The following is a 72,089-nucleotide window of genomic DNA, read 5'->3' as shown; positions in this document are numbered from 1 at the left end:
AAGTATTCAAATTCATGGAGAATGAATGATACACTACTAAATGACGAATGGGTAAGAGCAGAAATTAGGGAAGAAATAAAGAAATTTATGGAAACAAACGAAAACAGAGACACAACCCACCAAAACCTATGGGACACCATGAAGGCAGTACTAAGAGGAAAGTTTATCGCATTGAGTGCCCACATAAAAAGGATGGAGAACCACCAAGTAAAGAACCTAATGAAACAACTCAAGGATCTAGAAATTCTGCAACAATCCATTCCCAAAGCCAGCAGAAGACGAGAAATCATCAAAATTAGAGCAGAAATAAATGAAATAGAGAACAAAAAAACAATTCAAAGAATCAATAAAACAAAAAGTTGGTTCTTTGAAAAGATTAATAGAATTGATAAACCCCTGGCCAACCTAACCAAAAGAAAAAGAGAATCAACTCAAATTACCAAAATTAGAAATGAAAAAGGAGATATCACCACTGATAGTGAAGAAATTCAAAACATTATCAGAAACTACTTTAAAAATTTATACTCCAATAGATTTGAAAACCTGGATGAAATTGACAGATTTCTAAACACAGTTAACCTTCCTACACTCAACCAAGAGGACATAGCAAGCCTAAACCAACCAATAACAACCAAAGAAATAGAAACGGCAATAAAAATTCTTCCACCAAAGAAAAGCCCAGGCCCAGATGGGTTCCCAGCTGAATTCTACAAAACCTTCAGTGAACAACTAATACCAATACTTCATAACACGTTCCGGGAAATTGAAAGAGATGGAACTCTTCCAAATTCCTTCTATGAGGCCAGTATCACATTAATCCCCAAACCAAATAAAGATACCTCAAGAAAGGAAAACTACAGACCAATATCCTTAATGAACATAGATGCAAAAATTCTAAACAAAATACTAGCTATACGCATTCAAAACTATATCAAGAGAATAATTCATCACGACCAAGTCGGTTTCATCCCAGAAAAACAAGGCTGGTTCAACATACGCAAATCAATACATGTTATTCACCACATAAATAGAACCAAGAACAAAAACCACATCATCATAGCAATAGATGCTGAAAAAGCATTCGACAAAATCCAACACCCATTTATGTTAAAAACACTGCAAAAAATTGGGATAGAAGGAAAGTACTTCAACATCATCAAGGCAATATACTGCAAACCCAAAGCCAACATTATATTGAATGGGGAAAAACTGCAAGAATTTCCGCTACAGTCAGGAACAAGACAAGGATGCCCACTTTCACCTCTCCTTTTCAATATAGTCCTTGAGACTCTTGCTGCAGCAATCAGACAAGAGAAGGAAATCAAAGGAATCCACATAGGAAGAGAGGAAGTGAAATTATCCTTATTCGCAGATGACATGATCCTTTACCTGGAAGACCCAAAGAACTCAACCAAAAGACTTCTGGAGCTGATCGACAAATTCGGCAAAGTCGCAGGTTACAAAATCAACCTAAAGAAATCAGTGGCCTTTCTTTATGCCAACAACGAATCCACAATGAAGGAAACAAAAACAACAATTCCATTCACTATAACCTCAAAACCAATAAAATACCTAGGAATAAACCTAACCCAAGATGTAAAAGACCTCTACAACAAAAACTATAAAACATTAAAAAAAGAAATAGAAGAAGACCTTGGAAGATGGAAAGATCTCCCGTGCTCATGGATAGGCAGAATAAATATCATCAAAATGGCCATTCTGCCAAAACTGATCTATAGGTTCAATGCAATTCCCATTAAAATACCAGTGACATTCTTCAGAGACCTAGAAAAATCAATCATGAACTTCATATGGAGAAAGAAAAGACCTAGAATAGCCAAAGCAATTCTCAATAACAAGAAACACGCAGGAGGCATTACAATCCCAGACTTCAAACTATACTATAGAGCAATAGTAGTAAAAACAGCATGGTACTGGCACAAAAACAGATATACTGACCAGTGGATTAGAATAGAAGATACAGAAACAAACCCACACATCTTTAGTCAATTAATCTTTGACAAAGGGGCCAAACACATACGCTGGAGAAAAGACAGCCTTTTCAACAAGTGGTGCTGGGAGAACTGGCTAGCCATTTGTAAAAAGATGAAGCTAAACCCCTATATCTCACCTAACACAGGAATCAACTCAAGATGGATCAAAGACTTAGAAATTAGACCTGAGACGGTGAAGTTAGTAGAGGAGAACATAGGTTCAACACTACAACATATTGGCACAGGCAGTAACTTTCTCAACAAAACCTCCAAAGCTCAGGAAATTAAAGCAAGAATAAACAAGTGGGATAACATTAAACTAAAAAGTTTCTTCTCATCAAAGGAAACTATCAATAACCTAAAGAGGAAGCCTACAGAATGGGAAAGGATCTTTACCAGCCACCATTCTGATAGGGGGCTAATATCCAGAGTATACAAAGAGCTCAAAGGCTCTACACCAACAAAACAAACAACCCAATCAAGAAATGGGCAAATGAACTAAATAGACACTTCACAAAAGAAGAGATACAAAGGGCTAATAGATACATGAAAAGATGTTCTTCATCACTGGCCATCAGGGAGATGCAAATCAAAACTACACTGAGATTCCATCTAACCCCAGTGAGAGTAGCAAGCATAAAGAAATCAAACAACAACAAATGCTGGCGAGGATGTGGGGAAAGAGGAACTCTTTTACACTGTTGGTGGGAGTGCAAACTAGTTCAGCCACTATGGAGATCTGTGTGGAGATTCCTAAGAAAGGTGGGAATAGATCCACCATATGATCCAGCTATACCACTCCTGGGTATCTTTCCAAAAGGGTTGAATTCAGAGAAATACAGCAACATATGCATACCTATGTTCATAGCAGCACAATTTGTAATAGCCAAAATATGGATCCAACCCAGATCACCATCAACAGATGAATGGATAGCAAAACTGTGGGAAATACACACAATGGAATTCTATTCAGCCATAAAGAAGAACAAAATTTTATCATTTGCAAGAAGATGGAAAGCCCTGGAAAGCATCATGTTAAGTGAGATCAGCCAAGCACAGAAGGAGAAGATACACATGTTTCCTCTAATATGCCCAAACTAGAAAACACAAAGGATACCAGTAGGACCCCAGATATTAGAGGGGAAATACTAGCTAAGTTTTAATGGAAAGATAGGAGAGGAGAAAGGCCGATCTTGATTAAGGAGCATCTTCACCTGAACATGTGTAAAATTATGAATAAGACATGGTTAACCTGGCCAACCATTGGTGGGGGGGGGGGAGAAAATGGGGGCGGGGGGAGAGTGCACCAAATATAGTGTAAATGTATACTATTTATGTTCAATAAAAAATTGTTAAAAAAAAAAAAAAAAAAAAAAAAAAAAAAAAAAAAAAAAAAAAAAAAATGTAGACATTATACTCTTACATGCTGTTTAGATTTTTTTAAACTTACCCTGGAGTCAGTTTTGAGGCAGCTTATAGTATTCAGCTCACTCTGTAAGCCTACTACATAAGCTGTGTTTCTTAAATCCTAAGGAATAATTGATGTTGTGATGTATTTTAATATCCATGAAAATGTAACCTCTGTATTGTAAAGTAGATTAAAATATGGGAGATCAGATTATATGGATAGTGATATATTTTTAATTTAAAATATAAATCACTGCTGTTGATAAAAATAAAAATAAATTATACCTCTTGAAAATGGATGCCAATAGCTTAGGAAGAAGAGCAAGGGCATCGTTCCTACTATTTAAAGTCCCTGAGAAATTCTGGGTCTGTGTTTTTGGTCAAGTTTGGTTTCTTGAGCACAAACAGGGTGACTTCAAATAGGAGAAATATGGTCTCTCTCTGCTCTGGAGACCACAAGTCTGAAGTCACATCAGTAGCCTGTATCACTACAGATACAGAGTCTCGGGGGTGGCGTGTCCTTCTCTGTCTCCTCAGCTCCTTGCAGTCACCAGCCATCCTTGATGACTCTGGGATCATGACAGTGCACAGAGGTATTTTTTAGTAGTTTCTCTCTGAAAAGAGAGCACCCCAACCACACCAGGCCTTGCCTCCATCACCACGCCGCCTCTTTCTCTATACGTGTCTCTTATGCTCTCTCCTTTGTTTACAAAGACACCAGCCACAGGAAGCGGAGTCCATTGAATTTGGGATGATTTCATCCCAAGATAATTAGCTGATTATATCAGCAATGAGCCTATTTCAAAATAAGTCGCATCCTGCGTTTCCAGTTGAAAATAAATTTGGGGACACCATTCAACCCCTGCAGAGTGCCAGCAATTTTATGAACCAGTTTTGGTCGGTACTATTTTGAGGTTTCAATTGGACTATGACACCAGTGGCCTCTGAGTACCTGGGCAGCTGAGCAGGGTGAAACAGATCCTGTAGGAAAAAACTTCTTTGGGTAGCTTCCTCAAGGCATCTTTCCTATTGTCCCTGTGCAAGGAACTGAACTTTTCTTTAGTGGCTATAATCTTCAGCAACCACACCTTCCGTAGTTCCAATATAGTACACTTTTCTAGTCAAACTTCAAATTAAAAAAAAAATTCTTTGCTTTCTGCTCCCTTTTAACAGCAAACCTGAGTAAAAGCAGTCAACAATACCCATGCCACCACCTGAATGTTGTGCTGCTCTGAAATTTCCTACCCCAGAATACTCCATTGCCTCTAAACCCAACCTCATACAAAGTCTCAGGACATGGACGAATGGAGATAAGTTCTTTGCTAGAATGTAACTCGTGTGGCTTCTAGACCATTACCCTATGGAGTCCTCACCATCTGAAACCTCATGAGCACAGCCCTTTCTGTCTACATTCCTATCTGCATTCTGATTTTCCAGGCTCCCAACTGAATTACCCATTAAGTTCTGCTTACAACATCCCAAGGCTTCCAAAGCCTGGATCTCCAAACATTTCCAAATTCCTCCAAAAAGCCAGTTCCAAAGACTTCCAAAACACACGGGTTTAGATGTGGCAATGACCCTACACCTTGGTACCAATTTCTGCTTTAGTCAGTTTTCATTGCTGTGACCAAAATACCTGACAGGCATAACTCAGAGGGAGAAAAGTTTCTTTGGCTCACAGTTACAGCGGTTCAGTTCACGGTTGTCTGGATCCAAGGCAGAAACTGCAGTAGCTGAGTGTGAGATAGAGAAAAGCTGCTCTTATTCATGGAGATGGAAAGGAGAGAGGAAGTGAGGGAGGGAGGGGAAAGGAGGGAGGGAAGGAGAGGGAGGGAGGGAGGGGGGGAGGGGCTGGGGCATGTACAGTCAGTCCCCAAGGCCGCCGCTGCAGTGAGCCAGCTCTTCAGCTATGTCCCACCTCTGCACCTTCCGACACCGGGGACATAGTTTTTAACACATGGGATTTGGGGAGTGCAACATTCCAAACCCCAAACACAGCAGGAGGTCTTCCCAGAACTCTACTCTCCATGTCGTGGGGGCACCAAGGGCAGGAGCAGGCAGCCCTTGAAGGTTGTGTTTTCAGATCAGAGCCGGTCTATGAACTCACAGACTAGCCTTCCTCCTCCTGGGAGAGGTGCAGTGAGCTCAGATCACTCCTTAGCCTGGACTTGCCTCTCCATTTAATATTGTAATTGCCTCCAGTGGCTCTCACATGGCCCAGTGCACACCCACTGAGACTGCCAGTCAGCCTCACCTAGGAGTGTCCAGCCACCAAGTTGCTCAGAGCTGGGAAGAAACTGGGAGGAGGAGGTGAGTCCGGAGGTAAATTCAAGTGAGGGGAGCTTTCCTGAGGGCCCTGGCTGCTTGGGAAGTCTTAGGCCCGACATTCTTCTCATCTGTACTCAGAACACGTTGGCCTACGGTGCTGCTGGAGGGTTAGTTTATTTATTGAATTTAAGCCAGCCAGGATTCCTGAGTAGACCAAACAGTAGAGCCTGGCACGGAACACGATCATCTCGGAGACCAGGGCCTGAATGACTGATGGCCACGGCGGCCCTGTCCATGTGAATGATGGTCTCTACTGCCACCGCTGGAAGCGAGCAGCATCCTCTGCTGGCCTTGTAACTGGAAACAGAGCCAGCTCTGAGGAAGCAGGGGAGGAATCAAGCGTCCCACCAAGGAATGGAGCAGACGCTGTAGACCAATATTTTGATTTTTCAGCTAATAGGTTCTGATTTCAGTTCTCCCAGAACATCTGCTATTCATTTAAAAGAAAAATAAGGATAGAAGATAAAACAATGACATTTTTCAGTAGTTTCTGTGTGAAGGAGAACACCCTAAGCCCAAATGGTGTAACTTGTTCCAGTTTTGCAAATAAATCTTGGAACGTCCAAATTCTCTCCCACATACACACATAAAAAAAGTTTTAGAAATGTTTTAAAAACTGAGTTCTGGCCAGTAGAACATGCCTACCAAGACAATCCTCTAATTCTGGCCCCTGTTGGCTTCTGGGCCTTCCCTCTCCTGCTCTGTTAGCTCAAGTGTGCAGAGAGCCCAGGGTTCCAGTCCAGCTACCTGCCCTTCCTTTGGAGTGCTGGGCACAGTGGGAGTGGCTCACCTCCTGCGTCAGGGGCCCACGGCTTGCATTCCCGCCCTGCCACTCGCTAGTAGGGTGACTAACCACTTCAGTGTGTCCAGGACCATCCTACTTTTAGCATTGCAAGTCTGATGTCACAGAAAATCTGGGGCAATTCAAGACAGTTTTTTACCCTCCTTTGCATAAGCCCTCTGACAGAGCCACAGTTTACTGTTCAGCATCAGGAAGCAAACGTCCCTGCCAGACAACTGTATGAATCAGATGGTGCGGGGCTTGGCCTTGAAAAATTCTGCATAGGGATGCTGTGTAAAAACACGAGAGGAGACCAGATGTGTGGTACCAGCTTTTAATCGGGTATGGAACTCTCCTCTTGGGGATGGAGGCCGGTCCCAATCGACCGGAAGGACCACCCGAGGCCAGAGTGGAAAAACTTCTTCTTAAGGAAGATATCTTGGGGGTGAGACTAACTGTGGGAACAACACTTCTCTCACAATACTGCCTGCAGAGCCAGACTCTCCACCCCCAGGGTTCCGCCTCCTGCACTCGCAGAGGTCATGTGGGGAAGGGGGGGGACCCGACTTGTCAGGCCTGTGTGCTTGGAAGCTCTGTTCCCTGAGAGACTGAGGTTCAGGGTCCCAGCAAGATACGCACCCACTGGTGCGGCTCCAGCAGGGTCGTCCACATGTGTCCATCCTGACCCACTTTCCCAGGCCCAACATCCTTCCCATACCCCTGTCCCTTGTTTACTCTAGAGTTGCTTCCAGTGGGGACCGTGGCTCAAGGGAGCATCCCCAGGAGGGGACAGGCGGGGAGCTGCCAAGGAAGCTGAATCTGCAGGACTGGGCAGTCGAGGCAGCGCTCTGGGGACTGGCTGCACCTGCCCTGGGGGCACCGAGGATGGTCTGCCTGGCTATGTGGGCGAATGTGTGAATGGCTAAAGTCTCGTGAGAAAGCAAACTTGGCTCAAAAACTTACTGAGGAGTGGGCACCGGGGTTATCTTGTGTCTTTCTGCTCCTTAGAGCCTCAGCTCTGTGCTTGAAGTCCTGAAGTGGTTCTGTTTCTGGTGAGGGTTGGAGGCTCCACTGTTCTCCTTGAGGAGAGACTCTCTGGTCCTGGACTGTGGAATACTCCCTTCCACCAAGCCCTGAGGCCTGAAGCAGATGTGAAGTCAGATGCCCCATCCAGCACAGATTCGCATCAGTTCCCCTGGAAGAGAGCGGGGAGGCATGAGCTACCCAGAACCTTTACACAGGGCAGAAAGCTCCTGGAAGAACCTTAGGAAGGCAGGAAATGCGGGCAGGCGGCCACCAACGTGAAGGGTAGAGAGGTATATGGCCGGAATCCCAGTACTTGGAAGGCTAAGCCAGGAGGATCACAGGTTCAAGGCCAGTCTCAGCAACTTGGCAAGGCCCTCCACAACTTAATGAGACCCTGTTTCAAAATAAAAAAATAAAATAGGTCTGTGGGTGTAGCTTGGAGGTAGTACATCTGAGTTCAACCCGTAGCATTCCCTGGGCCCTGGCCCCCCACCACACACACACACACACACACACACACACACACACACACACGTGTAGGGAGGGCCTGGGTTTGGGGCACAGGAACCAACCGTAGACAGAACAGAGCTGGATCTGTTCTGGCCTGGTCTCGGGGGCCACGCTGTGCCGTGGGGAAAAGCTGCTGCTGTGGGGCGGGCGTGGTTCCTAAATGTGCCCTGAGTTCCCGTGGCCTCGGTGTGCATGCGCGGAACCTTCAATCCTCAGTGCAGCAGCGTTGCTGGAAGGTGGGGTCTCATGGGTGCTCTTTGGTTCCTGAGGACAGAGGCCTCCTGGAGGAGTAATGCCTGTCTTACAGGACAGGGCTAACTCTGAGGGACTGGATTGGGTGTCTCAAGAGCAAGTTGCTTTAAAGTGAGGCTGCCCTGGGTTCTGTCCCTTCTGCCCTGGCCCACTGGCCCTCTGCCTCCCCCCATGGAGGGGAGCGGCGCGAAGCCCTCATAGATGTGGCTGCCCAGTCGTGGACCTTGTAGCCTCTGGAACCATGAGCCAAGAGAAATCTCTATTGTAGTACTGAGGATGAAACGCTTCTACCTCTGAGCTACACCCCAGATCTATTTCATACTTTATTTGGAAACAGGGTCTCGCTAAGCTGGTGAGGCTGGCTTTGAACTTGTGATCCTCCTGTCTCAGACTCCCAAGTACTGAGATTACAAGCGTGTGCCACCACGCCTGGCGGAAATCTCTATTCTTTAGAAATATCTATTCTCTAAAGCAAATGTCTGATGACCAAGGTCACAGACCTGTGTGCTGGTGGCAAATCCAGGAAAGACTGGGCCTGGGTGCCCAAGTCACCTCATCTTAGAGCAAGACAGCACCACGCACGGGCAGACTGCCGCATGCCAAACACTTGTGGGAGCTCAACAGCCCTCTGGGAGCGGCGTGACCCCCACTTTGCTTCCTCAGGCGGGTGTGGCTACACAGCGTGCTGGTGCTTTCTCCACTGTTTGAGGTGCACTGCTCTCAGGGCTGCGGCCCTAGCTCAGAGCCCCCTGGCCTGGAGGGGCAGCAGCGTCTGGCAGTCACGAGCTCTCTCTTGGAAGGGGCAGCAGCACAGGTGAGCTGAGGCCCCATCTCCCAGCCTCAGCTCTTCGCCAGCTTCTCCCTGCTACAGGCTCATAATGGCACAGTGTCTTCTACCCGCTCCACTCTGCCACATTGCCATTGTGCCTGGAAGGTGCTCCTCTGCCAGCCTCCTCCCGGGGTGCTGCCTGCTCCTGGACTCTACCCCAGTCTTCTCCCACCTCCTGAGCCTACAGCTGCCATTCCTGCAGTCTCCTTCTACCCCACCAGGTCAGGCTCACTGTTCGCCCTGGCCGGCTTGCTCATTCCTGCCTCCCAGGGTGCAGTGCAGGCTCCCAGGACAGGCGAGGGGCTCAGCAACACTTGAGGCTTAGTGGGCCCCAGGATGGGAATGGGACAGATGTGGAGGGATGGTGACCGTAGGATTTTTAGGGGAGACACTGCTGGAAGCAGACAGAGTTTCAGGGAGAGAGATGGCAACCCACCTGGATCCAGAGCAAGTTCTTTCTGTCCCCAAACAAGCTTTATGATCATAGCCTAGGGGCTTGGAGACCTCAGGACTTACATCTTTGCTTCTTTGCCTCCTGCGTCTTCCTGCTGCCTCATTTTAGGCCCTGCTCCTGCCGGCCTGGGCCACTCCAGCAATACTTCCTGTCCTGGTGTGACAATCTTCTCCCCCTCCCCATGGGCAGTCCAGCAGACAGACTGCACATGCCCCTGAAAAACGATCGAGGACCAGAGTGTCCTTTGTACTGAGAAGATCTCGCAGCTGTGCTTTCTTCCTGCCACCGTGTGAGGCAATATTATCACCTTCGCACAAATGAGGCCCAGGTGATGGCTTGCCCAGGGTCAGGCCCATGGCAGGCAGCTGGAGTGTGGAGAAGCTGTCCTAAGCTCCACCCCCCCCCCCCTTACAAAACTGGCAGTGAATGCTTACAACTATCTCAGATGGGGCTTGCTTGAAGGAAAAACCAAATAAAAACAAAAGCCAAGTCGTGGCTGACAGTGACCAATGGCTGGTGCTCTAGTGGCGCTCTGAGATGTGCAATGCTGTTTCCTAAAACACAAGCTCTGATTGGCTTTGGAATCGTCATTTGAATCCACGTTTTATGGGAGTCTTGCTAAACATCCTCCAGGGCAGCCTCCTAGCTACCTAACAGCAAAAGGTACATTTTCCCTGGCCTATAACTGACAAAGGTCAGCAACTTCAGACAAGCAAGGAGCTGACAATCAGACTGCCAACTGACACACACTTCTAAAAACAGTGGGAAGTAAAAAATGTATACAATTCGACTTTGTTAGGTAGTTTTTAAGAAAACCATCCTAGTCATTTCCCTCAATCAGCATTAAGAAATCTTATTTCAGCTGAAAGTGGTGGCACACACCTGTAATCCCAGTACTTGGGAGGCTAAGACAGGAGGATGGCGGGTTGAAGGCCAGCCTCAGCAAATGAGCAAGACCTTCAGCAACTTAGCAAGACTCTTTCAAAATACAAAATACAGAAAGCTGGGGCGCAGCTCAGAGCAGACACGGGTTCCGTCCCTGGCACCAAAAGAAACCTCGGTCTCAGTTTCCCTTCCCCCTCTCACGAGGTCCCGAGGTCCTGTGCACACTTGTTGCCAACTTCGTCCTTGATGCCTCCCATGCTCTCACACCGTGGACTTTCTATTCCTCACTGCTGACGACCCTCCGGCTTCCTGGCTCGGCTCCATGGGGCGGGCTGACGCCCCTGTCCTTAGGGCCTGGAGGATCTGCTGACCCAGGATTCTCGTCCCAGGTGAGCCTTCCATGAATCCCTGCATCATCCTGGATCCTCTCCCTCAACAGCCTAGGGCATGGCTATTTTCCATCTTTAATCCTGCCTGAATTTAGGCTTAAAAGTAGTAAAAGAATGACAAAAGGTTGGAATAAAGTGAGGGTCTCACTGCAAGATGTGTTGGGGGTTATCTACAGTAAAACTGAGACTTGCTTAAAAATGTTTTGCTATGAAACAACTCTAGGATTTAGACTTTCCTACCATCCATTCTGCATTTGAGCTTAGAATCATGGGGAACGAGGCTGAGGTCAGCTGGGGCCTCGTACTCAGCCCTTTCCTGAAGCTGCTCCCGTGGGCATGTGCTGAATTCATAATGACACCCCTCCCAGAAGGTGGGGTCCAGTGTGTCCAGTGGCAGAGACATCACGAGGGACCCCATGCCACTCCAACCAGCGGGGCCGCTGGGCACTGGAGCGGACTCACAGGGAACTCAGTCCTGGTGCAGGGGATAGAAAACCTCTGTCGCGGGCCAGACAGCAGTAAGGGTGAGCTTTTCAGGCCACCTGGTCTCTGCGGCCAATTTGCTGGCCTCGAGTCCAAAGCGCATTTCATTTTCACAATGTACTACTCTGGAACGAAACATCTTTGTCCTCTCTGCTTGCTACTCTGGCCTTCTGTTTCCTTAGCTTGCTGGTGGTAGTTCCAGGCTAAGTGTACGAGCCCACTCTGCAAGAAGATGGTACCGATGGCATCTGGAGGCGGCACTTGGGAGTGCTTGGGTTCAGATTAGGCCGTGAGGCTCTGACCAGCATGACGGGAGGAGCCTCTTGTATGGAAGAGAAGGCGGAGGGCTCTCGCTCCCTCCACGTGCCTGCACAGGGATGGCCCGGGAGGACCCGGGAGTGGCGGCCCTCCTCCAGCCAGCAGCTGACCTTCCAGGAAGTGAGCCTTCCAGCCTCCAGAACGGCGAGAAGAGAAGCCCCTTGTCAAGTCGCCCAGCGTGAAGTGTCCGACTGCAGCAGCATGAGTGGACATAAACAATGCTGGATAAACAACATACCGATCCACAGCACACGACATAAAGAGCTGTGTTTGCCCGCAGCCATTAAAATTCCAACATAACCTGCTCAGGCAAGGGAAGGGCAAGTGCGCCGAGCACAGGGCCAAGGGGGAGTCTGGACTGTTTCTAGCGGGGCTTGCCAGCGCACTGGTCCAGGAACGAGTCCCCACAGCTGCTTCTTATCAGACCGGCTGAAGATCTCTAAGGGTAAAAGAGCCCATGAATTTAGCTAGAATTATCATCTCCACAGCACGTGAGGCTACTTGCCACCCTGCAGGCCCTGGGGACAGGTGGGAAGCCCACTCCCTTGCCTGCGAGCCATACAAAGCCATGTATACCAGTCCTGCTCTGCGCTGACGCTGGAGGCTGGGCAGGCATCTGCGGAGCCAGTGTGCCACCTTGCCTCACGCACAATGCAGAGAATACAAAGGCCTGGATGGAGTGGGCTGCAGCGGCATGCACCTGCAATCCCAGCTACTCAGGAGCCTGAGGCAGGAAGATCATGGGTTCACGGCCAGCCTGGGTAACCTAGTGAGACCCTGTCTCAAAGAAAAAAAAAAGTACAAAGGCCTGGGTAAAATTTCCTTTTTATTTATCATTTTTCTAAATTATAGACATTTAAAATCTCAGCAATAATTTATAATAGTTACATCTCATACATTTCAGCTATTGGAAGAACACAAACATAAAAAATTAAAGTACAAAGAGAGAATTAAAAAGAGAGGTTACTGGAATGCACTGTAGGAGTTAAAAGTTCAAAACCTCAAAGGCTCCACACATGAGGCTGCACAGAAGGCTGGAGGCTGGAGCCACAGCTCAGCAACACCATGCCCGGGCAGCTCTGCCTTCGAGGAAAGGAAGCAGAGTGGTCTTTAGCTATCTCTGTTCCTCTGTATATTGCATGATTGTGTATAAACAGACACAGCACGTACTGGAGAACCAGTCTCAAAAATTTCTTTTACTACAGGTTGCTCAAATATCTTTAAGTTTAGTAAATAAGAAAAAAAGCAATTAAGTTTCTGGAATTTTAAGTTTAAGAAAATCAGGGTATTTCCAGGAATTGTAAAGCTCTCTCTCTAAAAGTATAAAACTTTATATACTTTCAAACTCTGAAGTGCTCAAGAAATTTATTTTTAGCTCAACACAGAATAGGGGACTTGCTCTCAGTGTAAACGCCCGCACACTACTGCACATTTGCCTTCGAAAGATGCCGGAGCAGCCCCGGACCCAGCTTCCGAGCTTCCACACCGTCTGTCTGGCCTGCATGGTGACCTTGACCATGGGTCAGCAACCCCACCCGGCTTCCAACCCCAGCCTCCCCGCACATAACTGTCACTCTTCACTGAATTCCTCCTTGGGAGACTCAAGCTCCTTCAGTAAGTCCTTGCCAGCTGCTCCGGCTTTTGAAGCAAAAAGAACAGCTCCCTGTTTAAAACCAAGGTTCTTCAAACTTCGGGCATAGTCCGCGTGTATGGCAGCGATGAGTTTCTGTAAACCACAGTTAAGGAAAAGAAAAGCGGTGAGGGCAGAGGGCGGGGTGACGCGCCACACGGGCTCCAGGGACAAAGGGCCGCTCTGTGTGGGGCCACCTGGTACCAACAGGGTGCACGGTGAGCGCAGGTGCCAGTTCTGCTCAGGGCCACCTGGTACCAACGGGGATCACAGTGAGCGCAGGTGCCTCTGGGCGCGGAGACGCGATGTCTCAATCTGCAACATCACTGCGCTTCACACCAGCTGAACCAGGGCTCTCCTTCGAGAGATCCAAGCCACACCCCCGAGATCCTCCCGCCTCCCGCACACAAGCGGACACCTCCTCAGGGACGCCCTCGCTCCAAGTGCTGGTCCGAGAGGCTGGCAGCGGGCAGGGTGGGGTAGATGTCTATTTCTGCAGGGATGGAGTGCCACGTCTCTTGGTGTTGGGTGTTTACACAGCCCTGTTTCGTCAAGTTGTACTCTCTGAAATGGGCACTTCAAGCTACAGTTTTCACCAGTTACTAGCCTCATTACCTCTGATTAACTTAGGCTGTAGCTTAATTTTTCAAAAATTTTAGCTTGGTTTAAATTAAAAATTTATATATATGCATATATTATGTGTTATATATTGTATATTACATATTTTATTGATATATATATATATATATATATGCACAGAATAATTACCTAACATGTAGAAATAAAGCCAAATATAATAATTCAAGAAAAAGTGCATTGAGAAGTAGGCTACGCAAACGACAGGAACTGGGGGCTCTGGTCTTAACCCTAACCTCCAACTCTTCAAATGAGACCACGAGACGCCATGACCGCTGGAGGTGGCCGAGCGTCCTTGGTGGGGCTGCCTCGCCCCTTGCAGCCCTCCCTGCCTCCCACCATCCCAGCCAGGCTGATGTCAGTGGTGCAGCAGCCCGCGCTCCAAGGTTCTTTCTCCTCCATCTCTCCCTCTCCCCTGGCATTGGAGAACCAAAACATGTGTCTTTCTCAATCTAATATAGCTCCTGTCCAGGCAGCACCACTAAGAGAAGTCCCAAACCCTATCTTCTCTTCCCCCAGCATAAACCTCCTTGCAAAGGATATTTGTGTCCTCGTTGGCTTCAAGTGCGCCGTACTTGAGACAAGCTTCCACAAACAAGGCTGCTCTGTCGAAGTATCGCATGCTGCTCAACACAAGACAGCGTTGGCCTCGTGACTTGCCAGCAGAACCACCTGAGCTGTGCCTCTGCACGAGGGCCAGCACGCCTCCCCAGGACTGAGCGCTACCTCACTCCAGCTCCCCCTCAGCCCCGGCTCATAAAGAGAAGGAGGGAAGAGCAGGCCGGTCTCTAACCCAGGTTTTGCCACTGATACTGAAGACACTGTCAAGTAGTTTAGTACACAGAAATCTGCAGAGACATGATGAGGACCATGTACCCACTGTCTAGAGTTAACAAGAAATCTTTTGTCATATTTGCTGCAACATACCTCCTTTGGATTTGCAATAAGTAACTGTCCCCTCAGGAGCGGTGGGTCCTCTCTGAGGTGCGCAGGGGGCGGCTCACCTTGCGTGCTGTCTGCCCCTCCTTACTGCTCTCTGGGCTTCCCCCAGCCACTCAGCCCAAAGCTGAATCCTCTCCTATTCTCTGAAGACTTGTGTTTAGGTTTGGCCAGTATATTGGTAGGAAAACACCATAGCTCAGAGACCAAGTGTTAATGAACACAGATATTCTATCTCCCCCCAGGTTTTAAAGAGATGAGCCTAAGATGATGCTCCTCCTTTCTGTGTATCAAGTGCTACCACCACCCAGGAGCGGCTCCACAGAGTGGGGTACGAGGCGTACCTGTGAAGCATCTCTGCCACGCTGGAAAAGCAGCCGAGAGAGAGCAGGACCAGGAGGGCCTTCGACTTCTGATTGACTTGTGGCGAGCAAAGGTGGTCGACCCAGCGCTTGAGAACATCAGCACATTCTTCAGGATTTAAACGGACCTGAGAAAGATGCCCACGTTAAAAACCAAAGCATCCCGCACTGCACACTGAAAAGTAACTCACTCGAGAAGGCAGCTCCTACAAACAGGCGATGGGCTTTGCTCTGCGACCACACTGCCCTGAAGCTGCTGCTCACCCTGGTAAGGAGTGACAGTCCAGACGCCAGGCACGGCAACGCGCTGGGCTGAGGGACGGGTCCGGCCCAGCAAAGAGAGGATGCAGCTGCTCTCACAAACCAGAGAGCTCAGCTATTCAGTAAGAAAGGAAACTTATAAGGAAAAGGAGGGAGTGTAGGTTGCATGAAAATATTTGCAAAGCAACTTTGTAGGCGTCCGCCAAATGGTTCCCTAACACGAGGGGGAGTTCTGTGGAACCCTACCTTTGCCAGCCAGGCTGCCCGGTTCCACTCGCCGTACGTCTGCAGGTAGCGGCAGGCATCCGCAGCTTTGTCTATCAGGCAGAGCAACTGAACGCCCTCTGGAAGACAGAAGAGCAGCCCCCCCATGATGCTGGACTCCCCCTGAGAGACATCACTGGAAAGGAACACTGCCACCTGGCTGCACCTAGTCGTGAGCATCTTTTACAGCCAAGGTGACTAATCTGAAAAGCTGAAATCCCAAATGTTCCAAAATGTGGAACCTTCTGAGTACTGACAAGATGCTGCATGGAGAAAATGCCACATCAGGAAACTGTGCTTCATGCACAAAATCAGTAAAAATACAGTCTAAGAAGAACTTCAGGTGATGCGCATAAGGCATTTGTGAAACGAGGACTTTCATGTCACTCTGGGGTCTCAGCCCTAAGGTAACTCATTGTCTATGCAAATATTCCCAAATCTGAAATATTTCTGGTCCCAAACACTTCAGATAATGGACGCTCCACCTGGGCCTAATGGAGACGTTCTTGACTTAAATTTTAAAGTAAAACAGAGTTCTCAAGCTACTACTCACATAAGCAGGGTAGTGAGACGGGCGCTGTCCAGGGAGCTACGAGGCAAAAGCTCACCAGTCTCCCCGCAGGCTCCACTGTCCTGCTGTGCCCAGGACACCACTGGCCGACTGGCCCCCGTTATTCTGTAATTCTTAGCAGTGTCCTCTTTCACTCTTAAAACAGATTCCGGTTTCGATGAATAGACTACTGCCGCCTTAGAACTAGCTGGCAATAGCTTTTCTGCTTTACTTCAGCAGATAAAGAAAGACATGTTGTCAACAGCCACACCCTCGGCTGGCTTGACGGTCCACAGCATGGACGCCCGCAGCCGCCCCGCGCCTCACCTGCCAGCTTGCCGCTGGCGATCATGTTCGTTGCCACCAGCTTGATGGTGCTCTGGGAGGGGCCCGAGGAGGTGACCGTGGTGACCAAACAGGCTTTCAGGGAGTCGCAGTAATAATGCTGGTTGTCTGCACTTGTTTCCAACAGCAACTGCACGGCTCTGTCAGTCTAACAAGAGAAAGGGGTTTTCTAAGGAGGAGAATACTTTCCTTCAAAAATTCACAATGTGGAACATTAAAGCCCACAGCTTAAGAAGATGTTCATTTTCAAAAAATGCTCTTGAATGTTTTGCTTACATATACAAAAATTAAATACTGGTGATAAACTACTTCTCTGAGGCAAACATAAAAACAGTCTGGTGTACAGGTGCGAAGTAACTGCCAGCTTCAGTTCTGCATCAGTCAATGCGGAGACGGAAAGCAAAACAAAACACGTGGCCAGGCTTCATCCCCACCAAGGAAGCCAGGACCACAGCTGCCTGGCCTCTGCCTGTGCTTCCCCAAGATGCCAGTTGGTTTTGTTTTTAAAGGAATCCTAAATTCACAGGGAAGGAGGCATATTCAAGAGGGAAATGCCATCACACACACACACACACACACACACACACACACACACACACACACACTGCTCTGAAATACTCATGAACTAGCAACTTCCTATAGTACAAAAAGGGCCATAAAAATTGACATACTTGACCTAAGAGTAGCAGCTGGTCTGTACATTTCCTCGTGTGATCATAAGTTGACCGTTTTACTTCTTGTAGATTAACCCTTTCCAGTTGAAATTTCTAGAGGAAAAATAAAATCCAGGAATTATAAGATTATAAGCCTGGATTATAAGACTTTTGAGTCATTTAAGTTTTGTTATAAAGTCACTTAAGAAGCATCACTTTGACTTGTGAGATTACTAATCAACTTTGTAGGAATCCTACAATTTAATAAGAATTAAAGAGAAAAAGTACTGAAATGTCCTATCGTTTGTGTGCATGTCTGCCCCCTTCCAGAAGCCAGCCCTTGCGTAGGACGGGAAGAGAGAATCCTGCCCGTCGGGCTGGGGACACAGCTCAGTGGCAGTGCTTGTGCTGGGCTCTGGGTTCAATTCCCAGCACCACACACACACACAAATGTTGGATATGACTTCAATGTGGCTAGTGAGGCCTAACTCACCTAGCCCAAGGTTCATTAAAAAAAAATCCTGCAGGTATTGAAGTATTCTGATGGACATTAAAAAATATGAAGCTATGTGCCAGGCGTGGTGGCGCACGCTTGTAATCCCAGCATTCAGGAGCTGAGACCAGAGGATCACGGTTCGCGGACAGCCTCAGCTACTTAGTGAGGCCCTCTGCAACTTACTGAGACCCTGTTTCAAAATAAAGAATAAAAAATAGGGCAGGGGGTGTAGCTCGCAGGTCAAATGCCCCTAGTTTCCATCCCCAGACCCGCAAAAAAAAAAAAAAAAAAATTTGAATAGCAAATTTAAATTAAGTGGATAATATATTTGTTATAGGAAATTAAATAAAAGAATTAAATTAAGACAAAAATTAAGGCTATTAAATAAAACATTAAGGCTCATTAAAAACTCAGTGTTTATGAGCTTTTCTAGTCTAGAGTCAGACTCTTCATTCATTCTTAGTAGTGCTACTTCCAAGCCACACCCTCCGATTCTTCTCTTACTTTGAAACAGTCTTGCCAGGTTGTCGAGGCTGGCCTTAAACCTGCAACCCTCCCAAGTACTGGGTTTAAATGTGTGAGCCACTGTACCTGGCTCTGAATCAGATCTTTTTATGCAAATGTGCCAAGGGCCTTAGTTTTCTCACATGGACTTTAACTTAGTTTGAAAGTTTCCCAAGTTAGATATTTAGAAAAATATAAATACTGAAAACGACAGCTTTACATACCTGAAAATAGGCATTTTCGCAGAGGATATCGTAGCATATGTCCAGTGGGTTGCTCAACTTGTCTCGGGGAGCGGCTGAGCTCCCGGGAGTGGCCTGGGCCAGGCTGTGCAGGTAGTGCGCCGCCACGGTCCAGAAGTGCAGCTCCGACTCGTCGCCGTAGAGCCTGGGAAGGGTGAGGTCCAGGCCCCAGCTCAGGTGGCAAGCTTGGCCGGGGCAGGGTGGCCTGCGGCACCCTGAGGTGCTGGGGCAGGGTTGTCACTTGAGAGTCCCGGGCAGGAGTGCTGTGGCTCCTCACAGGCAAGCCCACTGTTGATCTACTGATCAGCACGGGAGCTTGGACCTGCTCTGTGTCTGACTTGGACCAGTTCCCCCCTCCTTAGGCAACCTGGCAGGACCTGTTTCCGGGAGGCCACCACATTGATGCCAACAGTGTGGACATCAGCGATCTGCAGAGCAGACTACAGCCCAGAACTCCTGGACTCAGCGATCCTCCTGCCTCGGACTCCCTAGTACCTGGCACTACAGGTGCGTGCTACCACGCCCAGCTATAGCTGTTATATTAAAGCACATATTTTAAAAAGTTGTCTATAGGAGAAGGTCCTTTCCATATAGAAGGCCTAGATATCATATTTAAACTGTAATTTGATTTTCCCCTATTTGTATTACTCTTAAAATGAATTGCAAACAGAATCTAAAGGAGGAACTCATGTTTTTCTAAAATGTAAGAGAGTTTGGTTGTAACTTTTACAGGCACTTAATAAAAGAAATGACTAATCTGAAATTCTGTCTTACACAGCATACTTCACACGGTGTTACCTTGAAACAAGCAGACACCTCTGCAAGAGAGTGAATTCTGGGTCAAGCAAGAGTTTCTTGATGTCACTGCAAACAAGAATCCAGACAGAGGTAAGATAAACATTTTGAATCAAACAATAAAGCAAGCAGATAAGTCAATATACTCTTAGGATGAAAAATTCCATTCAAAAGATAACATACAAAAGCAAGGTTATTCTGTTATGATGCTGTGTTTACCAAATGTACATACGTGGAATTACTCATGCCAACCTCAACATCACATTTGGGGAAGGGGAAAGAGTGGGGAGGGGGCAGGGGAAGCTCACCAAGTGTCCTGTGTGTCCCTAACACTCTGAACTACACAGTGATGTGAGATTATAATGCACCAATAAAAGTACTTAAAAAAAAAAAAGCTGAAGGAGCTGAGCGGACCCAGCGCCACTGGAGGGCGCTCTGAGCCACCCGGCTGCCTCCCGGCAGCTCCCTGGTGTGCTGTTTTATTTTTAGTGTGGTGCTGGGGATTGAGTCCAGGAGTATTCTAACCCTGAGCTACATCCCCAGCCCTATTTTATTTTTTATTTGGAAACAAGGCCTCGCTAAATGGCTGAGGCTGGCCTCGGGCCTGCAATCCTCCCGAGCACCGGCGAGTTCCCAGGCATGGCTCCACTAGCATTTTTGATGCTGCGAGCCTCTGTCTAACCAGAGGAACAACAATGCCATTGTTTAAACTTATTTTTCAATCATAAGGTGAAGGACATACTTTAGAAAAGATGGCACTTAGAATATATTCTGAAACTATCCCAAAAGTAAAATGTTTAACAAAGAACAGCTAATATTACAATGAATTGGTGTTTCTACAGTAGCTAAATATGAAATATTCATAAATGGGGAAGATATTTCTTAAATCTATAGTTTCCCACTTAAAGATAAATGTTAGTTTTTAGATACAGAAAGCAATAAAGTAATTATTTAATCTTCCATCTTTTATTCTTAATTTGTTAAATACTATAATTACATGTGTCAATTTCTAGACTGCAAAAATGTGTTACATTTTACCATGAATTCTTTGTGGACCTGTATTTTCTCCTTCCTTTGCAATATAGTTACCAATACGTATTTTTAAATGCTTTTGGCCTTAGGGAACACATTAGTTTCTTAGCCAGACCATGCACACACAGCATCTGATACAGAGCTCAGTTCAGAAGAGGGAAGTGGACACAGAAGAGCCGTGTGCTCGCGCCTCCCGCACACGCTGGAGCCGGAATGGCCCAGGCCTGACTCACGCAACACCAGAGCAGCCTGCCACGTGGACTTGGGGCGAATGCCCTGTCCCTGCAATGTTAAATAGATCTTAAATAGATCCTTTCCTGGAAAACAAAGATTCTCAAGGGAACTACCTCTGTGAGCAGAATGGTTTCTCCTTGGGCCATTAGTATTTTGTAAAACACAAGTTACTTTGATTTAAAAAATCCATATGAATGTGTTTTTTTTCTTGTATTGTTATCTTCTAATAAAACACAAAATGCTTACTTAGACAATGAATTCAACTGCTCCTGAAGAAGACTCTTTATTTCTTCATTTTCCGGATAATCACTGTACAGAAACGATTTTGAATGAGTTTATTATCTCTCCATTTAAAATCACTTATTTCTTTATCCAAAACGTTGTTTTAATAAAAACTTGGTTCAAAACCTGGTTACAGATCAAAATATAGGAACAATGTATGCAGGACCACCAATCATTTCATCTTATTGAGTCCAAACAAAAGAAAGTCACTTTGGCTTCCAAGAAATGGAAACTACAATGACTTAATAAATTTTCCCATTCTGCCCTGCAGAGAACTAAGGAGACAGATCTTGGAGAATAGTTGCTTGATTGCATTTTTAAACAATGCCATGCCTGCCTATGCCTTCCGTATGGCATAAGTTCAGTAACATTTGTGGATTTAATGAATAACCATAGATACTGAGATTTATAAACATACATACCTCTGAAGTAGGCCCACAGATGCTGCTTTAAAACGAGCCGGGCTGGCCCTGAGCCCGCAGCCTCCATGGGCTCTTCCCGCTCACTTCCCCACATCATGACTGCCTGCGTCCAGAGCCAAAGGCGATGCCAGTGCACTAGAGACCTACGCATGCCCCCACGCAGATGGAAACAGGAGGCAGGCTGGAGATGCTTTCATTGTCCCTGCCTTCTCTTGGATGAGTTTTAAAGTTCCATTCCTTTTAAACACTGGAGTGTGGGCCATGACCCACTTTCATGGGCATCCTTCAATCCCAAGTACAGTATGAAAGGAAAATAAAATGCAGAAACTTACATGTGAGAAAGGTCCAAAGAATATTGTCCACTCCAAGGCTGGTGAAGTAAGAAGGCTTTCAGGGCAAGGGAGGCCCTTGGAGGAAGAAGGTATGGGCACCAAATGGGCTCTAGACAAAGAAAGAAAGTTTAAAAATAAAGTCCTCTTGAAGTTTTTTTTATTGGCGTATTTTAATTATATACCATGGTGAGGTTCAGAGTGCTAGAAAACATATGCACACCGCATTCACTGTGTTTCTTCTGGGTTCCTCCCCACTCCATTTCCCTCCCGACAGATAATATTTGGGGGGTATCTTCCTAAAGAAACAGAAGTCAGATCACTATAGGTAGATAGCATTTCCATGTTTATAATAGCACAATTCCCTACAGTCAAACTACAGAACCGGCCTGGGTGTCTATCAACAGAGGAATGGATTATGAAATCATGGTTTATATACACAATGGAATTTTACTCAGCTAAGTAGCTGAGGCTGTTCACAAACTGTGATCCTCCAGTCTCAGCCTCCCGAATGCTGGGATTACAAGTGTGCACCCCATGCCCGGCTAAGCAATGCCACTTTAGAAAACTCCGTTCTATGCAGTTAAAAAAATTCAATCATAGCTGATTTAAATTTCACACACACCTGTAATCCTAGTACTTCGGAGGCTGGAACAGGAGGATTTCAACCTCAAGGCTAGCATGGACAGCTTAGCGTCTCAAAATAAAACGTAAAAAGGGCTGGAGGAATAGTTTAGTGATAGAGTGACCCTGGATTCAATCCCTATACCACTAAATAAACACAGAAAACAAAAATTAAATAATAAATATTTTGCTGGGACTATAATTTATGAGTCAGAAAGTGGTCAGGATTTTAATAACTACTTTTTTTCATGCCCCCAAATTTCACTCTTGGTTCAGTAAAATCACCTAAAATGCAGTCCATATTCAAAAGTTCCTGGTTATTCCCTCCACCTCTGCAACAGTCATATTCTTTCCGAGGCTCTAGGGTCCAGGGGTAGCACTGTCTATCAGTGGTATAGTGAGTGCTGACCAGGCCCAGGCCTAGAGGCAATCCACAGCACTGGAAAAACCAAGGCACCCAGGTCTCATCAAGGCCTCCTCTTCCGGTACGTGCTCACTAGGAACTGCTCAGCAGCAGCCCACACAGTTGGAGGAAGCTAGGCTGAAAAATCTCACGTCATGCCAATATTGTAAGTCTACAGAAACTACATCGGCCTAGAATATTATTAGCAAGTCTCACATGCTTGCATTCCTTCTAGATGCTGCTACAATGACCTGAGATTTATCTCTATGCTATTTTATGTCCCTGAAACATGAGGGGACAGTCAGGAAAGGCTCGCCAACTTGAAACCAAGGATTCGTTTCTCAATCGGTCTGAATGGCTCCCCTCCTGTGATGACGGGAAGAAGAGGCTTCTTTGAGCTATTCTAACAAACAAGTATTTCATGGAGTTCCCTACTTGTTACCAAGGAAACCTGAAGGAAACACCGGTGCATCAGTGTCTATGTCCTAGAGTGACTTTGTGTTTATTCCACAGCAATAAGCCCAAAATACACTTTTAATTTCCCAGAACAGAAATGTATTAATCTCCCCCCAGACTAAGTCAGCTGTGCACATGGTGGTGAACACACAGGCATCTTTTTCCTACCACCACATTCACACTATTGTCAATTTTTATTCCTTATCATTTATTGAATGTTTTTCTGGATTTAAAGTTCAATTTATAGAATGTGTGCACAACTTTACTGACCTTTCTCCATTACTACTTAAATCTGTTCTCCCTTTCTCACTGAGGATATCCCACTAGACACTGGACAGAAATAATTTTTTCTCTTTAATTTTAGGAACACTTTAAAAGAAAATGCATCTAAACCTGGGCTACAACCCAGATATTCATACAGTATTAATCCGCTGGATTCCATTTCTGTATTGAGTTCAATTTAAGAACAAGTTATCACTGTTTTGGCGCTTCTTAGGGTAAGGTTTTAAGTTAAAGGTGAGAGAAAAGTTTTCACACATTTAGAACAGATTTACATTAATTCTCTACCTAGAATTAATAACTGAATTAAACAAAATCACCCTGTGGTTTCCTCAGGAGCTTCAGGCTGAGAGCGAGGAGCTCTGCTTGCCTCCTGTGGGAGTGGACCCTCTGCAGAGCGGTGGCATCCGAGACCATCCTGGGAGTGCAGCGCTCCGCTGTGGCGCTGTCCACAGGCGGGCACAGCTACAATTTAGAAGTGCGGGTACCCACGGAGTGGGTAGGAGTGGGCAGCAAGAACCACCAAAGCCCACCACAGGTGGTCATGGACGGCCCCAACACCAGTAGCAACCTGGCAATGCCTCGGACTTGAACCCAGAGAGAAAGGGCGGGCTTTAAAACTGCACGGCCTTCGAGAGTGCAAATACTGACTGCCAAGCACAGACACTTCTTGGAGCCGATTCAGTAGATGACTACAGGAGCCTCTCTATTATTCCTCTATTAATCTCTCCCCCCCCAAGACTAGGTCAGCCATGCACATGGTGGTGAACACAGACATCTTTTTCCTAACAGCACATTCACACTACTGTCAATTTTTATTCCTTATCATTTATTGAATGTTTTTCTGGATTTAAAGTTCAATTAGGAATAACAGAGTCGGGAGTGTGAACCACAGGTACGCTGAGAGAATATTTAACATGGAGGTTGCTGCTCTGCTCCAGTTAGGATCAGAATAATGGTCTCCCCCAAAAGTGCCTTCCATGAATGAAAGGTGCACTCCGAGAAAGAGGCTGCCTTCTAAGCCGATGAATGATGCACTTACAATCTTCCTATTTTTTTCTTAAAAAGTCACGTATGGCATTATTTTACTACAGTATTTTTCATTCTGGCTAAAAACAATCTCAAAACAACCATACAAGAAAGAATGAGATATTGTCATCCTAATTTTGTCTTGACAGCCATGCACCAAGTGAGAGACAGGCATCAAATTCACAGTAACTCAGACAGTGACTTTTCAATGACACATGGTCACGAGACACAATGCTCACTATTTAAACAGAAGCCTGTCACTAGCCTCGTGTCCTGTGATGAGCTCTGAATTCTGAGTAAGCTGTGCTTATGAAGGGAAGTATCCTCTATCTTGTTAACAAACCACTTAGAAACGGGTCAAAACGGGGCACTTAGGGAACCTGAGTGGATCGCCGACACCTGCGATGTACCAGCACCGCATCTCAGCAGCAGTAAGCACTTACAGTCTAAGTGAAATTACTTTCTTAAGCTCAGATACTTGGGAAATATCTGAAATGAGAAGCAGCGACTCTCCCTCTCTGGAGAGCAGCTGTGCGAAAGGCTGGCTTCAGGGCACTCTTTCCTGAGCGGACCGTACCGGTCAACTCCTGCTCGTCCATTCTGAAACACGTGGACTTCATAGACATCTCCAGGACTCGGATGCAGCCATCATCGGACGCCAAAATCACTTTATCTGAGGTGCACCAGTCCACGTCCAATATCCGAAAGGTCACATTCCTCCCACTTCTCAAGCTGCTCACCATCTGAACCTGCAAAGTGAGTCTGCCATCACTTTCAGACAAAAAGGAAGATGTTTGTGATTCTGGATTGAACGGTCACACGAGACGGAGGCAAAGACCCAGGGAAAGCGTAAAACTGAATGTGTCATCCTGGTCGCAACAGTAACACTAAAATATCAATCAATCAATCTGTAGAGCTGCCACCCTTAGAAGAGAAATACTGTAGAAGTAAAAAGTTTATACAGAAGAAAATAATCTATTGTGAGAAGCCTCACACATCATGGTTTTCATTAAGTCAGAAAAAAGGGGGAAAAGAGAAGTCCCTAAGGCGGGCAGCCTCATTTACGTTTTATCCTCCTGGTGCTGGGCCTACCTCCTTAGTGTCCCACACTTCGGCACCATCATTGTACATTGCTATTAATTTTTGGTTTCCTTTGCCAGGGGCAAACCGAATCTTCCTCACCCAACTTCGATGTGTAGGTATTCCTCTGAGGACAAAGACAAACAAAATACCAATATGATATAGAGCAACAGGTAGTCATCAGAAAACGCCCGATGTGTCTTTCCAGTGCTTCTGATAGGGTCTGATGATGGGAAAGCCACTTTCCATGCTAGGGCGAGGCATGTGGCGGACGGGCCTGCTCTTTAACACAGCTGGAGGACGGCCAGGCTTCTGCACGGGCCACTTGTAGATGAGCGTTTCCTGTGAATGATCAGAGCCTGGCCCAAAGCTTTTCCTCCTTAATTCAGTCATAAGTCTCCAATGAAACCATACTTAAAAACACACAACATAAACCTTTCATTCTTGGCTCATACCTGGATACTCTGCCTCTCAAATCCCAAAAATTTAAATTCCCATCCATATCTCCAAGCACTAATGTATCTCCTTTCCAAGCAATGCAGGTAATACTACCCATACTTCCCTAGAAAATAACAGCAAGAAAAACATACATTAGTAAGTTATCTCAACTAGGTTTATAGGAATATTTTTTAAAGAAGCAATACCTTAAGAGAAAGAAGTCAAGAAAATCCCTTCTAGAAAGAAAGCTGACTCTAACTTATTTCTTACTGCAAAAGGATAAAATAAATCCATCTCAAGGGAAACTAATTTCTTAACTAATTATGCAGGGTTTTTTCTCATTGAAAAAGAAGATCCAGAACTTCACTACCTTTTGGAATAGAGAAGGTGAAAATACTGTTTATTAAAGACATTTGCAACAGTCTGAATTCCTCCCTCTCACCTACAGCAGCTCTGATCCACAAGAGCCAGGCGACTGAGCTGCCTGGAAGCGACCGCCTGCCACTTAACTTTCAGTGACCGCAGCCCCGCCGGCACCTTCACTGCGAACTCAGGAGACCTGAGCCTCACCCAGCGGCCTCCCACTACAAGTCCCATGTCTGGATGGCAATTCTAAGTAAATACGGACATTTTTAAGAATCCCCTCTTGTCTCCATTTAATCACTTTAGTACTCTGTATTAGTTTTTAAAAAGTCATTTTCTTAATCCACCTCTTAAAAACAACCTGTGAGATGCAGAGTTAACTCTAATACCTCAGTAGAGGGATTCTACAAGGTCAAAAAAGGATATATCTGAGGTAGTAAATGTTAATACTATTACATTTATAACCTATTTACAATCATCAAAAAATAATACTAGAGCACAAGTATCTTTCAGGGAAATGCCTGAAGCAGAGGACAGACACTGGTGTCGAGCCCAGTTTCAACCGCTGCTCTGCACAGAACTGAGCGTGCCCTGGGCACAGCCATTATTCTCCCTCAGTTTAGTCACAGATTGAATGGAGACAATCCTTGGTAAGTTATTATGGGGATAAAATGAATATCACAAGGCAAAAACTTAATCAAAATAGTTTTAATGTTATTCTCTAGCAGGATAAGGCAAGTTTAATCAGTGATAATGTGTCCATTAGTAATGAAATTTATCTCTATTAAGCTTTCCTGAAGCTTTCCAACTTAAGCGATGTCCTCACTGGATATGGGTCAACAAGATCCTTGAAGGGACTATTGATGGAGATTTAACCGAGGGTTAGACTCACATCTGGTGGAATCCGAGCACTATCTTTCATAGAGTTTCCCTCCACAGTGAGGTGATAAACTTGGCCGTCATTATCGGTAAATACAAAATGCTCCCGAGCAGAGATATTCTGACTGAGTTCAGATTTACTTTCTGCCTCCTGCAACAAGCTTTGGGAGAGGAAAAAATAAGGTAATGACTTTTCTTTAGAGTGCCACCCATACTTAATTAACTTGCCCACAATACAGATGCAGTAACAGGAAGTCCAAAGCCACTAAAGTGTCTGAAACTAATCTTGCCCAGCTAATAATGTAAAAATGTGAATCAAGCTGGGCGTGGCGGCGCACGCTTGCAATCCCAGCATTCAGGAAGCTGAGACTGGAGAATTGCGATTCGCAGACAGCCTCAGCTACTTAGTGAGGCCCTCCGCAACTCAGTGAGACCCTGTTTCAAAATAAAGAATAACAAATAGGGCGGGGGTGTAGCTTGGAGTTCAAATGCCCCTGGTTCCATCCCCAGTACCACACACACTATATATATGTAAATCATTCCCCATAATCATACCATGGAAGAAAGTTTACAACAGGAGAAAAAAGTAATGGAAACAACACACAGCTACTTTTGCTAAAAAGCCCAACAGAGGAGAGGGGCTACAGAGAGGTGCTCTGAAGCTTTTAATCGTAAAACTGGTATGGACGGGGATGGGATTTAGAACTCCCAATACACTTTCTTATTGATTCATCTCCATGTTTATGCTACTTTCACCTAATTTCAGAAACTGCAGTTAAGGGGACAGAGGGCACTGGAGCCATCCTTGTCCCTCACGGGGCTGTGGGGCGACAGTACTGCAGGCTACTGACTGCACTAGGAAAGACGGCAACAAATTTAACTGTCCGGTAATCCGGGTAACATACTGAAACAGGAAACCAAGTGTGTGCAAAAGCACAGTCCAACTGGCTACCACTAAAGCACCGTCAAGTTCTCAGACACAATTTACTAGTGCAAAGGACACTGGCAGGAGCAGCGCGCTGCACCTGATCACCGACGGCTCGACGGTGCTGAGCTCTGTGTCCGAGACGACAGTCTGGCGGGCCATGGCCTCTCGGGTAGCAAGCTGCTTCTTTTTCAGGCTCTTTAAGTTGTGAGATGGTGACCACTCCTGTGGAGAGAAAAGACACCCAGGAGTGCCAGCGTGCCTTCTGTCAGAGCTCCCTTCCAGAACATCTGGGCAAGCCGGGCATGCTGTTGTAAATGCATTTTACTCTTCTTGCTATTCTAAATGTATTTTAGGTCTTCTCCCTGTTATCTCTGCAGGCTGGATGGCACTCCTAGTAATCCCAGCTCTTGGGAGGCTGAGACAGGAGGATCGCGCAGGTTCGAAGCCAGCCTCAGCTACTTAGTGAGGCTCTCAGCAACTTAGTGAGACCCTGTTTCCAAACAAAATATAAAATAGGGCTGGGAGTATAGCCTGGAGGTAGAAAGCTCCTGGGTTCCATCTCCAGCACCACAAAAAAAAAAAAAAAAAAAAAAAAAAACCCTAAAACCCAAACCAAACCAAAACAACAAACTGGGCACTCTCCATGGTCTCCATGGCCTAGCACCACTTCCCGTTACTGTATGTGAAGTGTTTTTCTTTAGATTTTACCTATTCAGAGAAAGGCTTATCAAATGCATTTTAATTAGACTAGTTTAACAGCAAACTTCCCAAAAAAAGTTTTGATTTTTTTTTTGGCAGTACTAAGGATGGAACCCAGGGGCATTCTACCTCTGAGCGACACCCCCATTCCTATTTTTTAGTCTTTATTTTGAAACAGGGTCTCACTGAGTTGCAAAGGGCCTCACTAAGTAGCTGAGACTGACTTTGAACCTGTGCGATCCTCCTTTCTCAGCCTCCCAAATGCTGGGATTACAAGCGTGTGCCACTACGCCCAGCTGATGTCTCTATCTCTCTGTCTCTCTCTCTCTCTCTCTCTCTCTCTCTCTCTCTATATATATATATATATATATATATATATATACACATATATACACATACATATACATATACACATATACATACATACATACATATACAAAATTTAAAAAACAAATTCAATGATGGTGTCTCCTATTCCCCACCCCTTTGCCTACCCCTTACCTGCATAGGGTGAGGAAAAACGACTACTCCAATCTGGGCATACTATCAAGCACAGGTCCACCTGAATTCACTTGTCTTAATTTTTTATATTCTCACCTATTTCAATGTGTTTAATCTGAAGTCATCTCATTAAAAAAATTCTTGACATAGCGATTTTCCATCCATCAGTTTCTGATTCCCATAAGTACTCCTATTTTATGACATTCTGGTTTTTACTCTTCTTGCTGTTCTAAATGTACTGTAGGTCTTCTCCCTGTTATCTCTGCAGGCTGGATGACACTCCACAAGCATCTATCATTTTTTAATATATCTGTTCTCTTAGCAAAGAATACACAGATTGCCTCCCAAGTGCCTTTATGACCAGTGCTGCTGTAGTCAAAGCCCTTCGAGGGCAGCAGGAGGACGCCTGTGTCTGCCCACGTGCTCAGGGCACAGCCTTCTCCATCTTCTCCTCACAGGGTGCTATCTGGCTCTCTGATCGTAGTCTAACAGGCTTATCATGTTTCTTCACTTTGTATGTCTCTGAAAACGGTTGAGTTTGTACTTATTTATTTATTTGGTGGTACTGGGGTCCCTGGAAACCCTTCTACCTCCGGGCTACACTCCCAGACCTATTTTTTATATATATTATTTTATTTGGAAACAGGCTCTCTTAAGCCAGAGAGGCTGGCTTTCAAACCTCCGTGATCCTCCTGTCTGCACCTCCCAAGCACGGGGATTACAAGTGTGCGCCACCACGCCCGGCAAGTTTATACTTTTTTATATACTTGTTGGCTGCCTTTCTCTGCTGTTCTCTAAATGTTCATTCACACACCATGTCCATTTTTCCACTGGGTTTTCTTCCCCCCCCCATGGTTGATTGGTAAAGGTTCCCTATTAATTTTAGATATTAAAAATTCATATTGAAGAATGGAATCCTTCATCAAACAGCATTATGATGTCATCCAAATCATTAATATTTTTCCTTTGAGCATCTTATATCCTCTCCTGTCCCCAGGTCGTGAAAATATCCATCCACATACACTGAGATCTTTAATTCTGTGAATAGCACTTTTGTAATACCATAGGTAGTAGGAGCGAGATCAATGTTTTTCATAAAGTGAGACAGTTGCCCTAATACTGTTTGCCCATTCCCGTTCCTCTCTGTGCTGCTTTACTGCCTGTCAAAGTCCTAAACATACATGGGTCTGTTAGTGGGCTCTTTTGAATGTCGGTCCATTTCCTGTTCTGTCAATCTGACACTGATTTATTCCCAGAGTTCTATAGAATGTACTGGCATCAGGTGGTGTGGCTGCAACCCCACCCCCACCTCCCATCACTCCTCTTTGTTCAAGGATGACTTGGCTCTTTAGGACCCTTCTTCTTGATAAAAAATTTAGAATGTTTATTGTGTTACTAGAAACATCCTAATAAAATTTTAACTGGAATTGCATTAATATAATATTAAATTGACCCACCCAAGAAAGTCAGAGTTATCTCCGTTTATTTATATAATTTTTCCTGAAAAATTATTTTTAACAAGATAACATATGGCAGTAATGATGTCAACTCAAGCTAAAAAAAAAAAAAAATCACCACATACCTACATGCCTAAATAGACTAGTTCTTAAACTAGAACTTACCAAAGCAGTTATTGCAGGAAAGTTTTTAGACATTTCTCTCAGAAGGGTACATGTCCTAACATCCCATAATTCCAAGGGTTTATCTTTGAATACAACTGCCAAATATTGCCTAAAATAAACAACAACAAAAAAACCCCGAATTATTAAATAAGCCCCCTTTTTGCAAAAACAAAACAAAACAAAAACTTTATCATGAACCAGTATATTAGACTCCTAGAAGACACATTCTAAGCACAGGGATTTGAAGTGACATTCAGCCCCCACCACCGCCAGCCTAACAGGCTAAAGCTTGGGGTGACCTCAAGGAGACCAGCTCTGAAGGAGTGGCCTGGGTTCTCATTCAGGTGCCACAACTTAACCGCGCGAAAGCTCAATTTCTCATCTCTGACATAGGAATCCCACCGCCTACACCTCAGCGAACTGACACTCAGGTTACAGTAGCAATTAACTAACATGGGTGCTATTTCTGTTATCCTGCCACAACAGGTCTGCAACAAACGCCACTTTTATTCACTTGCCACCAGGCCTGGAAGCAGTGAGGTCAATACACACAACTCCACAAAGCAGACTGACTCCTCAGCAACCACCTGAGGAGCTACACAGCATCCCCAGGGGGTGGCTGAGCCAAGGACACATGAGCGTAGAAGACCCTGTGCTCAGTGCTGCAAGAGACAGACAAATGGTAACAGGAAATAAGACTGTATATGGGGAATCATGCTACCTTCAATGCGGAGTATAAGAAAAATCATGAAATAAAGACTAAAATGTGAATTTGGGCTACATAAACAAAGATCTTAAAAGCAACGCTACATTAAATAGGGGCTTATTCGATAGACATTAGTGAATCACACTGAATATTTTGAAGAAGTGAATAATATGGTCAGTTGCTTTAGGTTTATGCATTTAGCAGAAATGTTTATAGAGTTCTGACTGAAAATAAGAGACCAGATTCTCAACAGTCTGAGTAATTCTTGAACTTTTTCAGATTCCTTTGCCCTCTTAAAATTTACTGAGGAAGCTCCAAAGAACTTTTATTTATGTGTGTTATACTAAATGACATTTTGTGTCTTAAGAATTAAAACTAATATATTTTTAAAAATTGTTTATTAATTTATTTAAAATAAAAATATAAAATATAAAGCAACTAGCAAAATGGTGAGCTTAAGCACAAGTCATACTGGCAATTACATAAATATGAATTATTTAACCTCTGCAAGGAGAAGGCTGAGCATGCTGGATCAAACAGTAGACAATCCCCAATTACAGAAATCAACTTTAGTACAAGTATAAAAATGGAAAATTGCACACTATGCAAACACTAAGAAAAGAAAGCTGGAGTGGTTATACTAATACCAGATAACCAAACAAATAATATCAACAAAGAAAAAAATATTTCACAGTAAAAGAAAACAAATTGACCAAAAGGACCTAACAATATTAAACATATGTGCATCTAGCAACAGATCTTCAAAATATCCAAGGGAAGAAATTCTTTAAAAGAAAATTAAATGAATCCACAACTACAGCTAGAGAGTTCAACACTTGCCTCCCAGGCACTCATAGAATAAGCAGGTAGAAACCCAGTGAGAACACAGAAGGCTCGAATGACATCAACCAAGTCGAAGTGATACTTATGGGACACACTAATCACAGCAGACTCTGTGACCTGCTCAAGTGCGCACGGAGCATTCACTAAGATATACCACACTCTGGGTCATAAAATAAATCACAGTAAATTTGAAAAGATGGAAATAATGTAAAATATGCTCTTTAACCATAACAGAGACTAGAAAATAACAGAAAGCTATATCTGGAAAAAATCACTCAAATAGTCTGTGTAAATATCCTGTGTAAATATTAAAAATTGTGATGTGAATTAAAATGAAAACACACCATATAAAAATTATAGGCACAGGGGGAAAGTGCTGCTTATATGTTCACATAACATTTTTAGGATTTAAGATTCTGGAATAGAGCAAATATGTCAGCTCTCACCACTTCTATATACTCAGCATACTAGAGGTCCTGGTCAGTGCAGTAAAGCAAGAAATACAAGACTTGCAAATTCAAAAGAAAATGTAAAGGTATCTTTGTTAGTAAATAACAAGATTTTTAAAGAAGAATATCCTAGAAAATCAACAAGAATGCCATCAGAACTAATAATCAAGCTTATCATAGTCACAAGGTACGGGGCCAATATAAAAAAATAACTAATGATTTGAAACTAAAAGAAAAATCCATTTATATGTCAAAAAAACATGCAAAAATCAACAAATAATATCTTAAGGTTTATACATTAAAAACTATAAAATATTGCTGGAAGAAATTAAAAACACCTTAAATAAATGGACAGATATACCACATTCATGAAATGCAAAACTTTTTAAGATATTCTTTCTCACTCTGATATATAAATTTAATGCAACCTCAGCCAAAAAACATCTGAGCAATATTTTTTGGCAAAACTGATAAGCTTATTCTAAAATGTATACAGAAATTCAAAAACCCTACAAAAACCAAAAATTTTTTTTTAATTATTAGAAAGCTTATTCTTTCTTTGTTTCTTTGACAGGTTTTCATTCAGTTCCTATTTTTAATCATCTTGTTTTACATGTATGTTCCCTTGGAACAAAAAATTCAAAATGATTCTAGAAGTAAAATGGGTCCAAGTTATAAATAAGAAAAAGGAGTTCTTTTACTCAATAGTCCCATGGTGAGTGGAAGTACATGAGAATTTCCTAAGGTATCAAACAATAGTTTTATTAGTAGGTAAAATACATTTACATCATTATCACTATCACAGAACAAAGCTAGGTCACTCATTTTACTAATTTAAAGGCATGTTAAAATTCCTAAAAGTTACTTCATTTTCTTATAAGTAGAGAATTATAAGTGATAGTAACTTAATTTGGTAGCCAAAATATTTTCTTTGATATGACTGTATATTACCATTTGTCATCACTAAGAAATTCTATATGTAATTTAGCATATTCCCACTTTATGAAATAAAAAGAAAATCCATAAGATTCCACTGTAATAATATATATATTTTTTAGGTTGGTACTTACTTCAAGTGTGATACTTTAATCATTTCAATGGGCGATTCATCATTGCCTCTGTCTCCACGGAAAGCAATGCTCCTGCCTTTAATTGCAAATATTAAAGAAACAGTGTAATAGCACGTATGACATAAGAGGCCATACCAGTGTAACTTGATCCGTCCTATCCTCTACCTTCCTGTTCATTCCCCAATGGCTTCTAAGCTGTTTCTAATAATCAAAATGAAAATATCTCAAAATATAATAATAATAATATATTACTTACATTTAAATGTCTCTTATAAAAAGACATTTTCATTTGCTATAGAGTTTCTTAAATTTCACAATTCAATCACAGTAATTTGGAAATACCATTTGCTAAGATTTTAAGGCATCTATGATAAAGCAATTGTCCAATATAAAAAGTACTTGTATACTTAAAGTAATATAAAACTTACCCATGTTTACAACTAGTAACTAGTAGGAGAAAAACTCCTGAGACAGTATTTTAGATTTCTTGTCCCATGTGCCAAATGTTACCTTAAGTATTTTGAACGTTTCCAGCAAAACGTGCCTATACACTGAGGGTACTATAACCACAGTGCTTGTTATGCTGCAAAGGAATTAGTTAACTGCCAAAAGCAGCAAAATGTTTTTCTGTGAATAAAAAATGCATAGATTCTAACCTATGTCTGAACAAATATATTTTAACACCATTTTAACTTTATACACATTGAACAAATGAGAGAACACATGTACTGTAGAGACAACTGAACACCCACAGCCGGCCTGCTGAATGGCACCAAAGGAAACCTCACCATGAGGCGGGCCAGGTGGCGCACGCTTGGAGTCCCAGGACTCGGGAGGCCGAGGAGGAGGATCACACAAGTGAGAGGCCAGCCTGAGCTACTTCATGAGGCTCTCAGCAACTCAGTGAGACCCTGTTTCCAAATAAAATATAAATATAAAAATATACCTCCAGGCTACATCCCAGACCTATTTTATATTTTATTTGAAAACAGGGCCTCACTCAGTAGCTGAGGCTGGCTTTGATCTTGTGCAATCCTGCCTCAGGATTACAAGCATGGGCCCACGCCCAGCTCTGTTACCAAATAATTTGAAACTCAACTCCAGTCTACTTTCAATGTTTTTTATTCTGAAACTCACTGAGTTGTCTTTTTTTGTTATGTTTTTGTGGTACTAAGGATTTAAACCAGGGGTGTTATACTTCTGAGCTATACCTTCTACCTTATTTTTACTGTTTTATTTTGAAACAGGGTCTCACTATGTTGCTGATTGTATATGTAACTATATTAATAATTGTAACTATATTAATAAGGTTGTCCTTGAACCTGCACTCCTCTTGTCTCACTAAGTACTGGTGTTTCAGACTTGAGCCAACATGACCCGCTTTAAGTTTGAATATGGAATACTTTCTATTATAAAGTTTTCAAACTCCTAAACTAGGTTTTCCTATTCAGTCACCTAGAGTCTATCAAGTTCTAGATTACAGCATTTAGAAACTGTCCTTAATTGATAAGGTTTTTAAGGATTTTCTACAAAGGCCCAAACTTCAAACAAAGTATCTAAAAGTCTAACTACAAAGAGTTATTTTAAAACTGATTTTTTGGTTATATATAACAATGTGCTTATTAAAATAATGAGTAGACAAGTGTTAATCTTTTTATGAATCTGTCTGTTCAGGTTAATGTTATTCTATTTATCATGTATTTATGTTAACAATATTTCCATGTGAACAATGATAAGACTTTTCTAGGGCAGTTATTACAGAACAAAAGAATGGAATATAAACACAGAATATAACAAAAAACTCCAAAGCAAAAGAAAGTACTTTGGAACATGTTTTATAAATAGCAGCGCCTCTGATCAACATGACAAGCCATTCTGAATCTTTTAACAGTGTAAATATACAAACCTGTTGGAAGATCAACTAGCTGAAGTTCATTTCTCACTAGTCCCATATTGTTTGGTGTTGAAGTAGCAAAAGAAAGAAAACCTGTCAAACTTGTCCATTCGATACCCCTACAAATTAAACAAAGATTAATTCAATGTATTTTTTGTTTGAAAACTTTAAACAACAAGGTTTTTCTGAGAGCTAACTTTATTGTACTCTTTGAAAGCCATACCGTTATTACCTTTTATTGAGACTATCTTACTGTATATTTCTAACACATATAACATTATTTCTAATTAAACCTTGTCTTCAAATGTAATGTCAAAGCAGTTATGAGAATTCCCACTATCATTAAAATGCGGATTAAAAATTGACCAGAAGAAAGAGCTGCATCATAGGAGTCTCCAACTGCTAAGAAAAACGTGCTACAGTAATTCTGAGCAAAATGATTAAAGTTGAGAACATTTAGTGAATTTATAACATCTTTTCAAAAACTCCCAGTTGAGTAGGAAGCAAAAATTCTTGAAGCAAAGAATATAAACTAAGCTGTTAGATTTGGAAGTAGATATAAGTTCCAAGTGGTATTCTCTTTGCTATCTGATAATAGCAAAGACGTGTCTCAAGGAGAAAGATGTGACTCACAAGACCACAGCCCATGAACCCAAAGTGCTGGGAGTCCTGTAAATGTGTGGCCTGACCCTGCCAAGGAAGTGGGACAGTATCCACCAACACAACATACGGAGGACGGGAGGAGGAGGGCCCAGAGCCACAAGCCGACTCCTCAGTCCCAAGAAATAAGCTCCGCACTTCTCATACACAGCAGAAGCTGGCTAAGAGGGAAGCCCAGACTTCAGTACTATATGCAATTGTTCGTCAGCATTTAAGGACAGCCATTTTAAAAACAACATATTGTCTACATATGCTCTCAAAATACAATGGCAGATATTTTTATGGCCTAAAATCTTAAGATTAAAATATTTATTATCTGGCCCATTATAGAAAATATTTACTGACCTCCCTCTAATCTAGTTTGTCCATTTCTATATTGATTTGAATGCAATTGCTAGGGTTACCATGAAATGCTGCTTTCACATGTCTCTTTCTCAAAAAGTGCAATGGCTTCCTGTATCACATCCACACTGCTGTGTGGCTCTCAAGACCATCCAGCCATCCACCTCATCTTCCCTAACCAAACTTACCACTGAACCTTATCTGCCATTTTAACTAACCTCCTCATTGATCCCTATGTTTCTACCTCCCTGTCTTTTAGCAGAGGGACAAACGTAATCCAAAGAGAACTAAAAATAATATCTGCAACAGCTGGTGATTGCTTTTTTCTTTTCTTTTCTTTTTCTTTTTTTTTTTTTGAGGGGGCCTCAGGCTGGAACCCAGAGGCATTTTGACCTCTGAGCTACACTCCCTGCCCAATTTTTTATTCTTTATTTTGAAACAGGGTCTCACTGAGTTGCGAAGGGCCTAAGTAGCTGAGGCTGTCCTCCGGTCTCAGCCTCCCGAATGCTGGGATTACAAGCGTGCGCCACCACGCCCGGCTTGGTGATTGCTTTTATTACCTAGGATTCCTTAATCATAAAGTTGTATTGCAACACTCAGATTAAATGGCTGCTTTAAACTGAGTATTCTTGGAAGTTTCTATACCTGGAATGGCCTCTCCTCTGTCTCTTGAGGACTACCGGAGTTAAGCGCTGGCTCTGGCACTTACTGGCTCTGACCTCATGCATGTGGGCTTCCTCCGTTGTTATGCAGGGATAACAAGGAGCACGAACAGAAGGACCGGCACAAAATACTGGCCGTATATTTTGGCAATTGCCCTCATTGCAATCATTAGTCTCATCTCAAGAACAACTCAGGCCCCATCTTCTTCAGGCTTTCCTGTTTACTAAACTCAAATCACAACCACAATGAACAAGATATATTTTGGTGAATTATTCCCTAGAAAAGCCCCTTTGTCTCCTGTTTCTTTTTTTTTTCCCTTAAGGTGACAGCACTTAGTTTTTCTACTTAGAGTGAACAAGAGAAGAGAGGAGTCATTAGGGGCTGATTTTGCTCTCTCTGGTAGCTTCAGCCAGATCTGCTCATCCACAAGAGCTCTGAGACCCACGCTCCAAGTCTTGTTACTAACCACTGAACTAATTATAATCTAGTACAGTGATGCCACTATCTCCAGATTAATAATTTTGTCCTCCAGTTTCTCATTATCTTAAAAAATATATCTGTTAAGTACCAAGTAAAACTAGGATTGTGCTACCCACTAGGAATACAGCTGCAAATGCCACAGATATAGTTCCTGTCCTTCTGGAGCTTCCAGTCTAGAGCCACATTGTACAAGTACACTCCATATAGCCCAGTGCTAGTGTGGATATCATACATTATTAGCAGTTTATATGGATATCAGAACATTTGTTGGCTCAGTCTTGTTTTGATTAAGTTGAGTGATTTGTGGAAAGTAAATGATCTCCACTTCCTCTATAAATTTGCAGAAGTATCTTAGGACATTAAGATGCTTCAGAAGTGTGTGCCCTCCCCTCCCCTGCCATGGAATGCGCATGCGGCTGGATTCCGAGTAAGCAGCACCTCCCGTTCTGCTGTGTCCTGTACACTGGGGCCTCTGGGAAACCGGGCGGACACCATTTCTGTGAATTTGCACAGCACTGATAAACGCAGCTTAGCAGGGCTGGGATGTAGCTCAGTGGCAAGCGCTTGCCTGGCAAGTGCACCGCCCTGGGTTCGATCCCCAGTCCAAAAAGACAAAAAAAAAAAAAAAAAAAAAACAGCTTGGTAGAAAAATATACAAACTAATAATCTATAAAGTTAACACATGCCGCTCTGCTTTGTTTACTTCTAGGTATTTTCCACTAGATTATAAGCATCAAGGCTTTGCCTGTGTACAAGTATATAGGAAACAGGTGTAAAGCACAGCTTCACATAGCGTAACGGCCTTAGAACTCTGCAGTTACACAATCCCTGGCCACAGGCACACACAAGATGCATTGACGAGGTAGAAAAAGAGCTTAGTAAAACCTGGCTTTAATCTGCATATAAAAACCTAGAATGTATCAGTTTATTGCTAATCAGTTCATAATTTTTTATAACACATCTGTGAAGTCTTCAAAATGGCTTTTAATTGCAATACTAAAGCTCTATTAATTGAAACACACAGACAGCAGGATTTCAGCATCCTCTTGGGCAATATCTCTGAATAAAAAGTGAATTATTTTCAAAATGGCAATTAAAAGAGAAAATTCATAGGAAAAAGTAGAGCATCTGCGCATGATCATCCGCAACACTAGTCTGCATGAGCAGGGTATTCCTTAGTTATTCACCATCCAAATGATACTTTCTAAACAATTCCAGGGCTACCACCAGTGAATACGATCATGTGTGTAGTGACAGCCACAACCTAAGTGGTCCAGGTGGACAAATCCTACTCAACACTAGTACTTTACAGATTAACTACCAAGGGTCCATTATTCAGAAACAAAATGACAATGTGCTTGATTCTTCAGGAGCACAGCTTACATCGTTAGCATGAACCCTGGCTAAGTAAATCTTTGCCAAAACCATTCCTATTAAGCTATGGAATTCCTATAAAGCTATTTTCATCAGGAGTCCTAGCACATGTACTATTAAATATAAATAAAGAGCTCAGGCCCTGAAGCTTGAAAGGTCTGGAATGAATTTCCTCCACATTTTCCACAGATTACTCTGTAATTCTCAGTTTCTTCCTCTGTCAATTGGAAATATAATAATGCTTTATATTGTAGGGAATCACTAGGGTTGTAGTAGGGAATCAGTGAAATTATATAAGCAATATTAATAATTAACATAATCCTGGGCTCAAGTACTGGGTAAGTGGAGAATTCTGATTGGTTGGTGGTAGCCATAAAAAAAAATCATGAAAGGCACTGGCCTTTCATGGTAAAAGGAAAATGGCAGAAATGTGGGCAGGAAGGGGGAGGATCTGAGCAGTGGCAGCAGAGACTATGAGAAGGGTGAGAACGGCAAACTGTAGACCCCACAGCAGGAGCAAAGAAGATCAACAGCCTGGAAAGACCACCCAGCCGCCATGCTGCTGAGGCCCCAATGCTCCATGCTTCTCAAGACACTCCCACCCACTGCAAATGTATTTAGGGGGCACGAGAAGGACACACAGAAGGTGGCAATGGACAGTCACCAGGGCGGCACCACAGACGCTGCGCTTGAACAAACAGGCCATGGAAACTTCTGACGCTTCCATTGCAATCATAACTTATGATACTAAACACTCTTCTTCATCCAGAAAATTCTTTTACTCAAAATAGTGTTCACTAGAAATATTACACCTGAGACTTACAATTATATAAAGTACCGGAGACAGAAAATGGTCTTTCTTATACTTTGATTAAAAGGACAAAAATACTGCAAATTTACATCGTGTGTGTGTGTGTGTGTGTGTGTGTGTGTGTGTGTGCGCAACTTTGTAACCTGCCACTGATACAGCAAAAAAGGAAAACAGCCCTGCATTCCTAACAATAATGCTACAAAGCAGGTACGCATGCTCTTGGAGCAGAAAGCAAGCAGCAGCCTCGGCCAGCATCACCTCTCAGACATTTGTGCACACACAGCACTCATACACAGATCACATCTCAAAACCGAACACTAACTGACAGACTGCTAACTGATAGATGTGGGGTCTCTTCTGATGGTATTTAAACAAAGAATAAGGAGAACTGACAGATAAATGACTATTCAAATTTGTCATGAGCAGTCCAATGGATCCTCATCAACTTTAAAAAAGAAGAAATACACATCGACGAGGCGACACAGCGATTTCTGATGAGAAAACCACCTGGGCCTTAGGAGAAACAAACAAGGTGCAGCAATAAACGAGCAGGTCTCCGCTGGTTCCGTCCTTGACAAAACCAGCAACCCGTGCTCATCCTTCCTCAGCCAGCCCCGGCTGGGCCGGTACAGACCGCGACCCGCAGCGCCGTCCTCCCTGCGCGTACCCAGGGGCGTCCAGGGCACGCTGAGCTGCTGGCCGTGGGCTTCTGATCTAGACCACAGAGACATACTCACTTGACTTCACACGAGTGGACACTCAGCTCCTTGTGCAGCAGCCCACTGGTGAGGTGGTATACCAGGACAGAACCGCTGCTCGTACCTAGCCAAGGGCGAGACGGGAGAGGACGAGTTCAGCAGGAGTCTTCTCTCAAGACTTGAATCATTTCACTACATTTGTCTTTTAAGAAAGAGGCCCAAACTATGTGCTTAAAAACATAAATGAGATCACTTCTCCCTCCTCCTCTTCAAAACCAGGCCTAATATTATCTGTTCTGAAATCTCACCTAACTCCAAGGTTAGCCGCCACAAAAATATTTAAAAATCTAAAGCAACAGATGTAGCAGCTTCGAGAAGCACTTTCCTAAGTTTTCCTACACATGACAGTTTATTTTTTTTGAAATTAGAAATAGTTATTTTATTACTACTAATAATGTTAATTATACTATTAATACTACTTATTAATATTGATTATGGCTGGTCCTCAAAAGGGCAACCTATCTGAGCTCATTAAGCAGATTTTTCTATTTTTCCTCACAAAGCTTTTGTTTTTAGTGTGTCTCCTATTAGATAAATCACGACAAACAGTGAAGTGCAATGAAATGTGGCTTCTCAGTTACAGACGCCTCGGTTCACGCTCTGGCTCTGCACTCCTGCGGGAGTTACTTGCCCAACACTCAGTCTATGTTTTTATCCCTTTAGACAAAGAATGACAGAAAATATATTTGTTCGTCATCAAATGAGAAAACATATTTAAAGCACTTAGCACAGCCCTTGACGCAAAGCAAGTACTTGGTTAACTAGTACTTCTGTTGCTGCTGTAATGAATTTTCATAGCCATTATTATTCCTAAAGCTTTTCATGGTCTCAGGCAGTATTTCTAAAGTTTAAGTAAAAAAGTCATGGACACACCTGAGAAAGTTTTAGTCTCTAAACGCTTTTATAAGTTGGATAAAAAAAGAGGACGGTGTAAATGTTGGAGTGATCACTTCCTCACTGTACATGACTTAAAAGGAATAATGGACTGACCAAAAGCAACAGAAAATGAAAGTAAAAATACTAGGCAAGCACCGGGCGTGGCGGCACATGCTTGTCATCCCCGCACTTGGGAGGCGGAGACAGGAGGATCGCGCAGGTTGGAAATCAGCCGCGCTGGCTTAAGAGACCCTGTTTCCAAAAATCAAATAGGTCTGGGAGTGTAGCCAGGAGGTAGAAGGCTTCCAGGAACCCCAGTACCACCACCACCAAAAAAAAAGGCAAATTCCAATATGAACATCTTGGCTGACTAAAACTCCAAAATAGTCTACATAACTAAATAACCACATTTTATAGTTGTTTATATTTACCATCTATTTATATTTATAATCTAACAACAAGTTCTGGTCCTGATAGAGTAGCTGAATAATTCACTAAAATTTTTCAATGACCAGATCTTCATAACAGTTAAATGATTCCTACACTCTTCAGGTTTTGATGAAGCTGAACCTATGACCTACTACACTAGGGACACCACAGGGAGAAGCCGTTCTGCTTATCTTCCCTGGTGCAGACACTTTAAGCATTTAGTTTATTTTTTATACTACATTTAGTGATGGTATTTACTATGAACTCATATGGTATAGCTTGTTTGGCAATGAAAATCTCAGCCCTTGACATAACTCATATAGAGCTAAAACAAGAAGTAATGTTCCACAAGAAACTGACCAAAAAGTGACAGGTGACCTGGACATCAGGTATCCTGACATAAAATGCACTGTACACACATTAGGTATGCTGACATTGTACACCTAAGTACATATAATGTAAATTGGTGAATCTTAATAAAAATCTCTGTAAAATACTAAATATGATCAAATAGTTCTAAAGCAAAAATTAAATACTAATATTCATTTTATAAGTCTGGACACATGTACACAGAGACTAATGACCCTTCAGGTTCAAATCATTTTCAAAAGACAGCCTCAGAAAACAGGAAAATACCCAAAGGTATTTCCAGCTATTAGGCTAACTGACAAACTGACCACAAAATAAATGTGGTCAAATCTTCATTTAGGAAAAAAAAAAAAAAAAAAAGAATCCCAAACACATTTTTGTGCACTTGGAGAAAAAGGCCAGAAGCCAACAGCATCTGAAAAGGAAACATTCAGCCGGGCGTGGTGGTGCACGCTTGTAAGCCCAGCATTTGGGAGGCTGAAACCAGAGGATCGCGGTTCGAGGACTGCCTCAGCTACTTAGTGAGGCCCTCCACAACTTAGTTTCAGAATAAAGAATAAAAAATAGGGCAGGGAGCATAGCTCGGAGGTCAAATGCCCCTGGGTTCCATCCCCAGACTCACCCAAATAAAAGGAAACATTCAGTTTCAAACAAATATACTATGTTCAAATTATTTATTATTATTATTATTATTATTATTATTATTATTATTTTGTGGTACTAGGGATGAAACCCAGGGGCATTCTACCTCAGGGATATACCCTCAGCCCTATTTTTTATTCTTATTTTGAAACAAGTTATCACTGAGTTGCAAAGGGCCTAAGTATTTCAAATTTTACAGAGATGTATCTTAGCATTATGCATTTAAGAACAAGCTAATCTGGAGTTTTCTTGGTAAGGGAATTAGATTCATCCCATTACTCTGAAATTAATGTGACAGTAAAATGAATCCAAGATAAATTTTCTATCTATAACATAAAAATATCCAATTTCAAACCAAAAAACACATCTTAGTTTACAGGCACCATGGTCTATTTGTTTATTTATTTTCACAGTACTGGGCACAGAACTCAGGGGCATTCCACCTCCAAGCTATACTCCTAGCCCTATTTTTATTCTTTATTTGGAAACAGGGTCTCACTGAGTTGCAAAGGGCCTCACTAAGTAGCTGAGGCTGTCTGCAAACCCTGATCCTCCTGTCTCAGACTCCCAAATGCTAGGATTACAAGTATGCGCCACCATGCCCGGCTTGCCATGGTCTCTTTAAACAATGATTAATACACAATCTTAGCAAATGAAGAACATTGTGCTATTATAAAATTATTAACTGTGACATTATTAGTTAGCAAAGACCCAATACAAAATGGCATGCATAGAAAGGCTGAGTTATCCAAGAAACGACAAGAGATCTTGGATTCAGCACGCATGAGGGCCAGCCTACTGACAATTTCAAAACCTACAGATAGTGTCAGGCTTGATCGTTCAGACTCACGTGGATGAGTTTCACTACTAAAAATAAGGTTGTTGGAGAAAAAGGACGGGAAAAAATTAAGAAATATGGTTCAAGATGAGTATTTACACAATTTTACTATGCCTGTTCCTTCTTTTAAAGTATCCTCAGAGAGAATAAAGGATTTTCTAGAAATTAGAAAAACTAAACATCTTATGAGTTTTTTTTTTTTTTTTTTTTAAAAAGAGCAGGTCAAACACTCACCAACAGCAAGCAGTGGCTGATACATCTTGATGTTCTTTGTGGTCAGTGGCGGGCACATGCGGATGGCAAACTGCGGGGAGGGCAGTCCTGAGAGCAGTCCTGTGAGCAGGAATTTGAGGTGCACTTCCTGCAGAACCGAGCCCTTGGGAGGTTCTTCCCCAGCAATTGCACTTTGCCCTGATTTGTCATAAAATACGAATGCATTGATTATAAAGAACGCTGGCCTTCTAAGTCTAAAGAAAATGTCTAGTGGACATGCTCCAGGTCTGGAAGTACAGGTGTGATGCTGCAGTCCAGGAGCTGGAGCCAGCAGCCCACAGGGCTCTGTACTTGTCCTGGGACTTACACGTGTCAGCTAACTCTACCGAGGATGGGTTACTCCAGAGTACTGCTATCCAGACTTCAGAAACCAGAGTCTTCTGAGAAACACAATTCTAGTTAAAGTTCTTAGTATAAAGCCCTTAGATAAAGGCTCTTCAGAGTAAAACCATTACTCTGAAACTAATGTGACAGTAAGTTGAACCCAAGATAAATTTTCTATCTATAACATAAAAGTATTCAATTTTAAACCAAAAAACATATCTTAGTTTACAGGAACCACGGTCTATTTATTTGTTTGTTTGTTTTTGCAGTACTGAGCATGGAACTCAGGGGCATTCTACCTCAGAGGTACACTCCTAGCCAGGTTGGAGTTATTTTCTGTGGAGTAGGGAATGCTACAACACATTCTTAGGTTACTGGACTCCTAAAAGATTACTTTTCAATCCAAGGCACTTTGCAAAGTACCTCATTTCTAATTTGTAATAAGAAACTTTAGTATGTCAATGTGGTCACAAAATTTAGAAATTATAAACACATTATATGTAAATATGTAACAGTCAATAAAATAATAGATATAATATATAAACTCATTGTTGACAGTTAAGTCTTAAATAGCATTATTTTAAAAATACTGTTGGACTTAGATTATCAAGTCTCAAATTAGAAAGATGATGCCAATAAAAACCATTCTAACAAGATGTGAGTATAAAGAATATAATAAAATTAAAACTGCTCACTAAAAAGGTATAAAAACTCGCTTCCTGTACACCACTATTAAATATAGTGATTAACTTGCCAAAAATACATAATAAAGAATATGTGTAAGTGAATATATAGGCAAACACACACATATACACAAACATACATACATGGTAAAAAATTAAATAAATATTATTAGTAGGTTATAAGACTATGATTCTTTGAGGCTACAAAGCTATTTTAGTAATAATGTTACCTTAAAATTTATAAAATATATAGAAAAAGTTATTAGCTTAATCAAATTAAAACAATCCCTTAGAATTGGCCATGCACTTGATACCGGTCCTTCAGATCACTGGGAACAACAGCAGGGTATTAAGGAAGGGAAGTCCAGCAGGCAGGTACCACTTACACCGACACTATTTGCTTAGAGCTGACTCTTGGGAGCTGCCACAGTTTTCAAGTACTCTCCATAAGAGGCATTCACAAGGTAGGGCAGATTAGGCCTTAATAAGCAGCAGCCTTTATCTAATGAATATAAATCACTCTCTGCATTTAACTGAATTGCTTTCAATTATCACTAAGTACACAGTGAATTTCAAATTAAAAATTTAATTAAAAGTTTTAATTAAAATGTTTTCAAGTGACAAAGCTTTAAGACATTTAAATCAACTATATTGTCAAGAACTGCTATATAATCTATATTCTTTTGTTTCTTAAATACTGTAATTTATATCACTTAAGATACCTAAACAGCATAAAATTTCAACCTATGGGCTTCATATTACTCATCAGTTCTGTTTTTGTGTGCTTACAATTCTTTTCACTTTAATATTTTATATTAAAGACAGATAAGGTCAATTAGCTCAGAAAATTGTGCTGCTGACAAACTGAATTCTGTGCAACAAGTTTGTGCCCAAACTTCCTCCTACGGAGTGGGTTTGGCTGGTGAAGAGAAAGAACTTAAAACATAATAGTATCATTGAGCAAAGGGTTCTACAAGGCAGGAATCCAAGACAAAAGAAGTCACGGTCTTCCCAGAGAGGACAGCTCTGCCACGCCGTGGGCTCGGGGCAGGAGGAAAGGCTCACATCTGGGCCTTTCCACCTACTCACTAGACTGTGGTCTGGGGCAAGTTTTGAAATCTCTGGGCACTGTTCCCACGTGTACTGAATGGAGATAATATCACCTACCTTCCAGGGTCATGGTGAGGTAATATGCAGAATATTCAGTATAGCACTTAACATAGTATTAAGCACTCAATAAATGATGAGTCATATGATTAATAATGCTCTTTATAGTATATCAATATCTAGCATTTAAACAAAGAATACTAAATAATACTCATTCTCAATTACATTATTATGGAAAAATAAATAATGATACAACATACTTCAAAAGTCATATCTACAATTTAATTTATTAATTATTTAGGAGTGGATACTTGAGATTTTATACCTATGAGTTTTATCCCTGTTCCTATTTTAGTTTTTTATTTTTAAACAGGGTCTCCACAATCTTAAAAAAATTAGATGTCAAAATTACTCATCTTAAAATTTCAAAGTGCATAATATTTGAAATTAGAAAGCTTCATTCCTCATTTTATTTTTTCAGTGCTGGGGACTGAATTCAGGGGCATTCTACCTCTAAGCTACACCACTAGCCCTGTTATTTTTCTTTATTTTGAAACACGGTCTCACTAAGTTGCAGAGGACCTAAGTAGCTGCGGCTGGCCAAGTACTGGGATTAAAAGGGTGTGCTACCAAGCCCGGGCCTCATTCTTCTTTTAATATATAGCCCAATATTAATTAAACAACTAAATACTTTATTTACAAATAAATAATTGTTGAAAATAAAAATTTCCAACATAAAAATAAGAAAATTTATGTAAAAAGCTAAAATAATTTTTGCTAGTATTGCTGTTACTTTTTCCTTCCAACTAACATTAACTGCACATCTGGAATGTACACAGTCCTGCACTGAGTCCTGGGCAGACAAAACTGAAGGGAATACTGTCCTACTCTTATAACTTATTAGAGGAAACAGAAGTAAAGTCACAGTTACAATATAACTGGTAATTATTAGGGACCATAAAAGAACATTTAAATCAGGCTAGAGAGATCACAGAAAGCAGCACTTGAGTTGAATTTTGAATTAGAGGTAGTAGAGCAGAGAGAGAAGGCACATTTTAAAAAAAATGTGGCTCATATTGAAAATGGAATATATTTCCACAGTGCTTGGTGCCCTCCCCACCTCCCAACAATGAGTGTCCAGGCTGACCATGCTACACTCACACTTCTACACATATTCAAATGCAGCTCCTGCATTAATCAAGCTCAGCCTTCTTCTGCTCCTACCCTTCCTATCTAGCTTTGCTCAAGTTTCCCCTCCATTATCTAGAGTCCTTCTGGATTCCCTTATACTCCCTAGTTTGAGTATATTCGAGAAAACATATGTTCCTTCTCTTTCTGTGCTTGGCTGATCTCACTTGACATAATGTTAATGTTAAGACCATAAAGTTCTCCAGGTCTTTCTAATGACTGTCATTCACAAGAAGGCACACATTTATTCCAAGCAGGTGCGCCAGAGCCCACGCAGGCGCAAGGATGTGCGGCCGCTCAGCAAGCCTCAGAATCCAGACGCCTGGCGTCATCTCCTTTGTGATTTAGATCACAAGCTCTCAGGAATGGACATTTTGTAATTCCAACAGCTATAATGTCTATCTATGCTACTTTAGGCACTTATGCACTTAAATATTTTATGCCCTTCTGATTTATTTAGGAAAGAATGACTATATTTTAGTTTTCTCAAGTATTACCTTTGACTTCAGTGACTATTAATTTTGTCCTTCAAGCATACCTAACATGAAAGCAGAAGTGAAGACGGAGCTCACCGATCATGTTATCCAGGGAAAGGTCTGGGAGCTTGCTGTGCAGCACTCCTGCAGGAATTCCACAGAAAGACACTGGGGAATACAAAGGGGACACACCAGAACTACTGCAACGACATAAAGCAGATGAGTTACGACTGGAAACCAGCACTGCGCATTACAAGCACAAGTTACTAATTTTTTTTGGTGTGTGTGGGAATGGGGATGGAACCCAGGGGCATTCGACCTACGAGCTACACCCCAGCCCTATATTTTATTCTATATTTTGAAACAGGGTCTCATTGAGTTGCAAAGGGCCTCACTAAGTAGCTGAGGCTGTCCGCGAACTGTGATCCTCCTGTCTCAGCCTCCCGAATGCTGGGATTACAAGCATGCGCCACCACACCTGGCTTACAAGTTACTAATTCTAAATCTTGGTATTTACTTTCATAACTGTATTTATTAATCTTCACCACAGGTGAACCACTCCGGCAGGTTTACACAATTCCCTAGTGATTGGAAGCCTTAAGTATTTCATTTAAAATACTTTCATCAAACCATGCCCCTGCTACCTTCTGACTCACAAACCCGGCGTCTGGATGTGCTTACCTGCTCCGCGAGTTCCGATGACACACGGCCGACTTGAGCTCCCAGATCATGGCCCTGCCATCACTCACAATGAGGGCGGCTGCGTTCTCGTTGACAGGACAGCACACCATGCTGAAGGGGCGGACGGTTTTCGTCACCCTGATGGCATCGCACTGGCTTCGTAAGTCATAGGTGAGCTCTTGAACAGGATCTGGATCTTAACATAAAAGTGTTTCCTTTAATATCAGAAAACAACCGTGTCAAATGCACGACAGTTTGTTTCTATTTAACTAAACCTCTACTAACAGGATATCATTCCTTTGTTGATGTAACTGTGAAGAATAGCCTCACTTTTGAAAATCACTACTAATTTCTTCAGATATAAACATGTTTCACTTAATGACTGCACACAGATTAACCTCTAAAATAATAAGTATGATCAAGATATCTTACTTTTAAATATTTTTAAAATAAAGAAATGCTTTGAAAAAGATGAAGAGTAATATATGATTAAGCAATCAACAGTAAACTAGAGATCATCAGAATTGGCAGTGTTTGTGAGTCTGAAAATACTTGTACTCAATGAAAGATGTGAGACTCAATTTCACCTTTATGTAGCACCTCATTTCACCAAAACATTATTTCTATTCTCCAAGATAAGACTGACCTGGTAACTGAGTACCTTGGAGATTTTTGAGATGTCATTAACTTACATCACTTTACAATAGAAATTCCTAAAGCAAAGAAGTCAAGGGGACATAATATTAAAAGCACCCAAGGTGGTATTCAGACTAAGAAAGATCCATTAAAGACAACATCTACTTGATCCATGAATATAATAAAAAAGAATGATAGAACATTAGTCTTATTACTTATAGAAGGTACAAAGTCAAAACATCAAGAAATTATTCTTGGGCTTATACTTTTTGTTTTTTTGTTGTTGTTTTGGTACTGAGGAATCCAGGGACATTCTATCTCCAAGTTACACCCCCAGCCCTATTTCCTTCCTTCCTTCCTTCCTTCCTTCCTTCCTTCCTTCCTTCCTTCCTTTCTTTTGTGGTATTGGGATAAAACCCAAGGGCATTCTACCTTTGAGATACATCTCCAGCCCTATTTTATTTGTTATTTTGAAACAAGGCCTCACTTAGTTACTGAGGCTGGCTGCAAACCTGCAATCTTCCTGTCTCAGCCTCCCAAGTATTGGGATTACAAGCATGTGCAAACATGCCTGGCTTTAAGTTATTTTTTTACTTGTTTAGTATTATTTTTTATTTTGAAACAGGGTCTCCTAAGTTGTTGAGAGCCTCATTAAATAGCTGAGGCTGGCCACAAACCCGTGGTCCTTCTACTCAGCCTCCTAAGTATTGGGATCACAGGTGTGTGCCACCAGCTGGACTTGTACATTTTTATGCCTCATGTTGTAACCATATTCTAACTTTCTCAAGGAGAGCATTATCATCAACACTTTGTGTTAGCTGGCATTTGCTACGTGAAGCTTTATAATTTTGAAGAAAAATAAAATTAACATTATTAGGAGATCTAGGCTCACCTGGTTCATCACTGGAATTGGTGAAAATGTTATTGTAAGATCTTCGAACACGTAAAGTTATACAACCATTTTCATGTAGGCAAAATAAGCCATCACGCTGAAAGCAGGGTATTACCTTTAAATAGATGATGTATTTTTAAAAACACAATAGATTATTGAAGTAGATGCTGTGAAACTCAAATTCATATTTAGAATATATGAGCAAAAGAAGAAACAAAAAGAATAAGAATATTCACATAATCCCTGAGCTTTAAAACTAAATGAACATTTTAAAAATTCAATGTATAATCCTCAAAATTTTGTCTTTGTCCATGTAAATTATCTCAGGATCCGTCGGAAGAATCCCTAGGGTAAATCAAACCAACTGGAAGAGTGAGAAAATAAAGAATACAAAATATTGCAGTCAATCTTTCAATAAATAGAAAGGAAAAATGAAACTAGTAACTTGCAAGATTATGGTCTTTCTTTAAATAACATTCATAATAACTTGGAGTGGTCACTTTTGAATGGTAGCTACCTGCAGAAAGGGGACGCCTGTCCGTTCAATTGCAATCACGCCCACTGTCTGGTTCACCTCAAGGTCAAGAATTAAAATCTCCCGAGGGTAGAGCAACAACATGTGATTCCGCTTCGAAGGCAGATAGGCCAGCTGCAGGCAGTCATTGAGGGTTATGAATTCAGCACTGAAGAAGGCAGATATCAAGAGTCAGCCTGGCCTCAATGTCAGTATCAAGACCCGATTCATATCAAAGACAGCTTAATAAGGACTGAATTTTGTACTTCCTACATAAAACTTGTCACTAAGACTATATAACTACTTCCCCAAATTACTAATATGCATTAGCATTCACAACTCAGAACTGTATTAAGTATTGGCATCCAAATTACAGCAAAAATACTGTATAGGTTGAGCAGATATCCATATATCTAAATTTCTTGGTAAGTATATAATAATACACACGTTCATAAGTTTTAGTTTTATTCTGCAGTTAGAAGTATGAGACTGATGAAATCAAGATTCAGAACGAAAGCATAAACACTTAGGGCAATTAGGAGCGACAGCCTGTCTGTGTGACCTAGGGCAGGCTACCTCCCCGACTCTGCCTCATTTGCTTTTTATGTTTTTGGCAGAGCTGGGGATAGCACCCACACGCATACTAGGCAAGAGCTCTCTACCACTGAGCTCTGTTCCCAGCCTATCTCATTCATTTTTAAGTTGTCTTAAAATCTTTTTGAAACAAGCTGTATCATTTCATTTTGTGTAAATAAAACAGATGAAACTAAGACTGTATTAGCCCCCCAAATCACTTTAGTAATTGTGAATGTTATATATATTTAATCATAATCTTTTTATATTCCTTTTTATCTCCATAGGAATAAACATAATTACACCTTAGTTTATTTTTATGCAATAATTTTATGTACAGGCTTGAAAATGAGTTGTTTTGGTACTAGGGATTGAACCCAATGGGCATTCTACCTCTGAGCCACACCACAGCCCTTTTTACTTTGTATTTTGAAACAGGGTCTCCTTGAGGGCTGAGGGTCTCACTAAGTATCTGAGGCTGGTCTTAAATCTGCAGTGCTGTTGTAGCCTTCCACATACTAGGATTACAGGCAGGTACCACCATGCCCCACAAAAGCGAAAATAGTTAATTTAGAGGACTAGGAAGAGAGGGATTTGTATTGTTGCCATATCCTGGAGTAAGATAGCTAAAGCATTACAGGACTCAATTTTCTTTACCTAAGTAATGGGAACAGTACTACCACCTAGGGCGGGGGTAAGATTACATGCATTCATAGATGCAAAAGCACCCACACCTTCTACTGAAGGGATACATAAGACATTTTCCTAATACTCAAGATGCACATCTCGCTCAAATAGAAAACGTAACAATAAGTCATAACTTATAAAACTATTCAACTTGCCAAATAATTATTCACTTAAGATAGACAATACAGGCTGAGACATGAGGATCGTGGTTCGCTGACAGCCTCAGCTACTTAGTGAGGTCCTTTGCAACTCAGTGAGATCCTGTTTCAAAATAAAGAATAAAAAATAGGGCTGGGGGTATAGCTCAGAGGTAGAATGCCCCTGGGTTCCATCCCCAGTACCATTAAAAAAAAAAAAAAAAAAGGATAGACAATACATGGAAAATGAAAAGTTCTCTTAAGATACTTAGGGGCAATCTTAAATTATCCTAGCACAGAGCATGAGATAAATTAACTAGCAAATCTAACCAGCTGAGAGCTTAATATGTAAAAATAATGTTTATCTACAAATTTAGAATGTATTTGTAGTACAATTTATACTTTTGCCATATATTTTCAGGTAATTATCCACAAGATCTAGACAGAATCTTAGCATATTAAAAATAAAGGCAAAAATAAATTCCCAAAACCTACCAAAGCAATAAAAATATAAGATCATATCTTTAGAAGAAAGTCAGAAATGGTTTTTGTTTTGATTCTGTGGTACTGGAAAGTCAGAATACACTCTGTGTTTGTTTTCTGTTTTACACCCAGAACCACACACATGTTAGACAATCACTCTACCACTGATCCATGTTCCCAGCCCACAGAAATCTATTTCTAAGGCACAAAAGTAGTTACTTAACACTTTATTCAGATGCACTTTCTTAAATACTAACAGCTTACATTTTCTGAATGAATGCTAATGAACTACCATCCATTACATTAAGTATTTTACTTCCATTACTGAATCTATTAATCTTTGTAACAATCCTATAAAACACTTTAAACCCCTATTTTAGAGATTAAAAAGAAAATCTGAGCAAGATTAAGGAATCTTCTCAGAGTAGCCCAGTACAGCTTCCCCCAGTACCTGGTTCTTAAGCACAATAGGAAGATGTTCCTAAAAAATGCCCACATGTTTTATTGGTAAACGAGATTGGACAGCCAAGCCAGAAAAGTGTACTGAAGTGAAAATCCAGATTGTGTCCCCTCATTTTTCATGAATTAAAAAACCACAACTTTAGAATCAGCTTATATTTTCAGAAGTGAAAATTTTTGATCTATGAAATTCAGTGTGGGAGTTGAGCATGACTAGCGAAAGCAAAGGGACCAGGTTAAATACTGGCTCTCCTCCTAGGAGAGAAGACAGGAAAGTATTGTTCCCCGAATAAACTCCACATTAGAAATGAGAAGAGGTGCGATGAAGAAGAAAATGTCAGAACAATTCCCACACTGAGGAGTTCCTACCCGACGAGCAGATGAATGTTGTTAGTCTTACATGTCTAACTCACCTAGGTTTCTCTTGCGTGATTAAGATTTTCACTTTATTAAGAGCCTTCTTGGCTCCTGTGGCTGCGGCCAGCTTGTTGTGAGCTGGGCTGGAGTGTGGGCTGGAGATGTACACTTTTTTCCCAGGGCCTGACGGAGGCTTGGATGGAGAGAAGTCTGAGATGAATACAATACCCTCACTGGTGAGCACTGTATCAAGAGAAACAAAGCAAAGTTTAGTCAAGTTTGGCAGAGTTGTACACCAATACACTTTGAGAATGAGATAAAGAAATTTTAACAGTATAGAAAGACGATAAATAATCAAAAGACCATATTGTTAACAGGTAATGTTACAGAATCATAACATGATGGGAATGTGTTTCCAGTTGAAAGCAAACAGGGAGTCCATTACAATTCACCCAAGGCTCCAAGCACAGCATTCTAAACGATGTCTTACACTAGAAAGATACCAGGAGGTTTTGGCATAAGGAACAAATGTTTGTTCTCCCAGATACATTCTGTGCAGACTTTCATTAAAAACCTTGCCCATTTTATCCCATATAACTTCAAAATTCAAATACTTCCTCGAATATAAAATTCATACAAGAAGAAAAGAGAAATCCAGTATGTACGAACCTGTGGTGGAGGTGGAGCAGAACCTGTAATCCCCTAGTACTTGGGAAACTGAGACAGGAGGGATACAGGTTCAAGGCCAGCCTCAGCAATCAATAGCTAAGTTCAAATATTTGGCTGGATGATGTTAAACTTTTCATGAGTATCATGAGGTACTCAGTCTAACTATATTTCTTTCTTCTTCTTGGGCATCAGACTTTGGGTGAGTAGAAACTGTTTTTTTCTCTTTGTATTAAAAAAAAGTTACATGCCAAGAGAAGTTCACTAAGTGCCCATGAAACAAAAATATTTCAGCACCACATTTAGCAATACAAATTATGCCTTTTTATGAGTGAATAAAGAAGCTCCCTTAACGCTGGGGCTGACCTGGGACGCAGGTAGGAAACCTTGTCTACCTTGGAGCCTGGCGGTCTGTGAAGCTGCTCCAGGCAAAGGGATGAGGATACATTCAGGAGTTCTGACACTCCCAGCACACGCAGTGTGGTGAGTAACAAACGTTAAGGCGACTGATGCTTTGGAATAGTGTTTCCACCAGCCAAATCGCAGAAGTGTGTAGTGGTGCGATCTGGTTAGCCTGAGGCCTCCTCTCCTTCTCAGGTTCCAGAGCCACCCCTCGGGGTCCCTGCTTTTGCAGTGCCTTTGCCCCTGACTGCGCGGAGCCAGCCTCTGCTATGTTCCAGCAGCACGGCATTTATGTCAGGGGCCGCTGAGCGAGCCGTGAGCACAGGTCTGCAGGAGTCCACACACACACTTCTGCACAAACGCCTGAACACACTGCACTGTGCTTGCTTTTACAGCCATGTTTCCTACTTAAACTTCTACTCACCTGCCTCTCTTCTTCCTTTAACACACACCCTTAGTAAATGTTGATGGATAAATGAATTCTGAGTCACTTGTATCCAGGGAGACTCTTTGCCGTAGCTCATTTCCACCAGAACGAAGCCTACTTTGACCTACTCATACATCTTGACCATGCCTCCCCCTTCTCGCCATCCCTTCGTCCTGTTTCACTTTCTCGATCACTTATCACCTCTTATTACACCAGGACTCCTGTGCTCATGGTTCACAATCTGACTCCTCATAAGAATGATATGAAGGCAGGCACCCAAATCTTGGTTCCTACCATAGCAGCTACAGCTCAAGAAATGCCTACTGGATGACTGAATAAAGAATATTTTAAAATAATTTATCCATAAAAATACCTAAAATCTCATTTTTTGATGATTCAATTAATAAAACACCAAAAACATTAAATATTGGCAAAAACTTTTCTTCGAGAAAAAAATTCTGTTTTTTACATGCATCTTTTTAAGCAGACTATTTTTTAAAAACAAACTTAATTTGGGTACAGACTAAATAAAACCCTTGATTTAAGTTTTTTAAATAATCCCTCCAAAACAAGTTTAATTAAATCTGAGTTAAAGTATCACAGCAACTCTCTGTCCCAGGCTAGTCCAATACCATTCACGAACCCAACACTGTGAAGGGGTGCTGTGTTAGTTTAAATTTCTATCAAAATACTTGCAATGAGAGGCTTTTTCCAAGATGGCAATGGAGAGACGCAGCGTCCCTCACTAGCTGAAGCAAACTAAGTTCAACTACTGAGACAGAAGTGTCTTAATAAGAAAAAATTAAACGTACGATCCAAAACAGACTTGGGGAGTACAGCAGAAAAAATCCAGCAACTGAACTGCAAGATTCACCACAACATACAAAGGAAGCAGATAGTGAACTGAAGACTCGGCGGCCGGCGGAGTGCAGGCACAGGCGCAGTGGCCTCAGGGCCGCTGGCCCAAACGGGACTTTTGGGTCTTTAACATTCCCAGAGAAGCTCCAAAGTCTGAAAGTGACCAGAGAGTTCCAATACCTGAAGTTGCGAGCTAACTGGAGCTCCTGAGCAACACCCAACAAAGGCGGCCCCGCAGACACGCACGGAGATCAGCAGGGACCGGGAAGTGGACCTGATCACCTAATCACCGTGGGAGCGAAAAGTCAGCAGGATACGGGAGAGCTGTCAGAGCTTCAGAACCACAGATTGGACTGCCAGCGTGAATTCAGAGGAGCCACGGACCCGGCGAGCACACAGTGAGTACGATATATGTGAGTGCCAGTGTGCGCAAAGTGGGCCAATTCAACTCCAAGACCAAAGAAGAGTGCTTAAGGCGCGATACCTGCACGAGGCCACAAGGGGACACTCTGAGCAAATACAAGATTCACCATATATCAGCAACATAGTAGGACTGTTATCTCTTTTATTATTTTTTTTTCTTTACTATTTTTCTATCCTTTTATGTTTTATTTTTTACTATTGCGGTTTGTTATTATTTGTTTTACTTTTTGGGTCTTTGGGTTTGTTTTGGTTTTTGGTTTTCCTGGTCTTTGGGTTTGTTTTGGTTTTTGGTTTTCTGGGGGGATAAGTTTTTTTCTGGGGGGATAAGTCTTTTCTAAAGTACTAATACAAAGGCTGGGCTAAAAATAATACCCAATAACGATGGGAAGACAGCAGAAAACCAGACCTGACAACTCTGAAAATATGAGATCTAGGAATAATGGAGAAATGACAGATATCACGAATACTGACCTACAAGAAATGCAAGAAGGGGAGTTCCGAATCTTGATCTACAATATGATGAAAGGATTTAAAACAAGTTTAGAGGAGATGAAAGATGAGTTAGAAACACTAAAAAAGAACCAGAAAGAGGCTTGGAATGAAATGAAAGAGTCAATAAATGAAATGAAGTCAGCAAGAGAGGAAATGGAAAGTAGAATATCACTGTTAGAAAACAGTTCATCCAACACCGAAAACACAGTCAATAGTATGTAGAAGTCATTACAGCAACAAAACCTAAACATACAGCAAATTTGGGACAACATGAAACGCCCTAACTTACGGATAAAAGGCATTGAAGAAGGAATAGAGGTACAGACCGGGGGCATCCGTAATCTCTTCAGAGAAATAATTTCGGAGAACTTCCCAAACATGGAACAAGAGATAGATCTTTATGTTCAAGAGACATACAGAACACCATTAAGACAAGATCAAAAAAGAACCTCCCCACACAACATAATAGTCAAAATGACTAACATAGAGGCCAAGGAAAAGATCTTAAAAGCAGTGAGAACAAAAGGTCGGGTGACATACAGAGGCAAATTAATAAGAATCACCCCAGACTATACAACCCAGGTCATGAATGCCCAGGAGAGACTGGTATGACGTGATCCAGACCTTGGAAGAAAATAACTTCCAACCAAAGCTGCTTACTCCAGCAAAACTACTATTCAAAGTCGATGGCAAAATAAAAGTATTTCAGGATAAACAAAATCTCAAAAAATTTATGAATTCAAAGCCAACACTAGAGAAAATACTTAAAGAAATAAACCATAAAGAAGAAAAAAGAAGCAGACTTCAGAACCAGAGAAGAGAGGAAAGTGATCAGAGGGGCTTCTAAGTAAGAAAGAAAGAAAAAGCTACCAAACAGATGACAGAACACAAAATGACAGAAAACAAAACTCATATTTCAATAATAACTCTTAATGTCAGAGGACTTAACTCACCAATCAAAAGACATAGATTGGCAATGTGGATCAAAAAACATAACCCAAATATATGCTGTTTGCAAGAAACTCACCTAACAGCCAAAGACACTCACAGACTGAAAGTGAAAGGATGGAAAAAAGATATACCATGCTACTGGAGAAAAAAAAGGGCAGGGGTAGCAATCCTGATATCCAACAAAACAAACTTTAAACTAAGACACATCAGAAGAGACAAATCAGGGCACTTCCTTTTATTAAAGGAACAATACACCAAGATGATATAATGATAGTAAACGTTTATGCTCCAAATGTGAATGCAACCACGTTTGTAAAACAAATCCTTCAGGACATCAGATCTCAAATAGACCCAAATACAATAATTCTGGGAGACTACAATATGCCTCTCACACCACTGGATCGATCTTCAAGGCAAAAGTTGAGTAAAGACTCTTTAGAACTAAAGAAAACTATAAACCAAATGGAGCTAATAGACATATACAGAACATTTCATCCAGAAACTACAGAATACACATTCTTCTCATCAGCCCATGGAACCTTCTCCAAAATAGATCACATCCTGGTACACAAAGAAAGCACCAGCAAATTCAAAAGATGTAATATAATTCCTTGCATCTTTTCAGACCATAATGGAATTAAAGTAGAAATCAACAACAGGAAACTCAAAAGAAACTATGCAAATACATGGAGACTGAATGATACACTATTGAATGATGAATGGGTAAGAGCAGAAATTAGGGAAGAAGTAAAGAAATTTTTGGAAATAAATGAAAACAGAGACACAACTTACCAAAATCTCTGGGACACTATGAAGGCAGTATTAAGAGGAAAGTTTATTGCATTGAGTGCTCACATAAGGACTCAGAATCACCAAGTTCAGACCCTATTGGCACAACTCAAGGATCTAGAAAGACTGCAACAGTCCAACCCCAAAGCCAGCAGAAGACAGGAAATTATTAAAATCCGAGCAGAAATAAATGAAATAGAGAACAAAAAAACAATTCAAAGAATCAACAAAACAAAAAGCTGGTTCTTTGAAAAGGTTAATAGAATTGATAAACCCGTGGCCAACCTAACCAAAAGAAAAAGAGAATCAATGCAAATTACTAAAATCAGAAATGAAAAAGGAGACATCACCACAGACAGTGAAGAAATTCAAAGGATTATCAGAAACTACTTTAAAAATTTATACTCCAATAGACAAGAAAACATTGAAGAAATCGATACATTCCTAAACACAGTTAACCTACCTAAACTGAACCAAGAGGACATAGCAAGCCTAAACCAACCAATAGCAAACAATGAAATAGAAATGGCAATAAAAATTCTTCCATCAAAGAAAAGCCCAGGCCCAGATGGGTTTCCAGCTGAATTCTACAAAGCCTTCAGTAAAGAACTAATACCAATACTTCATAACTTATTCCAGGAAATTGAAAGAGATGGAACTCTCCCAAATTCCTTCTATGAGACCAGCATCACATTAATTCCCAAACCAAATAAAGATACCTCAAGAAAGGAAAACTACAGACCAATATCTTTAATGAACATAGATGAAAAAATTCTAAACAAAATACTAGCCATACACATTCAAAACCATATCAAGAGAATAATAAACATGACCAAGTTGCTTTCATCCCGGAAAAACAAGGTTAGTTCAACATACGCAAATCAATACATGTCATCCACCACATAAATAGAATCAAGAATAAAAACCACATCATCATAGCAATAGATGCTGAAAAAGCCTTTGACAAAATCCAACACCCATTCATGTTAAAAACACTACAGAAAATTGGAATAAAAGGAACATACTTCAACATCATTAAGGCAATATACAACAAACCCAAAGCCAACATTATACTGCAATGTTTTAGGCGGAAAAACTACAAGAATTCCCCCTAAAATCAGGAACAAGACAAGGATGTCCACTATCACCACTCCTCTTCAATAAAGTCCTTGAGACTCTTGCCACAGCAATAAGACAAGAGAAGGAAATCAAAGGAATTCAAATAGGAAGAGAGGAATTAAAATTATCCTTATTTGCAGATGACATGATCCTTTACCTAGAAGACCCTAAGAACTCAACCAAAAGACTTCTGGAGTTAATTAACAAATTCAGCAAAGTTGTAGGATACGAAATCAACCTAAAGAAATCAGAGGCTTTTCTTTATACCAGCAATGAATACACAATGAAAGAAATAAAACAATTCCATTCACTATAACCTCAAAACCAATAAAATACCTAGGAATAAACCTAATCAAAGATGTAAAAGACCTCTACAACAAAAACTATAAACCATTAAAGAAAGAAATTGAAGACGACCTTGGAAGATGGAAAGACCTCCCGTGCTCGTGGATAGGCAGAATAAATATCATCAAAATGGCCATTCTGCCAAAAATGATTTAAAGATTCAATGCAATTCTCATCAAAATACCAACTACATTCTTCACAGACCTAGAAAAAGCAATCATGAACTTTATATGGAGAAAGAAAAGACCCAGAATAGCCAAAGCAATTCTCAGCAACAAGAATCACGCAGGAGGCATCACAATCCCAGACTTCAAACTATACTATAGATCAATAGTAGTAAAAACAGCATGGTACTGGCACAATAACAGGTACACTGACCAGTGGAACAGAATAGAAGATACAGAAACAAATCCACACACCTACAGTCAATTAATCTTTGACAAAGGGGCCAAACTCATACGCTGGAGAAAAGACAGCCTTTTCAACAAATGGTGCTGGGAGAACTGGCTATCCATTTGTAGAAAGATGGAACTAAACCCCTCTATCTCACCATGCACAGGAATCAACTCAAGATGGATCAAAGACTTACAAATCAGACCACAGACTGTGAAGTTATTAGAGGAGAACATAGGCTCATCACTACAACATACAGGCACAGGCAGTAACTTTCTCAACAAAACCTCCAAAGCTCAGGAAATTAAAGCAAGAATCAACAAGTGGGATAGCATCAAACTAAAAAGTTTCTTCTCATCAAAGGAAACCATCAAGAACCTAAAGAGGAAGCCTACAGAATGGGAGAAGATCTTTATCAGTCACCACTCCGATAGGGGGCTAATATCCAGAATATACAAAGAGCTCAAAAGACTCTGCACTAGCAAAACAAACAACCCAATCAAGAAATGGGCAAATGAAATGAATAGACACTTTACAAAAGAGGAGATACAAATGGCCAATAGATTCATGAAAAGATATTCTTCATCATTAGCCATCAGGGAGATGCAAATCAAAACTACACTGAGATTCCATCTAACCCCAGTCAGATTGGCAAGCATAAAGAAATCAAACAATAATAAATGCTGGCGAGGATGTGGGGAAAGAGGAACTCTTTTACATTGTTGGTGGGAGTGCAAACTAGTTCAGCCACTATGGAGATCTGTGTGAAGATTCCTTAAAAAACTGGGAATAGATCCACCAAACGATCCAGCTTTACCACTCCTGGGTATTTTTCCAAAGGGGTTGAAAACAGAGAACTACAGCAACATATGCATACCTATGTTCATAGCAGCACAATTCGTAATAGCCAAAGTTTGGAAACAACCTAGGCCCCCATCAACAGGTGAATGGTTTGCAAAGTTATGGGAAATACACACAATGGAATTCTATTCAGCTATAAAGAAGAACAAAATCACGTCATTTGTAAGAAGATGGAAAGTTCTGGAAAGCATTATGTTAAGTGAGATCAGCCAAACACAGAAAGAGAAGGGACATATTTTTCCTCTAGTATGCCCAAACGAGTGAGCACTGGGGATACCAGAGGGACTCCAGATAATGGAAGGGAAATCTCAGCAAAGTTTGAAGGGAAAACTAAGAGAGGAAGGAGGCTGAACTTGATTGATGAACGGCTATTTCCAAATAGGTGTAAAAGTAAGAATATAGCAAGGTTAGCCTGGGTATTAAGTATCGGGATGGGGGAAGGGAAACGAGGGCGGGGGAGAGGGCACCAAATACAGATTAAATATGTAACATTTACTTTCAATAAAATAAATTTTAAAAAATACTTGCAATGAAATGGGTTATGATTATGTGTGTGTACCAAGACCTGCAGATATTATGGACAGGATGAGTTCTTGCTCTGTTCAGCCACTGTGCACATACGTCCTTTATAGGTATACAAAGTGTGCACAGGTGTACGCTGTGTGGAGATAGCTTCAATTAAACTAGTGTGAGCATTTAATTCATCTTCAAGGAGCAACCATTACTCACAAGTCAACTGCGAGGGATCAAAAGGATCAAAGGAAAAAGACAGAATGTTGTCTGCGTAGCTCTTCTTCCACAGCTTGGTGCCGGTGTCTGCGTTCCAGAGCACAATGTAGTTGGGCGGGTGGATGGCGAGCAGCAGGTCTCGGGAAGCATCCTGATTCCACAGCCACTGGACATCTGGAAGACCACGTAAACAAAGGCGGAGTTCAGAGAGCATCCGCCTCACAACACGTGGCTGTCTTGCCCTTGATCTTTAATCTTTACTTAAGAATAACCCTTAAAATCTTAATGACCCATCAAATGTAACACACACGAGTGCTGGCCAATATTGTATTGGTTGTAGGTGAGCAACATAAAACATTTGCCAAAGGAAAGCTAATTTTATGTAAAAAATGAGTTCTTTAGTTAAAATCTTAAGTAATCTGAAATGGTACCTTAAAAAAAATTAAGACAATGTGAACTATAAAACCAGGGTCCAGGAGTATAGTTCAGTGGTAAAGCCCTTGCCTAGTAAGTGGAAGGTTCTAGATTCCATCTCCAGTATCACAAAAAGAACAAAACAAAAACAAAACTAAAAAATCAGTATGTAAGACTCTCCTTGCCATATATAATTATCACTCCTGTAACACTTTTGTAAAATTACTTAATAAGATGTTGTAGTTTTTCATAATTGTTCAAAAAATAAATAGAATAAAGATAGAGCTTAGTACCTAGCATATAGTAAATACTCAATATTTTATAATTGCTATAAAATTCAGTTAAGAGAACTTCTTAGAGAGTGTGTCTGAAGAACAGTGTACTGGTTTTAGATGAGCAACGAAGAAAGAAATGAACAATTAAAAGAAAATGAGAATAAAATTTTGTTCATCTCTATTAATATAAGCATTGATAGCTAATGCATAATAGTTCCGCCAAGTTTACTTAAATTTCAAGAAAACAGCAGCTTAATTTTCTCATCATGCTTGACTGAGGCTAGTATTGAAATTAATGGCTTTTACCAAAGCATAAATCAGTTGAGATTTTAGGAAATAAGCAGAATTCAGATCAGTAGAACAGGGCAACAACTTCAAAAGTTGTTGTGATGGAATTAAATGGGGGCGGTGAGATTAAACAAATGGGGTGATAAGAATGAATAAATAACAGAAGTGATAAAACTGAATAAGTGGGGGGAAGAAAATAGAGTCCAGGGCAAGTACATGAGCACGAGCCCGGGCAGGGCGTTGCTCACCCTGAATGGGCTTGGCATGCTCCTGGATCTCACACTGGGCGACTCCGGACGCGACGTCCCAAACGATGATCTTCCCGCTGACGTCGGCAGAAGCTAAGCGCAAGCAATACGGCGAGCCCACGTTATGGTGATAGTTCTCCCTGGCCCATTTCACCTAGCATTAGGGAGAAAGCAGCTCAGCTAAACACTTGCCCTGGGTGAGCAGGACACCACTGTCAAAAAGGGTCAACCAGAACCACATTACACTCATTTTATAATAATTCTGAGCGTAAGTAAGCAGGAAACTGGTTTTCAGTTTGAAGTTAAACATTTCTATTGCTTACAGTATCATTTAAATGCTGACATTTAAAATATTATTGAAAACAATCATAATGCTCCTGTCTTCTCTCTATTCTCTGCCCTCCTTCTCCTTCCTTCTTTCCTTCTTCTCTCATCCTCCCTCTCCTCTCCCCTCCTTCCTCTCTTCCTTCTTTCTTCTCTTTCTCTCTCCTCTCCTCTTCTCTCCCTCCCTCACTCCCTCCCTCTCCCTTCCTTCCTTTCTTGCTTTCATTTTTTTTCTGGTAGTAAGGATGAACCCTGGGGCATTCTACCATTGAGCTACACCCCCAGTCCCCCCCTTTTTGGTGGTACTGGGGTTCCTGGAAACCCTTCTACCTCCCGGCTATACTCCCAGACCTATTTTTTATATTTTTATTTGTAAACAGGGTCTCTTAAGCCAGTGAGGCTGGCTTCAAACCTGCACGATCCTCCTGTCTCTGCCTCCCAAGTGTGGGGATGACAAGCGTGCGCCACCGCGCCCAGCATCCCCAGCCCTTTTTAATTTGAAACAAGGTCTCCCTCAGTTACTACTAAGTTTGTGCTGGCCTCAAATCTGTGATTCTCTTGTCTCAGCATTCCAAGTCCTGGGATTACAGACATGCAACACCACCCCCAGATACGTCCCTGCCTTTAAAATGTTAAAGAAGCCAGGTGTGGTGGCGCACGCTTGTAATCCTAGAGTTTGGGAGGCAGAGACAGGAGGATCGCACAGGTTCGAAGCCAGCTGTGCTAGCTTAAGAGACCCTGTTTCCAAATAAATATATATATATATATATATATATATATATATATATATGAAATAGGTCTGGGAGTGTAGCCCGGAGATAGAAGGGCTTCCAAGAACCCCGGTACCACCAAAAAATAAAAAGAAAAGAAAATGTTAAAGAAAAAAAAATTTATTAATAGCCTTAATGTTTGGGGAAATTCCGGGTAAAAACAAAAAGTTCCAGAATACATTAGCAAAACTCCAGAATTTAGTTTTCCTAAAACCTAATTGTTATAAAATATCTAAAATCACAAATTGTTAAGTAGGATATTCTGTATTCTATTTTCCTAAAAGGATACAACTAAGAGAACAAAAAACCAGCACAGGAAAAAACAGGGAAAAATGAAAACAAATAAAAAATTTCTCTAGTTGTATCTCTTTTATAAAAATGTACATTTTGTTCTCTAAAAAATGATGCTTCATACCTCTAGCAACATTAAAAATAAATATAAAAATAATTTCAGAATAACATTCTACCAGAAATCCAGGACAAATTTGATTAAATGCTTGAAAAACAAATACTCATAAAGTAAGAGAAGACTCCCATAGTTTTGCCAAAAAACTTCCCTGGCCGCTCCCTTGGTCACCACCACCACTTTCTTCTACCTCAACACCCTAGTTTTTTTTTCTCCATAAGAGCATTTTTTATACAATGTGTAAATATTTCATTTAGTTTTGTTGTTTTAGACTTATCACCACCCCCATGAACTTCAGCAAAACAGGGCAAATCACATAGCCATGGATTCCCAAACTTAGGAATGGATTCCAAACTTAGGCTTACTGCCCTCTTTTCAGAAATAAATAAGTTAATAAACTATTCAGCACTCCCCTGGCACTTTTATTGTCTCCTCATTTGTACTCAGTACCCGCCCTCCAATTGTACCTGACGTTACTTCCACCCCCCTGGGTCAGCCCAGCACCCCACACACAGGAATCGTATGAAATCTGTGAACTGTAAGCCTTCTTCACATTTCTAGCCCCAGACCACAGTACAGAGTAGCTGGTGTTCAAAGTATATTTAATAGGTAAACTTAAGACCCTATTTCAAAACAAAAAATCCAAAGGGCTGGAGATATAGCTCAGAGGTAGACTGTCTCTGGGAAACGTGTGCATATGTATATTTATGTGTGCACAGATATGTATGTGTATATTTAAATACATATGTGTGTATATGTAATTGTATTTTAAATGTACTGTGCATGTGGATAAAATCAGTCATTATTTGCAGATTCCACAAATGTTATTTGCTTACTCACTAATATTTAATGGTGACCTCAAAACTAGTACTTGGAGTGCATTTTCAGACAGCAGGAAGTAGTGAAGCTTTCTAGTCGTCAACATGTTTCCTAGCTGAGGGCGACGAAAGCATCCTTACTCCCGCTTTCACAGCAGGAACAAGGGCTCGCTTCACATCTATTCTTCAGGACTTCTGCATGTTTGTGGTTTGTGTCAGTGACTTCATCGTCAAGCTAACTTCTGCTCCTAAGTGCAGAAGGTTGCGATATGCTCTACAGAAACAAGTGAGGCAGCTTTGCTGAGGGCTGGGCTATTGATGTGAAGTCAATGTCAGTGAGTGGACAGCATATACTAAATGTCTTCCATCAGAAACACATAAAATAGGTCACATGCTGATACTTGAACATGTGACCAGCTCACCAGAACCTGAAAGACTAGGTGTGAACAATGTTTAGGCATTCACTAATTCAGCTCTTGCACTGACTTTATAGAATAGAACTACTTTGAGTAACAAGAAACAATTGTATGTGCATATATAAGTATGCATATGCATGTAGTATTGATTTCTACTTATTTAAATTCCAACTGATATATGAATTTAAAAAAAATCACATAATCAAGCTGCTGAAACCAAGGATAAGGAGAAAATCTTGAAAGCAGTCAAAGAAAAGATACACTGCACACAGAAAATTCACAACAAAGCTTTCTCATGAGACATTAAGTAAGGTAGAAGACAGTAGAGTGATAATTTAAAGTACTATTATTAACAAAACAAAATTGCCAACCCAGAATTTTACACCCTTTGAGAGTTATCTTTCAAAAACAAAGGTAAATACTTTCTAAGACAAAAGCTGAGAGAATCAACCAAGATGTGCACTTTAAGAACTTACAGTAAATTGTACAGGCAAAGGGAATATAATACCAGACTGAAATCTGAATCCACACAAAGATAAAAAAGCTTCAGAAATGCCAAGGGGGAAATAAGAGAAAGTAAATATATTTTTCAATATATATTAAAAAAAAAAACCCTATGCCTTACATCAGACTTAAAGATGCAAGACTGTTTTCCCCTTGAGCTCAGGAGTAAGAAAGTATTCTCTCACCACCTTGGTCTTGACTATAGCAATACAGTGAGGGGGAAAAACCTGAAGAAAAGCAGATTATCAATGAAAATATTAAACTATTGATGACATGATTCTCTATGAAGAAAACTCCACCCCAAGTAACTAGATCTACCGGGTGAATTTAAGAAGATCACAGAACACAGGCAAATATGCAGAAATCAATGGTACTTTCTCCCAATCTCATACCATAATAAGAAGCAACTTAAAATGGATCAAAGACCTATATGTAAGAGACAAAACAGTACAGTTCTTAGAAAAAACAAAATTATTCATCTTTCTGATGCTGGAGAAAATGGAGATTTCTTGCAAATGGCACCACAAGCACAAGCAATGAAAGAAAAAACTACAATTAAAAATGTTTGTTCCTGAAAGGGCATAATAAAGACAGTGAAAAGAAAGCCCACAGAGTGAGAGAAAATCTGCAAATCATATTATCTGAAAAGGGACTTATAGAGAGAATATATGAAAAACATATAACTCAATAGTAAAATTAGTGATACAATTTTAAAATGGGCATGGAATCTGAAGAGAGATATTTATAAAGAAGATACACAAATGACCAATAAGTACATGGAAAGATGCTAAATATCTTTCCATGCCATCAGAGAAATGCAAATCAAAGCCACAACAAAAAGAGCTGGACATGATGGTGCACGCTTGTAATCCCAGCATTTGGGAGGCTGAGACAGGAGAATCTGGGTTCACAGCCAGCCTCAGCTACTTAGTGAGGTCCTTTGCAACTTAGTGAGACCCTATTTCAAAATAAAGAATAAAAATAGTGTAGCTCAGAGGTAGAATGCCCCTGGGTTCTATCCCCAGTACCACCAAAACAAAAGGAGAGATCCATCACACCCACTAGATAATATAATTAAAAGAACAAAGAATAACAAGTGTTGGTGAGAATTTGGAGAAACTGGAATCTTCATACACTGCTAATCTGGAGAACAGCTTAGCAGTTCCTCATAAAGTTAACCACAGAGCTACCATATGTGACAGTAATTCAACTCCTAGATTATATCCAAGAGAAATGAAAACATAGATTCATACAAAAACTTGCACAGGAATGTCCCTAATGCTGAATATACTAAGAACCATAGAACTGTCTTATTTAAATGGGTGAGTCTTATGGCTTATCTCAATAAAGCTACTAAAGAAAAGAACAAAGAAAAGAACCTCCAAATCTTTGTCTCTAAATTTGACCTCTTTTCCTAATCTTGAGATCACTATAATAAAATCTATCATAGGCTCCTCACACCGTGCAGGTTGAAAACCTAAGCCCACTGACCTCACGCACACTCCTCTCATAGCAACTGGCAACACTGTCATCGTGACTCAACCTTGGAGTCATCCCACTGCGACTCTTCCTGAAACTGACCACTGTGAAGGGCATCAGGTTTGCCTCCTACACACCTCCTAACTATGATTCCTTCGTGCCTCAGCCTTATTTTAGGGCTTTATGTTTCCTGTTAAAATTACTACAAAAGGCTCCTAAATGATTTCACTGCCTCCAGTCCTGCCTTTCTCCAACAGATACTCCTCTGCCGCCAGAGTGAGTTTTCTAAAATGCAAACTCAGTTATCCCAATCTCCTATTTAAATACACAAACGCTTCCCTCATTTTATGAAGTTCCCAAGAAGCTGCATCTCTTGGGCTGCCTCCTTGTTCACCACTCCTACAAGTGTACACTACGTATCTCTCTACACTCTTCCCTTAGGGTTCTCCCTGACTTTCCACTAAGTACTGTTTACTGGTCCCTAAACTGGACAGACTTCTGTGACCCTCTCTTAACCCCACAACTGGGTGATATGGAGCTCCTTTTTCTTCCCACAGCATGCTAAGCAAGTCTTACCAAGATGTGAATACACTCTACGAAATAATGAACTGCCTGAGGGCTTTCAATTTTATATCTTTAGTACATGATCAATGCTCAAATAAATGAACAAATGAATGAATTCATGACCTGATAAATAGAACTAGTGATCCTTCATAGCTTTTAAAACTAATAAGTAGCATTTGATAACTCATCCTGAATGATATTAAGTCATATATAAAGAAACTCTTCAACATTTATACCTACTTAATGAGAACCTAGTGATATATTAAAATTAAGACCAGACAGTGTGTTGTGGGGTCAAAGCAGTATTTGACTTACCTTAACAACATCAGCTTTATGTTTTTCTAACACTTGAAGAGTTTGAGCAGTATTGGAATCAATCACTACCACAAGCGAATGGCATCCATAGGCAATTAAACCTTGCCAGCCCCTAGCAAAACATCAACGTTAAAATTTAAATACAAAGCGAACATTCAACTTCTCTCGACAAGCCTAAAATAAAGATAAATCTAATCCATACGTACCACCATTAATAAAATTATTTAAAACCAACAGCTTATATGTAACATCCCATTTAAATAAAAGGTCTAGTTAAGCTTACACATGCTTGTTGAGATTGATTATTCTTCAGTTAAAAAAGGGTTCTAAAAAAGTTGGGTGTGGTAGAGCATGCTTGTAATCCCGTACTTGGGAGGCTGAAAGGGGGTGGGGGGATCCGGGTTTGTAGCCAGCAGCAGCTACTTAGGCCATTTGCAACTTAGTGAGACCTTGTTTCACAATAAAAGAATAAAATACCGGGGTAAGGGTGTAGCTCGAAGGTAGAATGCCCCTGGGTTCAATCCCTAGCAACACACACACACACACACACACACACACACACACACACACACACACACGTTCTAAGAGATATGTATATGCATATAGAACTATGAAGAGGTATGCAGACAGTCGTGCTGATTGTCTTTGTAGGCATATATGACTTGTCTTTCTCTTATTTAGCTTTCAATGTTTAGAATTCACAGTGTGCCTGAGGTATATCTGTGGCTTACCCTGGTCCTTACAACCACATAATAATAATAAATAAAAGAACACAAGACAGGTGGCTTCAGTCCTCTTGACAACATTCCCAGACACAGGGCTTTGGAATTTTGCTTTACATCATCAGTCTAATTACCAGTTTTCAGAGCTGCTAGGTCATTTTACAGTGAAAGGATAAAAGGTAATGGGGTCAACCAGTTGGGGACTGGAATGTCTTTCAGAGGAGAAGCTTGAAAAGATAAAAGGTGGGGAAAACCGAAAGAGAAGCCTGGAACCGGGTGTGACACATTGTTGAATTAATACAAGCGAAGAACTGGGATACTAGCGGGAAGCTGGGGGAGTAGTGAGAGGGAGAGAAGACAGGGCTGGGAAGAGAATCGGACAGGGAATTAAGAGAGAAACATGAAGGTTGGAAAAAAGCCAAGAAGAGAAGGGAATGGTAAAGGAAGCAGGTGCAGAGAAAGCGCAACGAAACACAGGGCGAGGGTAAACGTATCCGCACAGGGGACTTTTGCTACTTTAATAACCACAACGAAAATGCATCTAAAAGAAAATAAATATAATAATTATAATAATAGTGAGGGCGGCACCCAGTGTTCAGGAGGCCGAGCTACCCAGGCACTGAAACCTGTTCTTTCCCTTCCCCGCACAGATTCCGGGCCGAGCTGGCGGCCGGGAAGCCCGGCGCCCTCACCAGTCCACCGCCGCCTTGTTGTGCGCGCTCAGGGCCCCGGTGAGGGTGCGCGCCGACACCTTGAAGTTCACGGTGTAGGGTAACATGGCTAAGTCTACCCGGCCCTCCGCGCCCACCCGCAACCAGGCAGAAGCTGCGGACGCGGCGCTTCCGTTCCGAGGTCCGGGTAGCTCCTTCGGCGCCGCGGCCAGGTTCCGCCGGCTCTAAGGTTCCACCCTCCGCTGGTTCCGCCGCGCCCAGGTTCCGTTGCCTACTGGGTCCACCGCTCTTGAGTTCCGCCTGCACCAGCGTTCCGCCGCCCAGATCGTTTCTCTCCGTTGCCCCTAATTTTTTATCTGTTTCCTTCAGGTTCGGAAACAGAATTTTGGAGCTTTTCGCCCTATGCCTGTTTGTTGGGCTAGCTTTCCTTTTGCAGTTTCTCCTTTGCTGCTTTCTTTCTAGTTAGACCCAGGCTTTCCCCTTTGAAGTCAACACTTGATTGACTATATGATGGCACTTCGTGTAATGATTTTTCTTTTATTTGACTTAAATAAAAACACAAGGCAGATTCTCCAAAGAATACTCGTATTTATTTGGGAATAGCGGAGCATGCAATGATTGCAAGGGGGAATATATATTTAAAAACAATAAACTTTGGCCACAATGATTATCAAGAAGAGTGGCTATAGTCAGAGGTTGGACTGACAGTTGCAGGGCAGAGGTCCTTGGAAGCACTTTGGTATAAGATTGCAGTAGACTGTACAATTTTTTGACAGTCTTTTGTGATAACTGTGCATAGAACCCTTGCTTCAGAACCTCTCGGCTTCTCTATCTGCCTTTCTTTCCTAGGATTGACACATTTTGTGACTCTATTTTAATTCTGAAAAGTTTAACATTTCTTTCACAACATGGTTAGGTACCTGGTCAACAGGAGGCACAAAATATTGTCACTTCCTTCAGGTCTGCCTTATCACTCTTAGAAAACATCTTTCTCAAAGATCCCCTCCAGAATTTTCCATTAAAGCTAGTGAACACATGTGCCTCTTCCTTGTCCTCTTGCATCTGGTCACTGTTGCCGCCTCCCTTCCTTTTCCTGGCACACATTCTTTCCTGCTAATGCTCTCAGGGCCACCAGAGATGCCCATAATCACAGGCTTGAATTTATTAAAAATTCTTTGATGTTTCCAGTGACCAAGATTGTTAACTGGCTCTCCAAATTCATTTCCTTTCTTTCATAGTAACAGAACAGCCAGCAATATCTGGACACATTGTGACTGCACTAAATGAGTACATTCCTAGCTTCCCTGACAACTAGACCAGGCCCTGAGACCAAATGCCGGTGAATGGGACATAAGTGGAAGTTTGTGTGGTGACCTCTGAAAAGCTACTCTCCTGTACTGCTCTTTGTGGGGAACATCTTAGAATGCACGCTGAGATTATCATTGTGGACTAGCTCAGTTTGAATACGTGGTATTTGGCTGAATGGGATTTGTCTGCAAGTGGACAAATTCCAAGGGACCTAGTGTAATCTCTGAGGTGTGTTATTTGATGTAGTCTCCACCCAGTAATGTCTAGTCCTCCAAGCTTGTCACATGCCTGCCTCACTGACTTTCTTTATTGCAACCCATGACAATAATTAGCATCTGTGTTAGATTTACCCTTATGATGCCTTGTCTAAAGTATCTACAAAAATAAGGCCCTGGCTAGAGAAGGTCAACAGAATTTGTCATCTCTATCTCTTTCCTGACCCCCCAATTATTAAATTCTCTTAAAATTTTTATACCAGGCTTCGTGTTGTCGTGCAAGAAGACTG

The 72,089-nt window shown here is 41.5% G+C and overlaps 1 protein-coding gene across 1 annotated transcript; it reads right to left on the bottom strand.

The window, feature by feature from the left end:
• Window positions 1-13,226: 13,226 nt before the first annotated feature.
• Window positions 13,227-70,507, bottom strand: WDR11 (WD repeat domain 11; the record flags this gene model as incomplete). The annotated part of the gene is made up of 29 exons (XM_080693808.1): window positions 70,298-70,507; window positions 68,884-68,995; window positions 63,288-63,441; window positions 62,063-62,236; window positions 53,664-53,850; window positions 50,915-51,080; window positions 50,398-50,512; window positions 48,870-49,065; window positions 48,285-48,388; window positions 44,372-44,548; window positions 40,963-41,047; window positions 35,904-36,014; window positions 34,002-34,073; window positions 30,934-31,042; window positions 28,209-28,333; window positions 27,197-27,344; window positions 25,959-26,065; window positions 25,516-25,630; window positions 25,001-25,172; window positions 21,636-21,744; window positions 20,846-20,908; window positions 19,337-19,402; window positions 18,521-18,683; window positions 17,315-17,410; window positions 16,626-16,791; window positions 15,731-15,828; window positions 15,206-15,351; window positions 14,449-14,545; window positions 13,227-13,382 (listed from the first exon to the last, which is right to left on the bottom strand). Exons 1-29 carry the CDS (start codon window positions 70,381-70,383, stop codon window positions 13,227-13,229), a joined length of 3,675 nt encoding a protein of 1,224 aa, XP_080549934.1. The 5' UTR covers window positions 70,384-70,507.
• Window positions 70,508-72,089: the final 1,582 nt, after the last annotated feature.

This window comes from Muscardinus avellanarius, assembly GCF_963383645.1.
Source record: "Muscardinus avellanarius genome assembly, chromosome: 4".
NCBI lineage: Eukaryota > Metazoa > Chordata > Mammalia > Rodentia > Gliridae > Muscardinus > Muscardinus avellanarius.
The sequence above is the reverse complement of the archived record's forward strand: the minus strand, read 5'-3'. Positions and strand labels throughout refer to the sequence as shown.